General features: G+C 39.6%; 5 protein-coding genes across 5 annotated transcripts; 4 read left to right on the top strand and 1 right to left on the bottom strand.

The window, feature by feature from the left end:
* The first annotated feature begins 28569 nt into the window (after nt 1–28569).
* LOC146723419 (uncharacterized) lies at nt 28570–29298 on the top strand. The gene has a single exon (XM_085481939.1). The coding sequence runs from the start codon at nt 28570–28572 to the stop codon at nt 29296–29298; it is 729 nt and encodes a 242-aa protein (XP_085338065.1).
* A 282-nt stretch (nt 29299–29580) lies between these two features.
* On the top strand, nt 29581–32382 carry LOC114942990 (uncharacterized). Its single transcript, XM_029318527.2, has one exon. The coding sequence runs from the start codon at nt 29581–29583 to the stop codon at nt 32338–32340; it is 2760 nt and encodes a 919-aa protein (XP_029174360.2). The 3' UTR covers nt 32341–32382.
* Nucleotides 32383–33208: 826 nt separating this feature from the next.
* LOC114942967 (uridine diphosphate glucose pyrophosphatase NUDT14) lies at nt 33209–34625 on the top strand. The gene is made up of 3 exons (XM_029318480.2): nt 33209–33725; nt 33932–34005; nt 34130–34625. Exons 1-3 carry the CDS (start codon nt 33283–33285, stop codon nt 34282–34284), a joined length of 672 nt encoding a protein of 223 aa, XP_029174313.1. The 5' UTR covers nt 33209–33282; the 3' UTR covers nt 34285–34625.
* Nucleotides 34420–36793, bottom strand: Atg6 (Beclin-1-like Atg6). The gene is made up of 5 exons (XM_029318479.2): nt 36546–36793; nt 35880–36040; nt 35354–35766; nt 34774–35262; nt 34420–34637 (listed from the first exon to the last, which is right to left on the bottom strand). The coding sequence occupies exons 1-5, from the start codon at nt 36655–36657 to the stop codon at nt 34517–34519; spliced, it is 1296 nt and encodes a 431-aa protein (XP_029174312.1). The 5' UTR covers nt 36658–36793; the 3' UTR covers nt 34420–34516.
* A 439-nt stretch (nt 36794–37232) lies between these two features.
* LOC114942968 (uncharacterized) lies at nt 37233–55745 on the top strand. Its single transcript, XM_029318481.2, has 7 exons — nt 37233–37504; nt 37837–38038; nt 40892–41018; nt 41874–41922; nt 42012–42067; nt 55306–55568; nt 55698–55745. The coding sequence occupies exons 2-6, from the start codon at nt 38008–38010 to the stop codon at nt 55343–55345; spliced, it is 303 nt and encodes a 100-aa protein (XP_029174314.1). The 5' UTR covers nt 37233–37504; nt 37837–38007; the 3' UTR covers nt 55346–55568; nt 55698–55745.
* The last annotated feature ends 16344 nt before the right edge of the window (nt 55746–72089 follow it).

Raw genomic sequence — 72089 nt, 5'->3', positions numbered from 1 at the left:
TTAAAAAATTTGCCCGAGCGTTTCTCGTTTCGTTGTTGCTCGGCTCAATGATTCATACGATACTCGCAATTAATAACGACAGTGGGGCTAAGGTCTAAACCGCGGCCGAAAGTAAAGACAATCATTTAGAATCGCGTCGATGCTCGGGAATCAGATTATTAATTATCACAGCAGTCTCTCCGTTCGGTTCGTTTCACGTATGTATTATCTGTATTTATTTCGTAATCACGAAGTAATCGTTCTCGACGTCGATAATTATAGAAACTCTGGGATGCTCGCAACGATATATGGAGCAATTTAACATTATTCAATCATTATAACATGTTCGATATAATTTTTATCGATATTTCTACCGTGTGTTAATATTATAAATTATCTATAGATAAGTTCAATATTATATAAGCAGAAAGAGAGATAGAGACATGATTATATAATATAATTTCAAAATTATTTAAAAATAAATAATGCACCACAACTGCATATACGAAACAAGAAAAATTATTAATTAAAAGTAATTTGCATTGATGACATATGTTTCAATTTACGATTCTCACATTTTCTTTAATATTTAAATTATGTTATATTATATTCCTACCTAGAAGAAAACTTACAGAATTTCTGCACGCTGTAAAAATTTTAAATATTATATTTGCAGTCTTTTCCTGGCTCCCAACCGCGTTTCGTACAATATTTACGCACACATACACACAATCTACTTTGATAATTAGCAGTAAGGATCAAAAGATTGAATTCGAAATCTACAACATCATTTACGTTTTGACAGAACTATGCCGAGCGCGACATATATAGCGTTATTAATAATCGCAACTTTGAGCATACGATATCATTAGAACCGCGTGTTCTCTCATTTCTCAAAGTTGAATGGCAATCGTTCTTGACGTATCGGTGATTAAAAGGCAACGCGTGTTACTCTGAATGACGTACGCGAAGTAGTTTGCCGATTTCGTTATTGATTTCGTCGATCTCCCGATTGGTCCACCGTTTCTATCACACAAACTTAATGACCGACGAAATCGGAGCGAGGAAAGCAGCAAAAAGGCATCAGCAGCACCGGCACGGTTCCTTGATCGTGTACGATCGTTAATTATTCATGCCGCGAGATCGTGACGAAACCGCGAGACGAATTCGACTCGCGGTAAGTGGTCGAAATAATGATAATTGATGATAACGATAACCCTCTTCGTTATAATGCATTTACATCGAATGCGACTTTAACACGTCGCGTCACATACACACACATATATATATATATACACAAACGCCCACAATAATCAATTCTGATGAGGCACACATCGATGTGAAAACGGAAATCAAGGCTCGATTCTGCGCCGGGAGGACGATGAATTCCTCCGCGACGTGCGAAACCCTCCACATCTGGCGGCGCGAGTTGTCTGCCCACCTTGAAGAGAGAGTATACTTTTAACAAACGTGCATTACATCGCGACGACGATGCACGAATATACCGTGTAAGGTACCCCCGAGATGTACCCTGATACATTTTGCAATCAGACTTTATTACATCGCTCGATTTACACCACGAATCGAAAGTCACGATCCTCCCTCCGTATAGCCTCCTCTTCCTCCCTCTTTCCTCACAGAGTTCGATCGGGCCCCGATACGTGCAAGGTGTATCTCTGCTTGCCTGTCTGCCTACCTGGATGACTCGATATCTTCTTAAAGGGCAAACGAACCAAGGGGAATCGGGCCTGTACCGTAAGGATACGATCCGCGGCGATCTCACACTCGCGCCTGGGTATATATGAATACGAGAAGAGGATATGCCTCGGGTGGGGGCAAAAGTAAGGTAAGAAGGACTTACGGCTAATAATCATTAGCTGGGGAGAGAGATGCGGGAGCAGATATCAGTCGAGGTAATCATTGCGGCATTCGATCAAACGGACGTCGGGTCCTGAACCTCGCCTCTCTCCAGCACGACGTGTATATACGCGTATACGTACGTTTCTTCTTCTTCGTATCGCGTTATGATACCGCCGCCGATTGCGGGAACGTTGGTGATCGCTGTTTGCGATCGTGTTAATCTCGCGCCCGATGCTTCCGATAATAATAACACGCGGTCCGTTTGCTTGTCGATTTGTAATTAATAGCGCAATTATTGCGCGTTTAATTGTCTTTCATCTTCCTGCTATAGAACTATGAAATACTATTCAAATAGCTTTTCTGCAATTATAACATGCACGAGAAATGTATCATTTTTTTGAATAATTTTTAGACGCGAGATGCATCCAGTAATTTATACATATATTTGAATTTACATTAAATATGAATTATTAGATGTATGTTTTGCGCTATATATAAAATTCGTATATATAAAGTGTACATTCCTTATCAAAGATCGAGTCTCTCTTCAATAGCGACTTCCTCTCAGAAAACATCCGGTCGTTACTTGACCGGCAATATCCTTTCAATCAACTATTACACACCTAACATCGCAGTTTTTCGACGCAGTACCGATTTCAGTACACAGGGCGGTGCAGGGGTTTATAATTTAAAACGACGCATCCGTTTTCGAAAGCACGGGCAATTTTGCAACCACGCGACCCCTTGTAGGGGACAAGGTTTAGGGCGAGGCGAACCGGACGAGGTAATTAAGCTTAACGCGCGTGCGCGCGCGCGCATCGTATAAGCCACCGCGACTCGCGATTCTCCCGTCTCTTCGCGGCGTTTCGTCCTATAGAGTAGGTTTTGCCGCGGCTGCGTTCTGCGGTTTACCGCATGTCCAACACGGCCGCTACGGGGTCTGCGCCTCCATCGGCTATAAACCATCATTACGCTAGTATATACAAGCGCATAAGGGCAACTCGGAGGATCGCGCCGCGCCAAGTCGAGCTGTGTCGGAGCCATGCGAGCAGAGTCCGTGAAATTTCTGGTAATATTTCTAGCGAAGAGAGCGAGAGAGAGAGGAGGGAGGAAGGGGTAGAAGAGAGAGAAACGAGCGAGCGTTGATCTTCCTCTTCGGAGTACATTGATGCATTTCCTTTGCGCAGAAGCATCTTTTCTTCGCGTGCATAACGGTCGTGTTAATTTCGCGAAAATATGGAAAATACGAAATATTTCTATATGTTTCTAAGAAAAGATGCTATGAAATTTTCCTTGAGATGATTTCGGAATAGGTATAGGAATCATATGCATATGAAGATCCTTATAGTGCTCTTCCCTTGTATAATATTAATATTTTAATGTACTATAATATTGATATTTTTGTCTAATTATAGTTCTTGGATAATCCTTGAACGTTGTCTTTTTTCTCGATACAGCAGATAACTATGGCCATGAAAGAATGAAATGACACGTGCAGCGAATGACTTTTATCTTATCAGCGAATGACTCGATATTTGTGCGGCACATTTTGTACATTTTCATTGCAGTTTAGTCGGATGATAAGTAAACAGCCCATAGAGCGTAAATGTAATAAGCCGCCACGTATAATGCGGCGGATAATTTACGTATCGAGTACGGTCTGAAAAAGCCGGGTCTTAAGTGTCGAGATAATTTGGACTTCTTATCAAACCAGCGTCGAGCAGTTTCGTTCATTAAGGGAACGGCACAAGAAAAGCCGCGCACACGCCCCCGGTAACAGTCAACGTAATAAAACGTGTTGTTGCTACCGCAAGCTCCTTTCGAACACAAGGCCCGGCTACTTATCAATTACAATAATAGGACTATTAAATAATAATGGCGGACATGTTAGGTGGAAGGGCAAGCTTTTATGACTGCAACTTTTATAATAGAGTAGGTGTTAGACTGCCGACTGAGATTTATAGACGATGTAGTACAAACACCGCATCGGTGTCTTAAAAGCCAGTCTTCAATCTTGTAATGCTGACAAGATGAATTTCGCATTTTAATTCGCGTAAAGGTTCTATCAAATTTCTGTATACATATATGTATATATATATATATATTTATTTATTTAATATATATATTGTATTTATATTATTATAATATTATTTTATATAATTATCCTTTATATTATTATATCATTTGATATCAATATTGGTATTTCTATATATGACATATTTAGAATAATTTTTTTCATTTAGTAATATATTTTATCTTTATTAAATTAAAAGACTCCAGCAATAGTAATACTAATGAGAATAGATAAAAAAATCCAGCACAGAAAGTTTTATTGATTAGCAAATTTATAACTTGGCAACGAAATCATTTTAAGACTATATTTCTAGGTCGCAAAATCATGTAAACCGTCGAGATTTCAGCTCTATTAATTTCCCGATTGATCGAGAAGACATCGATTCCGATCGAGCGGCACGAGCGACAAAAATACAATGTCGATCTTGAAGAGTCGAACCACGATCACGAACAAATTTAATTCTAGATCGTCGCGATTCGTTACGTTCGCGCGTTTTAATCGGTCCACTAGCGTGACACTGCGAGCGTGTCATTTATTCGATCAGCTGTCATTTCTTATTATTAGCTTGCGTCGTGATTGGTATTTTTTCTTTCTCATTCCTCGTTTTGCAATTATGCGATATGAGTACGGATATATAGTATGTTCCTGTTTCGTGATTACGAATCGCGTAGCACGATCTTTTTAAATTTCGTTATTAGTCACGAAAAAATTATACAATTAAATTTTAATTAAATAAATTAATAATATATTAGTGTATGTTATATCTGAATTTGATTTCTCGAAGTAAGAACAAAAGTAAGAAAGTATAAACAAAAATATCTCATCGGCTCATTCGTACATATTGTTTTAAACACCGGCTCTTTATGGAAACTAATTCCGTCTTCTGTAGATTTATGTATATTTAGATGTATGTATACATATTTATGTTTCATGTACATCTAATAAGTATCTAATAAATATTCTATGTTGCGTAGGCAACCTCCTACATGTTGTTATTCGCTATTGACCAGGAATCGACTTCGGCGAATACATACACGTTATGTACAATACCGTGTCGCGTTTAGATGGTACTTATTGTTATCCACATATGAATGCATTGTGCATCTATCGAAGGAGGAAGAGATCTGCGTAGGTATTAGACGTCGCTATTTTTTTCGTTGAACATAATGCCCAAACCGCGCGTTGTTTACTATATACGTCAATCCATTGCTCGTACGAAAGAGCGATACGTGTGAGAAGATCTCGAGAGAGATGTGCATGTTTAATTTAATAAAAATGATTCAAATATCAAACGCTGCTCCGCTATAATCGAGCAAGATTTTCACTATGAAATAACAGATATGTCGTGTGGAATAAACACGCCATAAGTTTGTTGAAACAACATATATAAATTTAGAAGACATTTCTTGCATTCTATTCTTATATGTATACATCGCCCCAGATAGATCCGCGTAATTTGAAAATAATTTGACGTATCGGGATGTGCCGCGAGTTCGTATATCGGGACTTCCCTATTTTCCAGATCTAGATAATTTGTGATTAATTAGATATTATAAGCGTTATTGATGGGAACAGCGGGGTCGCGCGGGCCCAAGTCGGGACTCTCGAACGATGCGAGGGACAGGCAGACGGATGGACGAACGAACGAACGAGCGTTACCGAGAGATCAGATCAGAAACGGTAGGTGGTCCATCGAGACTCGCCAGCATCCACTCTCCGCCGAACAGTCCCGATCTGGTCATCTCTTCCAGCTCTCTCTCTCCCTCTTTTCTCTCTCAAATCTCTGTTTCTTCCCTCTTCGTCTTGTCGCTTCGATTCTTCCTCGCTACATTTTCCATCTACCTCGCACTTTCAACATCCTTTTCACCTCGCCGTCGCGTCTCTATCTCATTTTCTCCCCTGTGTTTTTCTTCGTCGTTCTTACGCTTTTACCCCTCTCCTTCATCGCCCTTTTCTCCTCATCATTCTTTCCCTGTGATCCTCCGCCCTTCGTTCCGAGGACCTGACCGGGTATACGCGGAACTCCTTCGTTGCAGTTCGTCCAACACACGGTTCGACTACTCTTGGCTACACCGGCAACCGATACTGCGAGTGCCTGATACTAATACTACCACGATTGATCTCTCTTTCTCTTTCAGTGTATATACACGCGGAACTCTTCGTGTCGTTCGAACCTTACGAGATGAAACCGGCAGCGAGGCATAGTCGAGTATCGATCGAATCTCGGGCAAGGATCTTTCCTCTTGGACGTTGACGTGCGCGTTGACTTTTTCCTGTTAAGGACAAACGATGCCTCATCCCGATCTTTCGTCCGACGCGCGCTTTGACCCGACAGGTCGTTACCTCTCGACCGATCAGCCTGGTGGCCTCTTGACGAGACGTGACCGCCCCTGAAGCGACGGCCCGGTCAGAAGTTGGCTGTAATGCCGCGGGCGGTACGCCAGATGCGGCATCCGCACCGTAATTTTGATGTAAACACCCGCCCCTTTCCCGCTCGTGGAGGAATTAGGACGGTTCACCTTCACGTATCGCTCGAACGTTTCGTTTCGGTATATAACGTTTCGGATTTGGTCCGAAAACGGTACCGATAGCGGGACTAACGTGTTTTCGGCTAATTCCATTTCTCATCTCGTTTCACACTCGGACGTCCGGATGATAAAGAACGTCCTAGAAGCGTGCAGAACTGAAACCGCGAATAGAACGGGACTGCAATTATCGCGGTTGCATCGCGTATCCTAATGGTTCGCCAGATGGTTCCCGCGCGCGGCGGCAGGACGGTTACGCAGCGGTTTCGAGAGAAGAGTCTCGCACAACGTCCTTATATCACTCTTCATGTACTTGAAATACTTTTCTCCATTTACGATGCGGAGATTACATTAGCGGGATGCGCGTGCAGCCGGATGAGACGTAACGGCGATATCTCGCGTCTTGGCTCTCACGTCTCGTAATGCTCTTCTAATGAAATTCACCTCTCAGCACGCTGACAGATGTATCGTTGAGCCGAGAGAGACTCCGTTGAAATGGAATCTCATAGGCGACGCGATTTGCAAGAGAGAAAGAGAGAAAGAGAATCCATTTGTCCCACGGCCGCGTCCTCGACCCGCTTGAACTATCGGTAATAATTATTATTCCACGCCTATTGAAATTACCGTAGCAATGGAATTTAACGGTCCAAGAACAATATGTTCGATAATTCGCGAAAACAAGAAAGCGGAATCGTATCGCGTGACCGCGTGTACATACACGCGCGTGCACACCGTGTGTAAATTGGATGCCGCTGGCGAGTTGGGCAACATTGAACGGCATTCATTATGTCCTGCTTTTCTAAAACACCAGAATTCCGACTCATTAACCCAGAATCTGCGTGTTTTCTTTTTAATAAAACTAGTTGGGCAATGATTACGTTAATGCTCGAACGTGTATACGTCAACGTCTTATTATTTCGGAATATTTATTAAATGTAGCCGCTGGCTACAAAAAGCGTCCAACAACTTTTGTTTACGAAAATTTTTGAGAACAGGTTGTTCTTAATTTCACTTGGACTTTACGAGCAATTAATTAAACGATTTATAAAAATCTGGTCCTACTAAGATAATAATTCATATAATAAGTGTAGATACAATCATAGTTCTTTTTATACTTACGCGGTTTCTCTTTTATTCGAACCTAAATAAAGTATCAAAAGCAGCAGTAGATAGAGTGCATATATATAATGTATATATATATAAAGATATATAAAGATCAGAGAGTCTCGCCGACATTAAGTATTTATCCTATTCTTTGGTTTCTTTTATATCTTTTCGATTGGTTATGAATGCTCGACGGCAGTTAATATGATAATTTTTTTTCCAAGCGTGTCATCCTTAGACTGAAAGAAAATTGAACTCCTCGGCCACCATGAAATTTATGATTACGACGACGCGTCTTCATTAAAAGAAATTATACCGAATCCTTGAATCCTCGGTTCTTCTCGCTCAGAGATTCTTATTATCACAAACGACGATGTTAAGCATAAACCTATTTTCTATGGCATTGAAGTGTCTGTTTATTCTATTGAATGCGCACGTGTGTGTATGTACACGCGTGTAAATGTAATTGCAAATTTGTCTAATAAAAAAATTTTGTCAACTATAATTGTATATACATATATATATATATATGTAAAGTTTATACAAAAATATTTGATATTATTATTTTAACTAATTAATTAATTGTTTTAATATAAATTATAATGTCTCTCGAAAAAGTGAATCTAAAGGTGATGCTGCACAGTTTAATTGCAAGTGTTAATGTCCCCATAACTTTGATGCGTTTCTACATTTTGTGGTTATCGCGCCCGGTGATCGTCTCTGCGTCACCGGCGCATATACAATAATTTACTTCCATCATTATTATTAATTACGACACAGTGTCATAAAAGATGAGCACTTAACATTCTTCCTGCGTTGATTATTTACGCGCACAAATGCACGCGCGTTTATGTACCTATCCGTGCAGACGATCACACGGGTTCTCTCTTTCTCTCACTTTCTGTCTTTCTTTCCTTCGTTCCTTTTCGTTTTCCACGTGGATATAGGCATATAAGCATGAATCATCTTGTAGGTGCTTGCTCGTTCACACTCATCGTCCGAAGAACAGAAAAATTAGATGCTCGCTCCGTGGTTTTCTACTTGGAGAACCACGGAAAAGACAAGCTCGACTTTCTTATTGGACGACAACATCACCGGGTTGAGCTCTCCTCTCTCTTTCTCTGGAATTCCAGAGGGAGATATTACGATTATTGGTCCTCTCGGGCCAGAGGAGGTTGCGCGAGGAAGAAGTGAGAAAAACAGAATGAGATAAAGATGCGATGATTGTATGTGCAGAAAGAAGCAAACCCGCAAAGACGTTGTTCTTTGCGGAAGATGAGGCTAATAACGTCGTGCGCAACGGAAGAACAACGAAAGATATTCAGTATAACCGTACAAGATTTAATCCCGTATATTTTCCGAGGTCATCGCGTTGACCGGTGAATTCAGCGTGAAAATAATATCACATTTGTTGCGCGATAAGAATTCGTATACGTATACATATCGCTTCCTCACAGCACGTACGAGAGAAGATGCAAGAAGGTACCGGAAGATATCGCTTCTTCGACATGATTGTCTATCGAGTTAGCTCCTTGGAATTCGATGTGGAATAGGTACCACGGTTATTGGCTATATCCGTGACGATGAAAGAGAGGGCAAAGGGGAAAAAACGGATGGATCGAAGATAGGCCGCAGAGTGAAACAAAGAGATTCGCCAAAGAGCAGGAGAAAACAACGAGAGTGGAGGAGGGTCACGCCTGTCGGCACGAGCTCTTTCGATATCGTCTGTTCTTCTCGCAGGTCTTGTAATTACCCGTCGATCGCGAAAAGAGAGAAAGAGAGAGAGAGAGAGAGAGAGAGAGAGAGAGAGAGAGAGAGAGAGAGAGAAGCTCTAGTCTCGCTCAGCTGACTTCTATTTCCAAGTTTTTTCCCCACCGATCGCCACCGTCCTTCTTTTCACGGCACTTGCTTTTTTCGTCGCATCGCGCGGACCTCGAGATGAACCCGTTCCCACCCTCTTCAACGGCTACGTGACTGCGCGGCCCTCCTGTCCCCCATCGGGAGAGTTACATGTCGTCTGTCTTCAGGTTCGTTTGTGGTAATTACGACGGCGGGTACATTGAACTCACCGCGGTGCAAACGCGTGATTCGAAAGTCTTTGCTCATCGGATGCTTTTCATCTTACAATTAGATATTGATACGAAGCGAGAAAAGTTTCATTTTCTATTTTATTCATCACAAATAAACATAACGCTCCTCTCAGATTTGTATAATTAGTTTGAAATAATTTCTTTAAAAAATTTGATCGACGATTATAATTTTGCAATTTTTATTAATCGATTATTGTGCATCGATGCTCGCATGCACCGTGCAGAAAATAATGGTATGGAGAACCACTGCTTCGTAATATTGCACAGTCGACTACATTGGTGGATCGTTAATGAGGCTTCGATTAGATCGGTGCGATATCGAGGGACCGAAGGATTCGCAAGGCATTAGAGTGACGAATCGTGAGGCACGGTAGAAAGTATTTCTTAGTCAGAAACATACATACATACATACAATGAGAAGTATGCATTTTATTTTACCTTGAAGAGGTAATAATGATAAAATAGCAATGGAGTTTAATTTTGCGACTAATAATACATTTAAGCATATATAATGTGTATAAGCAAACGTCTTGAATAAAATGCATATAGTGTAAATGTTTCGCAATATTTATTTCCAGCAAGAGAATAATTCATACTCGCCATTTGAATGCTAATTTATGATGGCCTATTAATTCACTGCTAAAATCGCTGTAACGTTAATCAAGCAGTACAGTAGACGCTAATCTTTTAGCATAATTTTATTTTATTTTTTTTGCAATTATTTTTCGGCAGTATGATTCTACCTTACCAATCACATTTTATTATTACGCAAATTGTTTATTGGCGAAATGCCAATGTCGATAAGCTGACGTTGGGCCGATGTGAGAAACGCCTACAGCATTTTTAATTCTCTATTGGTACATTCTGCTGAAACGGGATCCGAGGCGATTAGTAAGTCAGGATCAGACGTGACAGATCATTAATTGCATTTATTGAGCCCGGTAATCGAGAGGGCAGCCGAGGCGTGGGTCGACGGATGAAACGTTGAGGGGGTAGGTCGAGGTCGACCTGGACGAAGAAAAGAGAGAACGGAACAAGGAAACCGACTGGGAGAAAAGGAGAGAAAGAGAGAGAGGAAGGCCGGATTCGAGACTCTCGATCGGATCGCGACTGGGACAGGTTTCGTTCAACAGCTTTTACGAGTCCGATCGCAGTGTTATTAGTAGGACGTTTTATGGCGGCCGGATTGTATTCTGGCGGCGGGCAGCCTCGCGCGTTTGCCGTTTAGTGTTTAGTGTAGCCGGGTACCATTTACAGGTGCACACACTAGACGAGGACGATGCTCTTTACAAGATCATCCGAATAAATTAAACAGTCGAAAATGAACGAGGACCCGGGCGGAGAACGGGTTTACTGCCAGCTACCGATAACATCGGGTTTGATCTATCGCCTATCATTTATTACGCTTGTCCCTTACGTTTCGTGAAAAAGTATCTTGTAATATAATTGGGAGAAGAGAGGAAGAGAGAGAAACTACGGCCGAATCGAGAACGGACAATTTGAAGAATCGTTTGTTAATATATAAAAAATGCGAACACGCCTCATCATCACATCACGCGCAAATTTAGCTCGACTCGCGCGTATCTGCCGCCAATTATCTATCCAACGTTTATATTCAATTTGGCTCTTTTGTATAAAAAAAAATTTATTAGACGGCCGAAAGAGTTCGGTGGGGAAAGAAAAACGATCTTGATTGCGAAAGGAAGCAATGGCGCGAGAGAAGCGGCCCGTTCGACGGTTGATTTGATTTCGGGAGGGCAAATCGATGCGCCGAGTTCGAAGATCGCCCTGCGAGGTAACGGAACCCACTCGTCAATGCCCCGTAAGCGTTCCATCGCTCGGCAAGTAATTGGCATCGTAAAGAATGGGGTGCCGGAGGAGGAAGTGAGAGAAGCTTCGGAAAACGCGCGCCACGAAAGCATCCATTTGCAACGAAACGATCACGTTCTTCCCGCGGATCAGAGATCGCGATAGACATAAATAATCGAAAACGATGTCGATATTCTCTTTGCAAACGGCCGATTTCTGCATCGGCTCTCAATTGTCGGTGATACTCAAACGGTGTATATGAAACTGGCATCTCTCTCTCATTACCGCTATAGAAATGTTAAATAATTAAAAATCAACAATTTCTCACTCACCGATACCTGCAATAGCACAGTCGTAGCAAACAGCACACTGATCTGAAAACAAAATATTCAAATTATATATATGTGCGTATGTATAAATATATATATATATATATTTTTTTTTATTTTTATTTTGCATACCTCACAGTTGTTCCACTATCGTCCGATGCCTTCCCGGGCTTTCTCCTTCTCTCTTGGTCCTTCGTAGCATTCACGACACTCGCGAAAACACGAATAATTATCGATCGCCCGACACTTTACACAGCACTCCCGACACGCGAAACTTTACACGGCACTCCCGACGCGCGATACTTTACACGGCACTCCCGACGCGACGCGTGAATTGCACGCGTATTTCACGTACATTTCACAATGATAAAAAACGATGCAAAAACTATAAATAATAGCACGAAGCAACGCCCGTTCGGCACTCGAAAACTTCGCGGTCGAACTCGCGCGCAACTAATCAGCACAATGCTATACCTGTAACAAATAAAATACATACATATATTAGAGCAATCTTATTATATAGCGCATTACAATGTACATAATATAAATATGTAGGTATACAATTCTAAAAAAATTAAGTTTATATTTTGTAAAGTAATATAAAATATAAAATATAGCATGTCAATTGTATGATGCACATTGTGTAAAATTTATTCTCTAACAAGTGTTCTAAAATATATTTTACTTTAGATTATTCTGCAGTATTTTTGTGGTTTTACGATAATAAGCGGCGAATATATACGTTTTTTTAGAGAATCGTCAAAATCTGTCCGAGGAATAATAATTAGCTGCGATGTCAATTAAAGTCGACGGATAGATAACCGCTCGCGCGTCATTTTTACTTTCGCTTATCGCGAAATCGCGCGTAATAAAGTCGCCCGGTCTCTCTGAAATATATTAGACCCTGCTAAATAATGTCACGTAACTTTAATTAATATTCGTGTAGTTTCTCAGGAGCACGAGATCGAGCGCATGAGAAACACTTAAAGCGACTACTTAACGACGTTGACCTGGAATTTTTGGACAATTAACAGCGCCTGCCTCCGTCGCGAATTTCTCCGTCACGGAGTTTAAAACAGATAACGAAGGTTCTCGGCTTGGCAACAATTATCGAGCGTCGAAAATCTCGGTGCTTTATCCCCTCTACGTGTTGGTCTCTCACAGTCCTCTGACGATCTGCCTCCTGCGATCCACTCTCCCTTGTATCGCGCAACCGAATACACACCTACACCTGTATCAAACCTGAAACCGCCCACACATCGAGGTACTTATCTTCACTGGATGTGACAATCGCTTTGTCGCGAAACGGTGATAGGATATTTCGCATAAAGACACTCCGATATATATGTAATAGTCCCAGCGACGCGTCCAATTTGCGAAACGAGGCATCGCGTTTCTTCGCAACGTTATATATTATTTCGTCGACTCCGAATATATAATTACCCTCGCCGATGGTGGTCGGGTTGAGAGCTGAATTAAATCGAGCTACGCAGTGGGCTACTTGGTTCTCGTTGCCGAATGAGCGACGCAATTATTTTGCTCAACAAAGCGCTAAACGCTCAACGAGCATAAGTACGTTTTGAATAAATGACCCGAGTCTCGACGGTATCCGTCCCACCTGGTGCTGCACTTTGGTGCTTCGAACTTGCATCTACTACCTGCCCAGCTCGGCGCCGACCTCGCCGTATCTGCGCTAGAATCGTAAAGGCACGAGTTTTACGATCCGTCCTGTGAAATTAATACACGTGTCTTGCATTATCTCAAATTCGGTGCCGATTAAATGCCCGGTGAGAGAGAAAGAGGAAAGAGGCGAAGAGAGGTTCCGAGAAATCAGCTGACGTGGTCAACGCGCGCTTTTATTCATTCTCCAGTTTCGGGTTACCTATATGCCGTGTCGCGTTCGCTAATTGATCGTCGAGCGACTCGAGGTTTAGCTTCTAATTACTGTAATGGACAATAAAACCGACCGCGTTATACCATCGTATCGTCGTTTAATTATCGAGTAATCGATGCAATGCAAAGTGAGAATAAATGGATAGTACAAGGGCCAATAATGTACCAAAAGGAAAGTCAGGGATGATTAATATCATTAATATATCTGTACTGAAAGCCCAATAATAAATGTATAGATTGCAAAGTTTTATATATATTTCAACAAGCGATTTTGTAATATTTCTCATAATTTTCTTTTAATTCTTTCTTATAATTCTTTCGTGTTCTTCGATAATTCACACGACTATTAAAGCATCGTTTGATCAATGTATTAAATTATTATTATTATTATTATTATTGCCAATACAGAAATATTATCACATCACGATACGCGATTCTACGATTATACGATGATTTAGAATTGTTCGACGAGGGATATAGTTGCGAAAGATTTAATAAGAAATAAAGGGGGAGCTCGCTCTTATTACCGATAGATCGGGAACAGATGAAGCAGAACCCTTTGTTAATCTCTCTGACCGACGATTTTGTAACGCGATCTTAGGCGTAACCCCGCCGCTCGATGCCCGGTAATTGTCTGGGACGCGAAACGTTCCGGCGCACCAGTCGGATGGTTGTTGCAACTTTTGCGGAATGACGAAATTGGTTTAAGTATACGATCCCTATGACATTTTAGTTTATGTTCTTTTTACCCTGGCTTTCTCTAAATAAATATATACTCGAAAAAGTAAGGCAATTAAATATCCGTGACCAATTATCCTAGCCGCAAACTCTTTGATAGAGTCGAACTATAATAAAAATTTGATGAAATGTTCAAATATACGCTTTGTAATTACTCTTCATAATTGTGAAACGATGAAATGCTTGAGAGATAAAGGGGAAGGGAATTGCAAATAATATAAAATAGGAAAAATGTGTCTCGAGCTTTTCGTTGACTGAGACGGGTCAAAGACACGAGAGGATATATCGCGACGTCCTGTCTTGTATGTCGTCAACGTGTGTCGAAATACGTCCTAAGAGTCTTTCTCGAGGACAATAGATGGTATGTCTCAGAGGACGTAGAGTACCCACACTACTTCCTCAACGGAGACTGTCGTGAATGGTGCAATCAGGACGCGTTCGCGTTGAAACACTGCGCGAGATTCATAAAATTGCATTCATACATTTCTTTCGTCTGAGCGCAATACCTACTTTGGATCGCGACAGAAGATACACACATTAGCGCTAACAATGTTGTAAAAAGCTACCGAAGCGAAACCTCCCGTTTCATCCTCGTCAGGACGGACGTTGAACGCACGAAATGCAGACAGATCGTATTCGTGAATATCGGGCCCCGATACAGATATGGTAGATATGGGTATAATGACGAGGCTGGCTCGTTTCGAGCGAGATGCACGTCTATTCGAAGATACTAACTGAGATGGTATCTCGGCATCCCGCTGGGGATACCCATGATGTATCGATCCTGTACGGCCCTGGGCGGTCACTCGGGGGCCTCTCTCGACGTTTGCCACACCGTCAATGTGGGACTGCGGCTCTTACACGAGTGTAACAACAAAATATCGTCACCGAGAATCGGCGCTTCGTTCAGCGACGTCAGAACGGAATCCTAAATGCATCCTCGAATTTTTCGGCCGGATGCTTCGAGAAAACGTTCATCAAGTTTTATGATATATAGTTCGCGCAAACAAAAACAAGAAATGATGGCGTCAAATCGTGATATGAATGTTGGAAAATATTTTTTACGTCCTCGGTCTACAAGAGATACGCGGAAATTCCAACCGTTAACAGTGCGCTTCGAAGTTATAATCGCATCGGCAGTAATGGATTCAGATGGTAACGTAGTCAGATCGGAATTCCACGATGAGGTCTTCCGGTTGCGATGTACCGAGAAGAATTTATATCACGACAGCTTCTTGTGGAAAGATATCGGAGTAGTTATACTTCCTCGAACCTCTTTCATCTTTATTACAAAAAATATATAAAATAAATATATAAAGAAGAAGATGTAAAGTATACGCACACATAATTCTTTTAATAATAATTAATTATAATACCATATTAAATAATAGAAACATCGGTAGTCAACCCGAAGATTTCAAGTAACAAGAATAAAATAACTATAATCACACTTTCTGCGGTTGGTGCTTTGAATATGCAGAGCAAGAATTATTCGAAAGGGCGACGACGGATGTCGAGAGGGTTCGTTTTGAAACCGGAGCCCCCTCTGGGAGGAGTCACGCATGGTCAGAGCCACTAATGGTACGCTAATAGTCCCGTTTCTCCTAGTTTTAATTTATCGCCTCGCGTTTCAGCGGCTCCGACAACGGTCTCGGGCGACGATGATTGCGTCGCGATATTTATACGAGGTGGTCCGCAGTGCTCAAAGCGCGTGAGGCGGCGTGACACGATGAATTTGTCACGCGTTGGGTCACGCTACAGACGCACACACATTCGCTACTCGAGCTCACTGGATCCTCTCGCACGTCCAGCTTTCCTGTTTACCGTCTAGCTCCTCTCTCGGCTAAAGTTCTGGTTCTTTTTCTCTCCCGCAGGGTTTACTCTCGCGAGACGGCATAATAAATTTCTGGAATCCGAGGTGCACGAAGCGATATCGTCGCCGACGCTCTCCCCGTTCGCGACAACATTACCTCCGGCGCCTTCCAGTGTTTATCAATGAGCCGCTTGGAAAGGCATCCGTTAGATACTTTCCTTGTAGAGATAGTATTCCACGATGTATTCCAAATAAATAGCGATAATTATGATTCTTATCTCCGGCAAATAGTCGGGAGCGCAATTAGCCGTTCGGATCACAGCTCGTTTGTTGATTACGAAATACCGAAATCTATTGCATCCAATTTCAAAAGACTAATGATAACTTGGATAATAGATTTTATCGCAGAACTGAATTAAAAAGCGGAGACGTAAAAAATGACAGAGATAAAATTACGTTTATTATAAAGTGCGGTTTAATATAATCGAATGAGTAGTAAATATTAATTACAAGCGAGAATATAGGACTTATCAAGTTTATTCGAGAGATAGTTCGGACCTGACACACGATTACTCATCAACTTCGCGTTTCTCATACATAAATTAACCGGCGTGAATTATCTTGGAATTTCGAGTAAATCATCCGAGAAAGTAATTAACAAGAAACACATAAATGTACATTGGAGAATTTCACGACTGTGGGAACCGATCGTCGCGCTCATTGATTCGTATGACGGATTCGGAACTCGAGGCTCGCCGACGTCGTCGGTCAACGGTGACGGAAATCGAGCTCGTGCCGTGAAACCGAGAGAAATCGCGGGCGTTTCTCGATTTCCAGAAAATCGAACTCGTCCTCGGCGGTCGGCCGTGCCGGGGGGTCTTCTCGCCTTGCAACGAAGAAATCGCGATGGCCGTGGTGTGAGGACAAGAGGAGGACCTCAGAGCCGCGACACAAAGGTTCGGATCCATCGGCGTAAGCAAGGGCATGCGCGAATCCGCGTCTAATCACGAGTTTAACGCTTTTTATCACGGCTATGGCCGGGCTTCTTTCGCGCCGGGATCGTTTTCCCACAGTCACCGCGATACCATCGCGCACAGTCGGGGCATGAAATCGACGCTGCTCCGCTCATTCACCTCTCTCTTTTCTCTTTCTCTCTTTCCCTACCTGTCTATCTCGATTCAATGTCGACAGCCCAGCAGTAGCGATCGATCGCGTTACTAGACGTAATTTCGCGCGAAAATACCGAAACCGCCTCGCGCCGATCAGGCGTTGGTATAATATCGGGTCGATCGGCGGGTTTGGTGCCAACAGATGATCGATTCGACGATCACGATTTATTCTTTGCGCCACGAGCCTTCCCACAAGACAAGATTGCGGTGACCGTCCGATCCATCAATCGGCCGTTTATTAAATACGCACCGCGGCTACCAATTCGAATTCCGGTGTGTACTTAGCAATTATCATTGTCGTTTGTATTACGCGGTGCGCGATAAACTACTCGTTACCTGTCCGCGGCATATGCAATTAAAGCGCAAATTAGTCGTTTCCGTCAAGCCCGATAGCTCGATCGTATCGCGATCATTTTTAAACTGACGGGTTTATTGCGAGCCCTCGATCGAGTGGCGGCGAATCGACGCGTTTGTCTGGGTTTTTTGTCGCCGCGCAGCGTGTCAATTAATTAAACGCGCGCGTAACGGGGTAATCGTCGTCTGACATTATTGCTTGCGTTAAAACTCGATTTGTAAAGCATGCACTTCGACGAACAGGTTTCAATCGCTTACGCACGATTATCGGCGTAATGCATTTTCGTTCACGCTTCCATGACTAATTGTGACATTTATTCCACCTGTGCTAATCGATTGTACGCTAATCGATTTTGCATTAATTCAGCTCTTATATTGACGGTCAAGTAACATATTATGTATTTTGATATGCAAGATGCTTCAATTTCCTCTCACATGCATTATTTGATTAGAAAGATTAAAGAAAATTTAATTTTATCGTATCAAAAATTTCAATGAATTGTTATTCATGTCTTCCTAATTTTTATTACACTTCGGTGGTTTCTACTACCATTTCAAAAGGAATACAAATTCAAATATAAGAAATGTATTATAATTGCCAGGGTTCGTATACCTATATATACAAAATGTATCAGGTCGACCATCTGCAGGTCTTGCAGGTCCGGTCTGATACCAAACGTGATGTAACCAGCACATCTACATTGTACGATACGCCTGTCTGAAATCTTATGCGATCGCGTGATTCCTTCTTTCATGAGTTTCGAGTCGAATGCCTTCGAGTTCTCCTCGCTTCTCTTTGCCGGCATTAAAATTACCATTTTCTGCACATTGTATACTTTCCCGCATCTACGAATGCACTTTGAAGTATTCTATCTGATAACGAGAGATATTTATTCGATCATTGTGCTGATCGAATTTTTTAAATATTTTACATAATTTTCATTTTCCTATAATAATTTATGTAATTTTTATTTAATTTTATGCATTAAAAAAGATTCTCTTTCTCCTTTCCATTTGGAATTACAACTTAAAGTATTTAAATTTACATTCATTAATAAAATTGAAATGACACGTGTGAATATATGCAGAATGTTAAGAATTTAATGCGCGTTTTTTTACCTAAACTTTCTTTAAGCAATTTAGAGCTGACGTTTCTCCTCGTCGGACGAAGATATAAAAAATAGTTCGATCAGAATCAGACGATTAATCTGCGCGTCGCTTTCACGTGTATCAATAGTATATTGATACGTCCTAATCAAGTGTGTTGCACACGTACACGTGTCGTATACTAAACCCGCCTCTAAACCCGTACTGTACCTGATTATACATGGCGTTGCCGGACCGCGGCTTGTATAACACATAAAACGGACGCGATGCTATCGCGGGGTTGAAGGAGGTTCCGCGTAATCTATCCAATTATCGTTCGATCAGAGCCGTATCCCTAGATGCCAGGCCCTTGCACCGCCACCGCGGTTCGCCCAGGAAAGTAACCGGGAAGTTCTTATCCAGAGATAACCGGCTGGTTCTCGGCGCCGCTGGCTACGGCGCTACTACTGAGATTATCACCGTGGCGGCATTACGTGTGCAATGGAAATGTCCATTAAAAAAATTTATTGTTACAACAACATCGGTTGTACAGGGTGTCGGCGATTCATGAAAGAAAACCTATCAAACAAGCCTGTCATCGACAACATATATATTTGTTGCTTCTGTAAAAATAATGTTATATGTATAGGGACAGAGTTTAAAAAAAAAGAGATCAACAATAAAATTTGTCGCGAAGCAAAGGTTTGTATTAATAGAAGCTAGCTTTTTCTACTATTTCATTCGTCGTCTAAATCATTTCTTCCGTCGTCGATTGCGACGAAGGACCTCGGCTCGAGCTCGGATATGGGTTTGTCGATGGAGAACTGCTAGGATTTTCCATCGTGCACACGGCAACGTCCACGGCCCGGGTCCTAGGGTGGGGTCACCGAAGGTTGCGCAACTCGCGGCTATTGCGCGGCGGCACTGCCTTCCACACGATTGCCACTTTAAGTGCGCCATAATGGCAGCGGGGCTCGGTAAGAAGAACGCGATCTTAAGAAACAGCTCACGGGGCTGCCTCGCCGGCAGGGCCCTCAGTCTCGCTCTCTCTCCATCTGCTTTTCACCCGCCGGCTCTCCGCCGTCGGTCTCTCGCTCTCTCGGGTCTGCGCCGCTTCAGGGCCCCGCGGATGCGGATCGCCGTTGGGCCTTTCACTGAGGGCCTGCGGGCTACGGGTCGCGACCTCACCGTGGTCCACCACTCCCTCTTCGCCTTCCTCCGGCTCCCTCTCGTGTCTTCCTCCTTCCTCTCTTCCACGCTCGCCTTCTCCCTTTCTTTTTCTCCAAACATTTTTATCTTCCTCCCTGCCGCCCTTCTCTCCCCCGACAACCTCCTTCGTCTTTGTGCTTTGGCTTAACTCGGCTCCCTTTGCCTACCTCGATCTTCTCTGTCTTTCTCTTCCCGTTGTCCGCTCTGTTGCTTCTTCTTCTTCTTCTTCTTTTCCTCGCTCTTCCTACTACTCCCGTCGAGAAGATCCACGTTTATTCCACGTTATTCTTGTTACGTTTAGACAGCGAAAATCAACGTGTCGTATGTATCGCCACTTTTTTTCAGCTCAAGCGCGAGAGACGTGGACGTCCTTGATTTCACGACACATCTAGCCCCGGGGGAGTTGCGTATATCAGTATATGCGCTCGTTCGTTATCAACGATTACTCGCACCGCAATAATCAACATAAATCTCGCGAGTGATGATGGCTTTGACGTGGCGGGCTCGCGATGCGATGCGACGAACGCTTTTTACATAGTCGCGAGTTCACGTCGAACGGATCATGCGAATCTCTCTTCTCCTCGTACCGTGACGAACCGCCTGGCCTGATTCCGCATATTCATAGGCCTGCTCGTGATCATGACCCGCGCGATCGGAAGAACTTAATCATCCCGGTAGAACGTGTGTGCGAACGCGCGTCCGAGTGTGAGAGACTGGTTCGCCTCGGCGGTGGAATCTATTCGAGAGCCGTTTAATTTCGCCCAGCTGTGATTAACCCGTACGTTCCACTTATATTTATTTGACGAAGTCGAGACGAGAATATTCCTACATGCTGTAAACGTGTCATACAGTTTAATCGCTCGTCAAAACCGACCTAGGCAAAAAAATATTTAAACTATCTCGGAATTATAAATTCTCCTTTTCAAACGCCGTTAGGTTATCATGTTTATTCATTTTTGCTTTGAACGGATAATTTCGCGAATTCAGCAGGGAATGGTATTCGCGACGCGCTGTATTCGTCACATCGATAAACACATATACACGCGAGAAGCATTTTTGCTGCTCGTTACTGCAATTATCGTTATCAGGGAGACTGTATTAATTTCTGTGTTATTATCGAGTGAAAGTCCGACTCACACGGTTGCGAACTGATTCAATTAGACAGCGAGTTTAACTCTTGTTCTAATATAATAACATTGTTGATTAAATCTCTATATAATAAGAGTGCCAAAAAAAAGCAGGAGAAGGACTTTCTCTTGTCTATACGGGAGTCCCTGGTAACTTGCGAATTACAAATTGAGCGAGCCGGCGAAAAGATTTCAAGAATCTGTATCCCCGGGATATAGTCTAAATAACGGCGTATAATCGTGTAATATAAGAGAGGTACTTTCTTGCTCGCCCGACAGGTATTTGCCGTGAGTTACTGCACCTGCGCAGCCTCTACAAAAGTCCATAACCCTTACGACTGCTTTTATTCTCCTCTAAAGTGTTTTAGAGCTTCTCGAAGTGGGTGCCCGATCGTTCTCTTTGAGACAAACTGCCTCCGAGCGCATCGCTAACCGAGCTAATTACATTCGACCGAGACTGCAACGTCGCTAAACCCTCTCTTTTTCTCTCTCTTCCTCTTGAAGATGCATCGGCGTGTCAGGCTCTTATAGTTCCCGGTAACGACCTTTTTCAATAGCCAAGTACGCAATTTAATAGCCGATGTGCGAGAGCGAATGCGCAGCTTTGCGTTTTGTGTATTTAACGGTTGACCTAGAGACGCGTAAAAAAAAGTCTGGAGTCATAGCTCGTCGTATCGCGATTCGCTTAATTTTCTGTTTTTGCGACGACAAGGATATTATCGCGATGGTTGCATATTACGCTCGCACGAATGTAACTAAAACGCGATTAGTGTCAATGGGAATTATCATTAAAGCGATACTTTCCCGACTGCAGCCTATAAATATTTTAATTTTAATTATATCTTAACCGCGCCTCTCTTTGATTTTATCTCGATAGCCAGCGAGTCATTGACGATATATAATTATGATAATGACGAGATTTTCCGAAAATATAATGACAAGATTTTCCGAGATCAATAACGATGATCTTCGCTTAAACGATTGCTAACTTTTGTACGTCAAGGTTTTCCGTATCTCATCGATCGCAATCATTGCCATCCTTGTTATTGTCATTAATGTTGCACTGTCGTCAAACTAATAAATTGTTATCGTCACGATTCGCTTTCAAAATCGCGCAATGAGATGATAATGACGAGAGAAGGGAACGCTATTTACGTTCCGCGAAGTGATTGAATTACACGATAAAATAAAGAGCATCCACGTACTGGCTATCGACCAAAGTTATCTCGTTAAAAAAATTTAATGATACTCTGCGTATTCGCACTATGTTATTTGACCGTATTCTTAAACGCACCGCATTAAACTGCGTTATGTCGTAAGTATCATTTTACAGAAACTTGCCGAGTACGTCGATCGCAAGGGTCACGGAAGGGGAAAATTAAGTTTTATTTCACATTTGAAATATATTTAACTAGACAGATGAAAATATACTTATCTTGAAAAAACCTAGAGAAATATATTCGAAGAAGAAAATCGTATATTATTTCACTTAAATAAAATCACGAACATTTGTCAAAATTTTTATTTTTATAGAGATGCAACATTACGTATCATTGCATAATCATTTCGACATGTCGTAAAAAAGTTATAAAAATGAATTTGTCAGAATGTAAGATCGCACATGTAACAGTTGGCGTATAAAAGCTCGCGATCAAAACGTGTTTCCCGTTCCCAGGCGAAAAGGTGCAGAGACCTGTAGATGTTTCTTAAGGTGGACGAAACAGCCTTGAGATTTAAACGAGTCTGTTCATTTTGGCGGTAACTCTCTTTGTCGCTTCCAACGAAAATGATTGTTAAGAACAAGTTAAGCGCCGTGGAAGACTGTCGTAAAATAAATGTCAAGTCTAACGCAATTACCGCCGGTACTGCTGGAAGTCGTTGTCGTCACAAGGCATGGCGTAGGTCATTAATTCTCTTAATTTGCGGCACAACCGAACGAGAGAATCTCTGAAAGCCTGAGTAAAATATCCCCGTCGTTCTTTTTCGGTACTTTTTCAAGGTGTACGCGGGCATGAATGAGTCTACTCGACGAGATGAGAAATATTTTTCGCGTCTTTTTCGTGAGCGATTAACATACAATGGTGTATTATCCTTGGTATCATAACGGTACGCTTAACCATATGATGTTTAATCATGTCAAGTGGCGGATAATGGGGTGCTAATTTGTGCGAGCCATCTGTTATAGAGGGGGGATTGAGCGTATGTTTATCGGTTTTTGCAAAAGTATAGGAATCACTCTCCCTGTAATCATTCGCGATGCTATCTCTCTAGGATCATTTCACTCTGCTCGATAATTTCGTACAAGTTATACACCTCTGCGGTGGTCGAGAAAAATATAATCAAATATATGTTATTGTATCTCCCTCTCCCCTATCATAATAATCTTTGAAATCAGAGCGTGAGAAACGAGATAGACCTTGCACGTTCCTTTTAACCTTCCCATATGTATATGTCATACGTCATTATATTTTACTACCGTAAAGTTGTATTACATTTTGCGTCGCATTACTTTTTTGCACAATTTATCAATCGATAACGACGTGAATACCATCTAATTAACTACTATGCATATAATAAATAGGCCGCGTTGCATAGGATTATTTTATCTCAGCCTCAGTGAAACCGAGCGCAACGGCCGAGGGGTTAAGCATGGCAACATCAATTCTTAACCTTTTAATAGTATCGTATCGAGACCGAGCGGCCCCGGGTTGGTAGTAGCCCCGATATGGGATAACTATCCGCTCATCGTTCGGCGAAATAATCTCTCGGCGTGCCACCTACGGCTCTTTCAGCGTGGTCGAGACACGCACGAGAACAAATTGGAATCCGCCGCGGTTGTTTGACAAATTTCGTCTAGCGCCGCGGGAGAGTATTCTCTAATATACCGATTATCTCCTTCTCTTTTTCTTTCGCTGCCGTGGGCCCTTCCATCACGACGGGCCGTCTCGTTTCATCACCATGAGACCTAGTTGGTCCGTAGCAGTCGGTATTACACTGCTCTCAGGTATTCGTTGCACGAATACACTCCTGGACCTTCTCCTGGCTCATCGTCCGCACGAATACATTCGCGTGCAACGGGGAAACACGTTTGTACTGGAGCGTGGAGAGTACCTACACACCATTCTCGCGGCGAGATAGGCGGTAGGACGAGAGTGGCCTACCACTCTCCGCGCAGAGAGGAAGGTACCGCTATCGCCCTCTGACCTCTCGAAGCGAGCGAACGAGGCCTCCTTCCACCGGCACCGGTAATTTTGCCTTCGATCCCGGCTTCCTGGTGCTACCCAGATCTAGATCATCGAAAATCCAACTCCGACAACGCGCGTCGTGACGCCTCGTTTTTATCCGCGAGCGGGTCGCGTCGCACGACATGCTCTCTCTCTCTCTCTTTCGAGAGTTGATAGATCGAAATATTCCTATCACTTAAGATTAATTACAACGATAGTCTGTCACAGATTTTCACATTTTCTTCGGATGCTATTTTTATTGCCTAACAAATATCGCACGAACAGAATTTTCTTTTAGAATTTACTCTGAAAATTTTATAAGAGTTATTATGTACATAGTAAAATTAATCGAACATATTTTGTGTCTTATTGTGGTAGATGCCTATTAATATTTTTGTCTCAATTATCACGATTTTCAAGGTAAATTCTTTCTGTGCGCACTTTATTATATATTTTAACAAGTTTATGACAGTATAAATAATATTACACATAGCTTTTGCGCTATTCATATAAATGTATGTGAGCGGATTCTGTTGCAATTAATAATTAAATTATGGATATGAAACACGGATTTAAATGTTAATTGATAATTAGCAATAATACTTACGTTATGCAAAAAGTTAATTTAATAACATAATTCAAATAATACAAGTATCGGGAAAGGATTAAAATAATGGTGACATCTACTATCCATGAAATGTAATTATGTGCAAGGAATTAACGATACTGAGATGGAGCCCAAACAGGATTCACAAGCAGGCTTTTTAAAGTATCTTACGAAGGAACGATAAGTTTCTTTCGACGTAAAATTTCTCTCCAAATTACGGTTCCAAAAATTGCGATGCTGATAAATTAATGATACATATACAGAGCATAATTATATAATTCCAATTAGTGCAAATTAATGAAGCATGATTCTTTTACTTGATTGCCTAATTTTATTTTTTTTCGTGTGTGTTATTTTTTATTTTAATATTTCAATATTCAATCACTGCATTATGCAATTCATTTTATTTTAGCGGAGAGCGAACGTATGCTAAAAATATTTATAATATAATTACTCGATTATTATAAAAATTCCAAATCATTCTCTGCATGGAACAAAATTAGTTACTGTAGCTACATTTTAGCTGTCCTATATTACAACCTGAAATTTAGTTTTCATGCCTAAATTTTAACTATGATAAATAATATTTTTTTAGCTACAGAATTCTCCATTAAACTATAATTAAAAACATTAGTTACTATAGCTAAAATTTAGACATAAAAACTAAATTTCAGGTTGTAATATAGGTGCAGCTAAAATTTACTTATAATAGCACATTTTTTTCCGTATATGGGAAAAAATTTATCTGACTTGATATATAAGTATCATTATAAAGGGATTCAGACGAGAGGCAAGGGCGTCGTGATGCAAAAAACTGCAGCGTTAGGTGAATTCGAAACGAGAAACCGTTCTTAGGAGGAAATTATTCAAATTGCCGATGAACTCCGAGACTCCGGTAAAGTATGCTCTGCTCTCCGCGTGCATGTATTGTAACGAGTATGTACAAGAGTAGAATCGAGAGAGAAAGAGAGAGAGAGAGAGAGAGAGAGAGAGAGAGAGAGAGAGAGGAGTTGCCTACCTACCTACGTACAGGGAGTCGAATAATTGGTGTATAACGTCGTGGGATCGTCTTGCACGATGAAGGTTTCTCCATGACGTTTATAAGCAGTGCGTCCACTTAGGAGCGGCAGAAAATAGGTATCGTAATGTATTTGGGTCATAATATACGAAAGAGAGAGAGAGAGAGAGAGAGAGAGAGGAGAAGGGAGAGAATATCTACATGACGGCGTCTCATCCTGTCGCAAAGTGCATTCCATGCATCTTCTTAAATGCATCCTGCAATGACGTGCGCAGATAACGGTCATTGATGGAACCGGAAATGAGAGGTACCCGCGCGGACGCGCTATCGTGGAAAGATTGTAGATTATAGTGATTAATCCTTAAGCGGACACGCGACACTTAATTTGATTACGGACTATTCTTCACGTACTGTTGCTATTGTTTAAGCCCGCGCTCGTGAGTTTCTCGCGTAAATACATTTCAAATTACGATAGAGAGTGCTATGAGATTAGTCTGAATACGCGTAATTATTGCGCATTGTTGAATTCTTTGAAAATTTGTTGTTTGCACAGCGTGTGCTCATTTGAGATAACACCAGCGTGCAGCAGTTAATTGACATTTGCCATCGCAGGAAACAACGTAATGTTCATTCGGCAATTTAATGCGGCAAACGACATCGCGCGAGAAAAAAAGAGGATACTTTAAGAACAATTTAAAAACAGTGCGAGCGCTTAAGAAAAAATAAACTCCTTCCGGCATAAAGGATCCGCGGCGAATTAACGTCCACTCGTTCGATCGTTATTTCCGGTCATTCGAATACCCTCGCGATTATTACACCCGAGGCAGTTCAGATTCCCAGGCGCGCTCTCGTAAAGAAACGACCGAGTCGACGAGAAGGAAAGCGATCCTGACGGTCGGGTCGCACGATTAAAAGACGCTTCTTTGTCGAGGGGAAAAAGGCGGGTGCAGGAAGCGAGAAGATCGTCACTGTTACGAGGCATGAGAGACGAAAGCAACGAGTGACACGTTGAAGACCTCTCTAAGACCGGGAGGGTATTGTAGACCCCTGGTCTCTCTGCTCTCTCGCGGACGGCAGATCGCGAGGAAAAAGGAAAAGGCAGCGCGGCGAGAGAGAGAGAGAGAAAAGGGAGAAAGAGAGTCAGCGTAGGTCCATTCGTTTTAATCGTTAATCACCAATTATCCGAGAAGCGTTCCGCGCCCAAAATCCCCACAAGCATTTTAACGAGCCGCCGTGTCGCCCGGGTCCGGAATTTTACTTCGAGGCCTCTCGGCAGCCTTCTACCGTGCACGGACATCCTATGGATATGTGTTAAGGATATATCTCTCATCCTGTTCCGTTGTCCATCCTGTTCGTCCCCATTCGTACGCCTATCTCGCTTCGGAATGATCGTGTGTGTGTGCGTGCGTGCGCCCGTACCAATTAGTGCATACTTGGACTCACGGTGTTTCAGAGCCCTTCGGGGTGCAGCTCCCGTCGAAATGTACGAAATAAATGCCCCGCCGAGAAATCTCGTCGATTTCGAGGATTATTAATCGCCGGCGCGAAGATTGATTCTCGAAGGCTTTATTTAGCTCGAAAAAAAAATAAAATTATCGCACACGTATTTTTAATTAAATCTTGCGATAGACTCGACGAGAAATTCGAAGGCTATTTTTTTAGCAAAACTTTGATTGCTCTAGAGTCTAGATAAATAAATACATTTTTTTTGCACCATGTAAGAAAAGAGCTGTTTTTTATTCTATTTTCTATGAGTTTAAATCAACAAGTCGCCGATTCAAAGCGCTGGGAGCAGGAAAACCGCGCGTTTTGCAGGTACATGCGTGGGTGTTCGTTCGTCGAATTACTCCTTTTAATGAGGAACACACGGAAAGTATGAATTTGCGAGGGTGTCGTGTCTACCTCGCAGGTTTTCGTAACGGTTCTAGCGGCGTCCCTCGGGTTTAAGTATATACCACTGTGGGAGCTAAGTAATAACTGCCAATGGAATTAGAAACGCCGAAGAGTCGCGCAGATAGTGGATGGGATGTACGTGACTGTAAGTTGATAATCTTTTTCTCTCCCGAGATGACGGTGCATATGCGCATATATGCGGAAGTGGAAGAAACTGCGAGATGGTATTTAAAATCTATCCAGGGAACGCATCGTCAAGGGGGAACATTTTGTATACAGTGTCGATTGAATTAATCTTCCTTCGATCGTTATCTCGCACGTTTCTCTCGGCAAAGTCCAATTTGTTCCGCGCATAAAATTGAACGGAACGACCGGTCGTCGGCAAACCGACGTTGGCGACGCGAATAAAACCCGTACGACTCGAATTAATTGGCGATTATCGCGTTGACGTAAACCGAGATTCGACTGTTATCGTCCATCTGTCAACCAGCCACCGTATTATTTTCGAACCTCCAAATTTTTGACATAAAAATTCTACATGTAAAATGTTTTTCGGACCTTCCAAATTCTCGTTACGAAATTCCTTCAAGTACTTGAACGAAAAATTATCAATGATTCCATCGAATCTATTTTAATGACTTAATTCCCCGTGGGAAGTGCCTCGCATCATGTCTTGCTTCGGCGGCTCCAACGAACAGATCTATCTAATCGAGATACTGATCGATAAATTGACGTTGACGCCCGTTAAAATCAAAGACATCGGCGAACATCCTATCGTGATTAAGATCGTATTCTTAGATCTTCCCGTGTTCGAGTTTACGCGCGACTCGGACGCGCCGAAGCGCGATCATCAGGAAGACGTGCGTTTCCTGATTGGCAAAAGCTGTCTGTTCGTCAAGCGACCGCGGGATCTTGTTAGCGAACTTCGTTCGACGAAAGTGAGAATAGGGGTGTTTCGCAAGGGTGACACTTATCCTACGGCGGAGACCGATTTAATTCTGCCGGGCTGCCTATGCGACCAGGTCGCCATGATCGGCAACGATCCCGACAATCAGCCGGCGCCGTTTACAGTAAAGGGTGGTTTTCACCTTGTCGATCCAGGCGAAAATCCCTCGGGGACGCTGTACCTGGAGCTCGTCATCGCGTGCCTCGGACGCGTCTTTAAGACGAATTACGAGATACGTCCGAAATCTCTCGCTTCCGATGAGCGGGACAAGGAACGGGAGATCTATGTGATACGATTCGTATCGCCCGAATTTCTCGACAAAATCCCTGAGAAGGCAGAGATTACACCGAAAGTCGTAAAACCACGGAAAATTAAAAAGAAAAAGAGAAAGAAAAGAGTTAAAAAGGGTAAAACCGTTAAAAAGGCTAAAAAGAAAAAAGGCAGAAAATAATCTCTATGAATTTCAACAAAATGTTCGATTTCTGAAATTCTCTGAATTTGTCGAGTAATTAATTTTGATTTGTCGCTATGGCGACTGTCTGACAATTGGAAACGTCATTTCATCGATTCGAGGTTTAATGTGCACGCGGGGAGAGATTTCCGGCCCGAAAGGTTCGCAAAATTAATGGCGCGATTCATACATCATTAACATCGATTCAGAGTCGTATTCCAAATTTATCGTGTCGCCGACAGCGCGTGTGTCTAATTAATTCCCGTGCTCGATCCATGAAAAATGGCCTTAAAGAAGACAAAAACGCCGAAGTTGGAAAGGGAACAATTGTACATGCTCGAAATTCTCATTAATTGTTTAAGTTTATGCTATGAGAATTCTATTAATAAGCGCGATTTAATGATACGTGTCAACTTTATCGATTTCACATCCGTCGACATCGTCGCCGAGGAAGGCAAAAAAATCAAGAACAAAGAAAAACGATTCTCCGACGAATGCGTCAAATACGAGGGCAAGACGTGTCTATTCGTTCGACCGCCGAGCAATTTAATACAATCTATAAAATCGACTCCTCTGAGCGTCGAAGTGTATCGAATTCTTCGCGGAGAAGATGAGTGTAACTCGCGAGATGACACTGGCCAGGTTCTTGTCTGCATAGCAACGGAATTTCTGCCGGGATATTTTTGCGATCGCGTAATCGCGGCCAAGAGCGAGATAGACGGATTGTCGAAGCCGTACACGATAATGCAGGTTTACACCTTGGCCGACCAGCAAGGATACCCCTGCGGATCTATCTCGATGTACCTGAGACTGTCGTGCTTCGGAAGTTCCATTATCAATCATCTTACGCTTCGCGAGAAGTCGTTCGTGTTTCGAGGATTTCCTCTTGGTTGGAAGTTTCATTGCGCAGGACTCTCCGATCAAAGTATAAACGACGAGAAAAATAGACTGCAACGCGAGGATAACACGTTTTCATTATTAAGTAAAATTCTCGATCCCGCGTATTCGGAATTACACGACGAAAAATATATAGATACAGATGCGCGTTTTGCATTGACGAGACCAGAATCGCCGCCTCGTGTATCAATGAACGAACCGGGATTTGAGAAGCTGACGAGCGCCGAGAAACTAAATGATCGCAAATATCGTGGTTTAATTTACGAGATATATCCGGACGAGCCTACTTGTTCGTGTCTACCGACAAATCAATCGACGCATCCTATGATGTGTCGTTCCGGATGCGTTCGCTCTTGTTGCATGGCTTTGAGAAATCCCGATATTCTCAAAAACATTTCATCGCTCGCTACGCTTAACGATCGCGTGGATAATTTACCATCAGGCGCGGAACGGGATGCAAATTCTGACAATACGAGAATGAGAGGTGGCGAAGACACAGGCGATAATTTAAATAACAAAATGTTATGGAGCAAGGAATGCACAGAATGGTACAGCAACAATATCAATTTTAAAAATCGCATGAAGGGCGGAAGCGACTATGGTGCGTCGGCGTATGCAGCTTCCGAAACAAGCGTCACATATGAAAAGAGTAAGGAAGCATGCAACTCACCGGGCAGACGTCCAAGAACAGCGGATGGAGCAGTGGTGGCAGGGCGTTACGTTTGTCCTGGGCAAGAGATGTCGTCTTGGAGACCGAGAAGCTCGCAATGCACGAAAAAACCATGCGTGGGCGCAGATTGCATGATACGGGCCTTCAAGGAGGCGCAAGATTTCGTGGACTCCATCGGCAAGGTTCCGGGTCTGGTAGGCCTTGGCTTGATGGATCCGTCCGAGAGTCCCTATTTCGGAAGAGAAATTGATAAAGATTATTCAGTTCAAGAAATACCAAGCGAGAAAAAACGAGCGTATCCCCCCGTCTCGGCATTTCCGTATTTACAATGTACCGCCCCGTGCAACACGCAGCTCGGAACCGTCGCTTCTTCCATTCCGATCCCAGGACGCGCCGGTGTTGTCCGGGAAGCGATACCATCGATACCGGATGCGACGCTGGTCCCGATCACCGTCAAGCCGAAGAAGAAGGAGGACAAGAAGGAGGAGAAGTTAGAGAAGCAGAAGGAGAAAGAGCTGGATGTTACGACCGTGACGCCGGACGTCGACGTCGGTCCCTGCGGCGAACCAAAATGCAAATCGCGCCGGAAAAAAGTTCGCGACAATCGGATACCGCCGCGCGAGGAAACTATCGAGGAGTTGCAGAAGTCCGTGACACTATCGAGCTCGATCACCACGAAGGGCGTTAGTAAATACATTGCGAAACAGCAATATCCGAGGAGTAAAGCTCTACCTGGTCCAGCTGGGGATCGCGACGTCGCGAGAGGAGAGAGTCCGATTAAAATTAGCAAACGCGTGATGCGCTTCATCTACTCGATTGGCGACGTTTATCCCGGGACTAATTACGGTCACAGGAACTGCATCGATCCGCGATTACGAGTGCCGGCCAATATGGGCTGGTTATGGAACACGAGCACGACAGTGGGCAAGCTAAAGCCGCGAATCGGCTGGAAACCAGGCGCAATAAGTCGTTATTTGAGCGAAATGCTGAAGGAGGCTAAGAAAGGCGCTCCCCCGATGGAGGATAGTCGACCGAGATTGGTACCCTCGCGCACCGGCTTACGACGTGGCAAGTTGTACAAGAGTCTGAGCTACGTGTCGCAGTTGAAGAAGGAAGCTGAGGACGAAGTCGAACCGCCGCCCACCCTACATATCCATCGAAAGGACGGCACGTATTACGTGACTATGTACCCGATCAGGCAGGAGACTGCAGAGCCGCAACTTGAAGAGCCGATGAAGCCGCTCCAGTTCAAGATCGCACGGAACAAGGACGACGCCTCCGTCGCGACGAGCTCCACGGCGTCGGACATGGAGATCGAGTTCTCGCCACCGGCAGCGGTCAACAGGTATCGCAGAAAACCCGACGTGATCCACGTGGACACCCAGGTCAGGCAGCAGGAGATCCTGGACGCCTTCAAGTCCACGGTCGACGTGCCTAAGAAGAGGGATAAGAAGGGTAAAAAAGGAAGGAAGTAACGAGACCCCGGTTGTTTTTTCCCTCCCTCTTTCTTGCCTCCTTCTTCACGGTCCCCTTGTTATCCTAGCATCGGATCGCGAAAGGAAAGCGGCTTTATCGGAGGTTTGTATCTCGTCGAAAAGTTTAAGTACAGTGTATGTGTGGCCAGTTAAAGCGTTTACATCGAGCCTAATTTTATACACGACGCGTTAAAACTCGATTATACGTACCCCGTATTTTTCGCAGGCCCAATCAACTAATTACGAAAATAATTTGCCGGCGAAAGATGAAGCGATTACGTCCCCCGTAAATTTAATATCGCGATGTATTAAAGTTGATGTATTGATCAAAACAAAATGGCGGAAAGCGAGACGTTATATACTGTGGGTGTGTGTATATATACCATAGTATAATAGTCACACACATTTTCACAAAAATCATTTATTATATGAATAAGTAAATCTCTAAAAGAGTCCATTGTTTATGATTTATTACGCAAAAAATGTTATCATTCGCAATAACTTTAGGTAATTCTACCATTATGTACATGTGTGTGTGTGTGCGATGCACTGAATTTAGTTCCATTTTGAAAAAATTGGGTTATAAATATCAAATATATTTTTCGTTAGAAACTTACCAACTTACCAATGAAATCCATCGCATTGATGGAAGAACACGTCGAAGAAGACGAAGGCCTACAAGTCTCCACGCAGTTAATCGAAACCCGAATAAATCGAGCCGAATTTCACAAAAAGTAATACTCACGCAAACACTGGACGCCGTCGAAATGTGCAATAATCCGTCTACTTGGCTAAATTCGAATTTTTGTTACTTGTGGCGCCATCTGCCGTCCGCGATTCGCGTCGTGTTTCCAAATCGTCTTCTTTATCGACCGGAGTTAAGGGATCGGCCTGGTCGGGGTGACTTTGGTTATATTTCGGCGATATTTTGACAGCAAAGGAATGAATGTCACGGCACAGGACGAGAGGAATGAGACTGTGCGTAGACGGATGCTCGATTTGCGCGACATCCGGGTGGGAAAGGTGCCGCATGACTCGCCCTGGATGAAAACCGTCCGTCTGGAGTTCACGCAAGACAGTCAACGTAAGCAGTGGGACGTGATAAGGATCCACGACAGCGTATCTATAGTTATCTTCAATGTCAGTCGAAAGAAGCTCGTGTTCGTCAGGCAATTTCGGCCAGCAGTTTATTACGCATTCCTGCCGGAGAAGCAAGATGTGATCGATGTCGAACGTTATCCCCCGAGGCTCGGGGTGGCCTTGGAGCTCTGCGCTGGTATCGTGGACAAGGACAAACCTCTCGTGGAAATCGCCCGGGATGAGTTAAGAGAGGAATGTGGCTACGAAGCACCCACTTCGGCATTTAAGGAAATCAATACTTATTTGTAAGTTTTTACCATAGTTTAATTACTGTCTCCGATCTTTGTATAAAAGAGAAATGCAGCAACTTTGGAAGCAATAATTGTCGATATATTACATTGTTTGCAATTAATTTTTTTAATTTATATATGATTTGTCTTGAATGTAAGAAATTGTATTCATAGAGTGCACAAAGTAAATAAATTTATTGTATTCCTTTTTTTTTTTATAGATCCAGTGCTTCTGCTAGTGCGAAGCAAACTCTTTTCTATGTAGAAGTCACAGATGATATGCATATACATCCTGGTAAGTTCAAATTATAAGTATTCCTTGTTACATTGATCTTTTACCACACAATAATTTTAAAAAGAATGAACTTCAAGTGTACAAGCACAAGTTTTCTAATTTAATTAAATTTTTCATATTAAAGGTGGTGGTGCTGAATCTGAAGGTGAACTTATAGAAATAGTAGAATTGAGCATTCCAGAATTAAAGGATTACATAAGTTCCAAGGAAGTACAAAGCCCATCCAGTTTCCTCTTTGGTGTGTCGTGGTTTCTATTTAATAAATCTGAATACTGTTGATAGATTAAAACTAAAAATTATTCCATTCTGTTATGTAGAATAAAATAAAGAACTATAAATTAGTCACAAATAAAAAAAATGACTTTTAAAATAATTTCTCTAAATTAATTATAAGTTAATATTAAGTTAATCAGAATCATTCAACCGCGTTTATTTACAAAGAGCATTTATACACAAGCAAGTACGGGATAATTGCATAATTAAAGTTACACAAAATTTTACAAGGACTGATTCAATTAATATTCAGTTCATCTTTTGTAAATTGAGAGCTAACCCATGCAAGACCCCATTTTAAATTTGTTAGTAGGAACTTTAAAGCTTTAGTCCATTGTTCTTCCGAATTGAATTGTATCCTGAAAGAGAGAAAAAAAGAAGATTAAGAAATAATTAATATATATAAATAAAATAAAATATATCTTGTGTAATTGCAATTTTTTTAAATATAAATTAAATGGCGTAATATAATCGTTTGTAGATGCTTAAACATACTTAATGGAATACGAGTTGCCTGTTGCGGAGTCTTCAATTTTACCACGATCCATTCTGTATGGCAGACAAAATCCACTATCTCCTTTTTCCACTTGTTCTTTAAATTGTTGCAAACAATCCAGAAACGCCACCATAGCTGCATCAAATTTCGTATCCCATAAAAATTTGAATCCTCCGCTTCCGTATAGTGGAAGCTCTTTGTTTTGATCCAATGCTTCGATATAACTGTGATTGCCAAACGGAACTAAGCGAAAGCGTTTGAACGTTAAATTCATTTTACGTGCCAGCGCTACTAGCAAAAGAGTCGTTTGTCCCCACGCAGCGTTTATTTCGCTCCAATCTACTGGCGCGCTCGGTAATCGTCCTAATCGAAACGAATTTATGGTTCCAAAGTGGCCCGAATGCCAAATGTGAAATGTGGCGTTAAAAACGTTTGTCTTCTTCAACCTTTCCAGCTGTGAAGATGCGTATGCTAGTTGATTATCCAGGCTGTGAAAATATTTCAAATATAATACAAATATTAATAATTATTAGTTTTTATATATGAAAAAAGACAAATGTTTGAGGAAGTTTTATTTACCTGCGTAATTCATCTTCAGCTAACATGAGATCTCTTTTATGTTTTGAATATTCTTTCCAATACCTGTCCTCCTCATTTTGTAATCTTTCTTTTTCTCTTTCTTGTTCTGCTATGGCATTTTTAGTGGCTATTTCCTCTTTCCTCAATGCTTCTAATTCTCTTATCATTCTTTCTTCTTCAGCCTTTACATCTTGCAATTCTTTTGTGAGATTCTCCATCTCCACATCCTCATGACCTTGATATTGTTGTTCAATTTCTAGTTTCTTCAGGTACTGATTGTAATCTGACCATTCTCCTTCTGTCATTCGCAATTGCTGATCCATTAACAGCAAAAGACTATCGGTACACTCATCGCAAAGTGGATGATCTGCAGAACTGCTACTGCTGAGAATGTCAAACAATGTAGCTCGCACCTATAAAATATTGATCGGATCATATATTAACACATTCATTTATAGTATAGAGTATTATATATGTATAGAGTATTAATATATTCATTTACAGTATCTGTTAAATATCTTTGTACCTTTAAATGATGACTTAAGCTTTCTGTTTCACCCGAATCACCAACCAACATAAATCCATTTGTACCATTTCCTGATTCAGTTAATCTGAACGGTGGAACTAAGTGTTCTATACTATCACTGTGAGGTTCTAATTCTCCGACAACTTGCTGTTGTATAGGAACTGCAATAAAATAACAATTATGTAACTTTTGTCTACTTGTCTATATAAAATGATTTTACATATACCGTCATAATATTTATGTATAATTAAAACATACATAGATTAACTAAAATAACATTTTTATATATAATAATAGCCTAATTGTATAAACGGTAAAAGTTGATATTGCTTGTTATTATGCTTGCTCGTGTTAAGTGATATTGCATGTAACATAATAATTTAGATATACTATCTCTGTAAAAGCCATATTGTGCTGACATATAGATCCTCAACATTAGATGTACCTACTTAATAGAGTTCGTGCTTGCTGTTTAATTAATTATAGAAAAATTAAATTATTCACAATGATGGTAACAATGAGAATTAACGTGTCATACGTTAATTGTAAGCGATTAGTGCAAAATATATAATATATAGAGAAGCATTATCAAAGCGAGCAACGAACAGAGCAATCTCCTCGAAGATGCACGTCGAAAATTGCCAGTAGAAAATGGAAATTACCTACGTGCGAGTTCGGCGAGAGTGTGTTCCCCGAGGTGATCGAAACTCGAGTCCAGTTTCAGCGGCTGTAGACATCGTTGACACGCGAAACTGACGTTTGTCTTCAAGTCTACCATTGTTTTCTGCTGCTTACCGAGGCGAGTTGCTCACTACAACCTATCCGTCGTTATTTACGTATCCTGACATATACAACGCATCTGTGCTGTTTGCTGTGTGATGCCTGGGGTCAGCTGATTGTTGCTTCGCCAAGCGTCCGTCAATAGCGCTCACCATTTTGTTGTGCAAAATATATTAATTACTTTTTTCCTTTAATCGGCGTAAATAGATATGTTTTGTTTTCGTGCAATCCTACGCACAATTATTATTACGTATAAAGAATTTTTTTTAGCACAGAAATTTGTCTTCTTCCTTATCTACTGTTGGTACAATATATTGATAGTTAATCAATAATTGTATAACTTATCATATATAAGACAGGTTATTATATAATTGAAAAATCTTTCGTTTAAATATTATTATTACAGATAAAACAAGATAGCATTGATGATTTTTGAGAATAGCGTAGTTTGAAAATGGCGGGAACTCGCGGCTATGCAGGGCACCCAATTTCGATACTTCGAGAATCGCAATTGTCCTGCATGATGGATCATACTCTTCATACTTCAAGTGACGCGTCGCGACGACTCACAAGAGACGCATTTGTAATTGCTCCGTTCGTTTTGTGTGATTATTGTTGTCTATCAGCGGATTTCGGGCACTAAATTAATCACGAGTATTTCGTGAAGTGCCGAGGCTTCATGATTGCGTTAGCACGATCGTTCTTATCACGTCAATGTCGCGAGCCGGCATCGGGGTCCCGGTTACAGTGGAATCGATCGAAATCCTCCCCGCCATATTGCAACCTTCACGCCGGTTTTCCTACTCAAGGACGAAGGAGGTGGATCGATGCAGGATCAGTCCCAGGTATATGTACATATCATATCGTCTCTTCGAAGTCTAAATATGCTCCTGTCACGTCAAGTATCAAGTAAGTACAGAAAATATAATTCGAACAGCGAACATTGCAGCAGGTGACTCGAGTACTTCAAGGATCGTAGTACATCTCCTTTAATACATGTCGTTCTACAATATTTTTTTGCATATTGCGATCAGATACGAAGTGAAGTTGATTCAAACCGTATTTTTCAGGATTTTTACTGCCTAAAAATATATTTCTTCAATCTTGCTATTTAAAAATGTACGAGAAATTATTGGAAGTGTCTCATAAAGTAACGAAAGTATTACTTCTTTTTCAGTGTGCGGTGTTTTCAGTGAAATCGATCGAAATCATCCCCACCATATTGCAATCCGATACGCTACGTTTTTCTCGTGAAAACAACAAGAAAAGAGTATCACTGCATAATTGATGCACTATCATCTCTAGATATGCATATCGTCTTTCCAAGGTCTAAATATATGCTGATGTCATGTCAAGTACAGAAAACGCAATTCAAACAGGTAGCTGCAATACTTATTCTAGGATCGTAGTATATCGTCTATAATAAATGTTTTATAATATTTTGCATCCCAATCAGTCACGAAATGCGCCGTGATGGCTTCGAAATTGCATACAAATCGTATTTCTCGGGATTTTTATTGTCTAAAAATATATTTCTCCAATCTTGCTAATTATTGTGCTTCAAATAACGTAAGAAAAAATTAAAGTAAGTTTTAAAGTAAAAAAATTATTAGAAGTGTCTCATAAAGTAACGAGAATTATTTCTTTTTCAACATGCAGTGTCGGTGAAATCAATCAAAATTATCCTTAGGTGTGGTACACATCTTCTTCTCCAAGGTCTAAATACAGTGATTGGCAAAAGTAAAAAGCCACTTTATCTAGAAGACTGCTTCATAAAGGTAAAAAAATATGTTATAAATTTTTTATAATTAAATTTGATAAATTAATTAACTGTTTTTTAATTAAAAATGAATCATTTTTTATCTATTACTATTTATTTCTAAACAATAAAATAAAATATATTTAAGAGTGACTAAATAAAAAAAACCAGTTAAGATAATAGAGTATTTTAATTTAAAGAAATAACAATATTTTAATTAATAGTAAGATAGAATCCAATCGAAAATCTGTGAATGATTTTGAATAATAAAGTTATTTGAAGCACAACAATTAGCATGAGAGAATCTGAATTGATAATATTTGACAAATTTAATTGTCTTAAGTATTATTAATAAGAGGACTTTAAAAAGTTATTAACACTAAAGAAAATCATATTAACTATTAATTAAAATAATATTGTTATTTCTTTAAATTAAAATATAATATCTTAACTAATTTTTCATATCGTCACTCTTAAATATATAGAACAGTTTAGAAATACATATAGTATTAAATAAAAAATAATTCCTTTTTAAATACAAACACTTAATTAAATTAAAATTTTTCAATTTTAGTTAGAAAAAACCTAAAACATATTTCTTTATAATGATGAAGCAAACAGTCTTATATAGATGAGGTGCTTTTTATTTTTGCTGGTCACTGTATATGATTTATATGCTTATCTTATGTCAAATATATGTTTATCTCGTAACAATTAATTCTTTTAACAACAGGAGCTCATTATTCGTTATCTATTGTCAATAGAATATATATATATATGTATATTATAATAATAATAATTGTAAAAATATAGTATAATTATAACAGTAGAATATAAATAATAATTATAATTATAAATAATATGACAATTATAATTAATAATTATAAAATATATACTTTAATATATAATAATAATATATTATTACATGGGGAGAATATACATAGTAAAATTAATTGAACATATTACATCTTATTGTGTTAGATATTAATGTTTTATTGTGGTAAATATTAATCAGAGAAACTCTTATAAAATTCTTCCAATACACTATTGTCTGACGATTATCATGATTTTCAGTGTAAATTCCAAAAGAAAATTCTCTGTGTATAATATAATAAGAATTATTATTATAAGAAGTGTTAATAATAATTATTATTATATAATATATATAATTATACAATATTATAATATATATATATATATATATATATTATACACAGAGAATTTTCTCTTGGAATTTGTTATATATAATTTATCCTGAAAATCATGATAATCGTCAGACAATATGGTATTGGAAGAATTTTATAAGATTATCTCTGATTAATATTTACCACAATAAAAACATTAATATCTAACACAATAAGATGTAATATGTTTTATTAATTTTATTATGTATATTCTCTCCATGTAATAATATATTATTATTATATATTATTAAATTATATATTATTGTATATTATAATTATTAATGATAATTGTTATATTACATATATATAATTATAATTATTATTTATATTCTACTGTTATATATATTATATAATAATAATGTTATTATCAATAATAATAATTATTATATTATAATTGTTATATATAATTATTATAATAATTAGTAACTATAATAATAATTATATATTGCATAACGCATAAATCATATAAAATAGGTTATGTAGGTAAAACAATTTTTTTGTTTAAATATTATTATTAAAAATAAATCCAGTTAATAATTGACGAGAAAGATTGTTCTTAGATTTGCGTAATTTGAAAAATGGCGGGAACTTATCCGCGCGAACTTATTCGCGCCTAGTCGAATACACTCACCTTCGATATTTCGAGAATCGCAATTGCTCTCTGATACACGTCGCACTTCAAGTTACGCGCCACGGCGGCTCAAAAGAGCCACATTCGTAATTGCTCCGTACTTTTCGCGATTATTGTTGTCTAAAAGTAGATTTCGGACGCGAAAACTAATCGCGAGTGTTTTGCGAAGTGTCGAGACTTCATAATTATGTTAGCACAATCGTTCGTATCACGCCATTATCACGATCCGGCATCGAAGCCCCGGTTACAGTGAAATCGATCGAAATCCTCCCCGCCATTTTGTGATCCGTTATTCGGTGCTTTTCTCGCCAAACGAAAAGGGAGATACGATCGATTCGCGATTATCCCCAGGTATGCATATCGTCTCTCCAAGGTCTAAATATATGCTCATGTCATGTCAAGTATAGAAAATACAATTCAAACATATAATTCCGGTATTTCAAGAATCGTAGTATATATCTCTTTAATAAATGTTGCTCTGCAATATTTCACATCAAAATCAGTCACGAAGTACTTATGCTGCAACGAATTGTGAAATCACATTCTAATCATATTTTTCGGGATTTTTACTGCGTCTAAAAATTTATTTCTCGAATCTTGCTATTTGAAAATGTACAGGAAATTATTGCAAGTGTCTCATAATGCATTTCTTTTTCAGTGTGCGGTATCAGTGAAATCGACCGAAATTCCTCGCTGCTATATCGCAATCCATTACGATGTGTTTTTGCATCGTCAAACAACAAGGAAGATGCACGATCGACGTACGATTATCCCCAGATCTCTAGGTATATACTTCCGGTACTTTGATACTGATGTAATTCTGAGTTCTAAGATCGTAGTATGTCTCTTTAATAAATGTCGCTCTAGAACCTCACATTGCAATCAGTCATGAAATGTGAAATTTTCAAATTGTATTTCTCGTGATTTTTATTGTTTAAAAATATATTTTTTAAATCTCTTGCTATTTAAAAATGTTCAAGGAATTATTAGAAGTGTCTCATAAAACAGAAGCATTGTTTTTTTATACAACTAATTTTATATTTTAATATTACGATTTCAGTATTGGCCTATTTTTTGTATGTTCAAAATCAATCAATCCTCTTTCTATATTTCATCATATTTTTTTCACCGAAAAGCCTAAAAAATGCAATTAAAGCTGATTTAATTTAAATTTAGAGTAAATAATACTAAATTGTATATGTAATTATAAATGTGTCGTTTTATTATATTTATATTATATTTACATTATATTATATTTACATTATATTTACATTATATTATAAAAAAATATTTTTTAATAATATCTCAATCTCTAATTCTTTATTAAATTTTTTAATAACATCTCAATCTCTAATTCTTCATTAAATTTAATCTGAACTAATTAATATTACAATATTACTTATCAATCATTTCTCTAATTATTTCTGGTTTTACTTGATTCAAAATTTTATATAGATTTGTGGATTTTTTATATTTTATTGATAATAATTTATGAATTACAAATTTAATAATCAAAGAAAAAATATTATTTGAAGATAATTTATAAATATTTGAATTTTATAATTATCACTAAATTCATATTTATATTTAATAAAAAATAAAAGTTTTATATAATTGCTAATGTATTTAAATATTTACAGGAAGCTGATAACTGCTGGAGTATTGGACTGCTTTCGAGCTACACAAAGGGTAATTATAATTATTAATAAATTCATATACACATTTAATTAAAGAAAATATTTTATATAATTACTATTGTATTTAAATATTATTTACAGGAAGCTGATAACTGTTGGAGTATCGGACTGCTTTCGAGCTACACAGAGGGTGCTAAGTGAGTACCAATCAGATGCTGCACTCTAGTGGAGATGATTTCCCTTGCAGCACTAGTAAATCTCTGCTTTTGATTTATATTTTATCTTTTTTGTTCAATAGGTTTTCTTATGTAAAATCTTTTACATAAAAATATTAAAAAAATTAGTTTATATAAAATTACATAGCTCCAAGAGTATAGTATTTTTCTAGTTACACAACAATATTTTATTGTTAGTTTGATATAACTTATTTTTTATCATAAAATTTTATAATTTCTTTATAATTTTTTATGTTTTCTGTTTTTACAGAAAAAAATATATTTCAATAATTTCTTCATTAAATTTAAAAGTTTAGTTTTAAATTCAAAAGCAGAGATTTTTAAGAAAGAAATATTTCAACATTACAGAGATTTACTGGTGCTATTTTTATACGATTTAAGGAAAATTGTGGCCTCAGAACTGAGACGCCTAACTTTATAGAAATTCTTTCTCGATCACAAAGAATCAAACAATCAAACAATATTTATATGACAGACGGTAGTCGTCGTGCATAATTCCATGTACTAGTTTATGCTAATGTCTACGAGCGTTCGCGTACACTTTAAGCGATATTTCGTCACGTATGCATAAATATCGAATAGAGCTGCCAAGGATCAACAGGTGGCAGCTCGTTTCTACTTCTTCGTTCGCGCTCTCGCGCGATATAACTTGAGTTTCACGCGCATTCATCACTGGCGCCCATTAGCCAACGCGCAATAACAATCGGCATTTTCCAAATATAACCGCGCGGAGCTTTCTAATATAATGCTTACGACCCTCATCGCTTTCTTGTCTACCGGCCGTGAATTATTATGAGAGCTTTTTACCGGTGCGCTTTCTACCGCCTGAGAAGCGCGACGAATCGCCGACTCACAAGCACGTCGCTCACTCGGGGAATCCGCTTGTTCGATTCTCTTTCCCAGAGAGATATGTGTTACCTGAGATTAAATATAAAACCAAAAAGATTTTTAATAAACCGGATACTCGAGATCCCCTAGAGCGGTCGTAATCTCGTCTGAGATTAAACTTGAAATTAAGAGAAAGTATATGGTAATGCGCGTAATTTTTTCAGTAAATTAGATTTGATTAGAAATATTAAATAATTCAGATTTCTCATTTTCTACGAATCTTTTCTTCTACGTGTAATCTGAAAGTTCAAAAAACTTTGAAAAAAACTTTAATCTGAAATCTGATGTTATTTTATGTGCATACAATGCATAAAATATTTTTTATTCAATTCTTTTTTAGTAACGTAAAAAGTATAACCGTATGCAATTTTATATATATCAAGTAAAAAATAATATTAAAATTCCTTGGCATTTCTCTTCGAACTAATTAATCGTTGTGTAAGATTTTATCCCATTACTATTTCTGCTGACTGTAATACCCGTTGAAGAAATGAATGCAAATTGCATTAGGAAGTTTAATTACTTATCGGGAGCGAGTTTCGCACATCAGTGCAAAAGATAAATCCGCGAGAGTACCCTTACATTAACGTGCATATTTGTCATGCATCGTGCACTCGAGTATTCCTGTAACGCCTCGCGGCCTGCAACTTAGTTGTAACCATGATTGCATTGGAAAGCAACGCGAATACATGAGACGAATAAACTACATCCTGTAGTTTAATAATGCACTATATTTCTGCTTAGCAAATAGATGCCCTTGCGATACTCTCTATCTAATCTAATTTGCCGTTTCTAAAAATTAGCCAAACAAATTAGTTCCGTTGCTTTGAAATTAGAATATTTAGCATTCTCGAGATAAAACGAACGAGTACCATAATATATCATATTTTAGCTCGATGATATATGTTTTACTATTTTTTTAAAGTCATAAAATCTAAAATATTTAAAGTTATAAAATATCGTTTTAGAAAATTATTATTAATTATTTCAAGAAGGTTCTCCCCCTCTTTTTTGCTTTCTCTTCTTTTTACACTAATAATATCAATTGTAATAGCATTTCATGAGATTTATATACGTAAATCAAGTTAGATTTATTTATCTGCAGATATCGCCATAACATTTCATCTTTCGATTCATCGAATTTTTCGAGAATTATTAATCATAGTCTTCCTTATCTCTAATGCACGTCTACTCTCTATGTAAATTATCTTATTATATTTATTATGCGAGATTTAAAATATATTCATGGCAATGTATGCAGGAAAGATGCGAGAGACATCGATTAAGTATCAACCGGTCAGAGTCGAGAGGTATCGCTCTCCGGATCGCGATATTGTCGCGGCGCACGAAATCGCGCAGGGAACTCGGCGGCGACCGAGGCGAGGAGCGCCAGGAGAGTGCGTGCGCTACACGTGCAACTTTGATATAACTCCAGTAGATGAGAAGATCGGTGGAGCGGCGACGTGAAGGGAAAACGTGAGGAAGGGTGGGCGTCGACCGTTCGAAACGGAGGAGTGCCGTAGGGGCCACGAACGCGAACGAAGTCCGTTGAGTTTGAACCTGGTTGAGTGAAGCGCGGGCGTCACGACGACATCAGCTGGCGTCGTGGCTGGCCTCCGCCAATCCGTCCCTCAGCGGCCATGTTGGCCGTGTACCTGGGGCGGAGCGCAGAGTACCCGTTTCCCTCCGTCCTCGTCACGCATTTCACGTTCGAGTTCCTCTCGCCTTTTCCTCCTCCACCATCGCTTCCCTCTCTGACCTTCTCTGGCTTCGCGCGAGACTTCGTCTACTTCTTCTTCTTCCTCGTAGTCCTCCTTCGCCGCCGTCGCCTTATCGCGCGATCCTCTCGCTCTCCGCTTCTGACTGCCCTAGATGCGCCAGATCGCAGGTTGCGCCTGAACTGCACCTGCGAACTGTGACGTAACGTGCGCCTCTTTTGAAACATTCTCAACATAATTTTCATATCGCAATTTTGTTCAATTTCCCAGATCTGAATCAGATTTCTGTCTTACATTATATGTATACCTATTAATATTAAAAAGAATACGAAAGGAAATTAATATTAAAGGAATATGTGTCCAACAACAAAAAAATTATCTTAAATCAGAAATACATATATAATGCATTAGGTATGCATTAAATGCAATACATACCTATATAAAATCGTAATTATATATATTTGTATATTTAGAGATATGTATCTTTTTATGTTTCGAAGTGGATAATTTCCTATCGTATTCCATATAATAATTGCAAGATGCACTTTCGGGCGGGAACACACTTCTTTTTCTTCGTTCCATCCTCTCTTTTCGTTGTACAAGTCGTATGTCTGATTTACGGCGCGCTTACCTCGCCGACAACGGGGTTTCGCGCATAGGAAAACAACAACGAGCATGCGCGTGCACTCGGCGTTCGTTTCGTTTTACGATTACGCGAATCGCGTGTAATTGCCGGGTCCGACCTGGCCGGCGGCCTTCAACTTCGCTTCTTCGCGGTGCGTCAACTGTCCCATAGATCTTCGCGGCGGTGAAAGAGAGCCAAAGTAATTGCACAGGCTCGATGCGCCAAGTGCAATTATAATACTGGCGTGGAGTTATACCCGACCTCCAGTCGGCGTCGATTGCACTTCTGGCGATTCATCTGGAAGCCCATTATTCTGCCTCTTACAAATCAATTAGCGCGATACCGAGCGTATCACTCGCGATACCGTGAGGACAAGCCTGTTTTCGGAGATTGCCCGTTCGGTCCGTCCAAGTAATTGGAATTAATTCGGCGAGATTATGTGCGAGGGACCGTTCGAAAATTAATTCTTCGCGACTTACACGGGTCATTAAGCAAAATCAATTTTTCGAGCCTAGTGATTACTTATATGACCTCTTCTCACGCGATCGATATAAATTGCGGTCACGGATGATGTCGAAATTATACATTGAAGACTCTCGTCAGGTTTTTTAAACATGCACACTTTCTGTGGAAGCATATGTATGCGCGCGCGATGATACGTCAAATTAATTGTTTATCATTTATTCTCGAGAGAGAATGATTTATCACACTTTGCCTCCCAGTAACCGAAGCAGATAAGAGGTAAATATTAAACGTGTCGAAATTAGGTGAGATAAAGTAATATCCTTGCGCTCTGATAATGATAATCGACTCGTACATGTAACGAGAAAAATATGTTTCAAGTCAAATGTGTTTTACATCGAATTTTATAGAAGAACGCACGATGTATAAAAGAATTAAATAATTTTTGGCTCGAAAAAAATTTTGACTTTCGATTTTAATATATAAATGCATTTAAAAATTCTTTCATTTTTATAAAATTTCTGATGATATATCTATAGTATCCCATTCTGTTACAAACAATAGCTGATTTGTGCTTTTCCCAGAAGAAACAGCAACGAGATGTTACGTTTATGTACGATTATCATGCGGGCCAGATTCTTGAACGCGATATCGTGCATGTTGTTAATAAAACTACGCGATTTTTCCGGCAGCGATTTTACTTTGTCAGAGCAACAGATGATGATCGTATCTTTTGCATACAGCCGCGCTATACGCACCTTCGGCTATGAAACGCGGCTCGAACTGCAATAATTTTCTTGAATAGAAGCCCGCGCGTTTAATACAGAAGCCCTCCGGGCACTGCAGTTTCTTGTTCTCCGTGCTATCTTTACTGCGCGCGAAACTCCGTTCGTTATGCCGCTCAATAGGATCTTGTTACCGTTTATATAAAAATTATTGAGCAGGCTCCGAGGAAAGCGCGTCTTGCATCGCGTCGTTGCGTAAGTGAGCTGAGACTTGCGATTTCAGCGCGATTACACGCAATGCCGAGATCGAGAATCTATATTTTTCCGCGGCAAAGGAATTGCTGGTATGCCTCCTTATATTATATTATCCTATGTTCTTTTATTAGATTTTTATTAATGAGACTTGAATTTAAATTGATAGATATTTATGTGTATATTGGTTATTGAATTTAAATCAAGAAAATAATATAAATACGAAACTTAATTATTATATAATTAAAATCAAATAAAAATATTGGTTTATAACTTTTCCAAAAAAATTAAGAAAATCCATTTAACACTACACTACGATTACTCGCATTTTAATATAATATCTTTACAATTGCTATTCTTATGGTCATCATGTATGTTCCGCATGAACTCTAAATCTATTTGCTTCTTTCGATATTGCCGGTGAATCGGTAGTTAATTCATTGCGCGAGAAAACATGGAGAGAGCCGCGAGGAATAATTAATACGCAGCATATATCATTCGCGATCGCGTTATTAGTCGGCGATCGGGCACGAGCGAGTCGACTGGTTTATTTTAGCTAAGGGTTTACATCTCAGATGATCGAATCCGTTGGCACGCTCGACCGAGCTCGATTCGGCCAAACACCGACGACTCGATGTTTACACCGCGAGTATTTATGGGCTACAATCCGCCCACGGAGAGTTCGTTTTCGGAATTCGGTGCATCCCCGCAGTGAGTAGATCGACTCGGAAACCCCCTCCGGTTGACCCCCTCTGACACACTCGAGATACTTAAGATTCTAGTTGAAAGTCCAAGAATGTTTCGAGAAGCAAGCATCAAGATTAATTTAGAAAGAAATAGAGGCATTTGCATATCCAGTTTCTAATATTATTCTTGCGAAAGACTCGGACTATATATAAAATAATAACGAATATTTTATTAAACATTTTTTTTAGATACAAAGTTAATTGCATTCGTTGAGAATCTGTTTTTTTTAATAGATGAACAAAGCTATAGATAAGCAAGACAAATATTTCCATTGCGCTAAATGCAGCCGCCGATGCGCGATTTCCACATGCCGATCGAAATAAATATCGTGCAAGAGAAATTTTCATGAATCATGAGATTTTGAATGCGTTTCGATGCCATAAGTCACCGAGCGTAAAAGCGCCGGGCTTGACAGAATAGCAGAAAAGGGATGAGTGTGGAAAGGGTAGAGGGAAAAGTCGTTTTCGATCGAAATACCAATTTGCCTGATGGGGAAAAGAGATGAGTTATGTAGAAGCTAATAGTCCGAAGATGGATGCGTTATGGTCTCTATTTCAAGCTATTTGACAGGCATGTGTATGCAATATGCATATATATATATAATATACAATGTATATGTCTGTGTTAGTTATAAAGTTATATTTTGGAAAGGGGTGAAAACGGGAATGCGTAACAGTCGCGTTCGCGGCCCGGAAAAGCTTCGCTTCCGAAAAAAAAAATGTTTATTTTTACATCGCGGTCTAGGGCGGTCGAACAAAATTTCTAACGGCAGAGAAAACAAATCACTCCAAATTCGATCTGTATATTTTGTCGAGTTACACAAATATGCCGATACGTCCGTCGAAAGCGAATCGTTGAATTATAAAATCCTCGCGAGTATAAATGAATTCCAATGCGACATGTCGCCTTCAAATCATAGTGTCAGGATCATCACTGACAAATATAATTATGAAACATTCGAAAAGGGTGTAATATAAAAAATATATAATCGATATAATACATAATCATCAGTTTGACATTTTTAGCTACAAAATATGACACATGTACAGATTTATTATTTATAGGAACAATAAGATAATCGTTGTAAACTTTCGGTGGAAAAAATCGTCAGCATATATATTCTATTAGAACCATGTTTCGTAAAACTAGCAACACACACGTCGCGTCTTTGGCATTTTTCTAGTGTCAAGATACCACGATGGCGATTGCCAGCAAGTCGCCGCTCTCTCGCTTGTCCTAGACGCATTTTTGTATGTATTCCACCGGCAAAAGGGTGCTCGTCTTCAACAGCGCCGAGATGCATTCATGAGTGCACATACACGTACAAATGCCGGTGCGTTTATCGCGCTGCAACGTGTGTCGGGTCGGCCACGCGCGGCGGGGTTCTTCGCGTCCCGGACGTGTATATATTTATGGGCGAAAAAATATTTTATCATAATAATACACACGGAGATACAGCGTGCCGGTAGGCCCTTCGTTTTCTTCTCTTTCTCTCGCGAAGGTACCGGTGCAAATGAGCGTACGAGGGACCGTGTACTAACATAAAGAAGGCTCTGTTTTCCTCTTCTCTCCCTCGCGTCTCTCTCTACTTCTCTCTCTTCTCATCGTCATGAGACGATAGCTTAGCGCGATTAGCAGAAAATTATTAGGATATCGATTGAGATCCTCGCGCGCGAGACTTCCGAGGATTCATATCTTTCGTCTTTTCTTTTATAACGACTATGGTCATGCCACTGTGTACCGGTATCGGTTACAACGTGAAATCGAGCTCACGCTAACGAGGCATAAACCGCGGAGAACAGTATTTGCATCCCCCTTTTTTTCAGCGCGATTATCACGCGAATGAAATGAAGAAATTCAAGAGAGATAGAAGGAAAAGTTATACGATTTAACAGTCGTGAAAGAGAAATATTCGATAAATATTTCAAATGTATCTTGATGAAGAAAAGACAAGAAAATGTGCAAACATTTTTCGGTGCAATTAATCTCGGAATTGTTGCGAAAATCGCAATTTTATCACTTCGCTCGGCTTCTCGACCGCGCTCGTTTTCGATCGCGAAACCGCACGACGATTGGTATGAGATGGAATTTCCGCGTGTATGCGTTATTGCAACTGCATAAACGTACAGCGCACACCATTTAGCGCATTAGTCGAAGCGGGCAAAATATTCTCGGTTAAGGTCGGTAAGTGCTTCGTGGTATCGTCTCCGGTTACGCGGCAGAGTCCTCTTCGCCGAAGTTACGACACCCTCACGCGCGCAGTTACAGCTGCGACTCCTAATTGCGATAGCGTTGCCTGCATGCTCGCGCACGTCGCGTCGGCGGAATTTGCATAAATGGAAAATATCCGCGCGTCTACGAATCGAACGTTCTCACGAATTCTGCATATGTATGACGCGCGTTAAAAAGCATGCCATTACTCGTTTCTAGCCGCGCGATAGCGCCAGCGTTCCTTTTTTCTTCCTGATCCTCGATATCGCCTTTGCCAGATCGCTCATAATGTACTATATGCGTATAAAAATGGTTCCAAGATTAATTACCTATTCTTGAAAAGAGTATAAAAGACTTTAATATAAAATTGACAAAAAGTAGTTTATTCATTTATTTCGTAAACGTAAAGACATCGATGGACGACTATGAAATATATATACATTTATATAATTCTACGATATGTTATATAACATAAATGAAAAATAAATGCTTCTTGATATTTGTCCGTCCCGCGTATTAGAAATGTAAAAAATAAATGTTTTTCAATATGGCATTTATTACTTAAACTTTTTTTATTTCTCTATAATTATGTCGTATAGAGAGCAATAAAATTAGCAATAGTGTTTAAATTTTATGAAATGAATCATTGGAATTGTTTATACGATGATGGAAACAGCGATTGGTGAGAACGTAATTCACTTTAACGCAGATTTAAACGCATAAAAAAGAAAAAAGTGCGCGAGCTCGCAGTCATCGTCAGGTGCATCTCGTTTGCAAGGTTACAAGTGCGCGCTGACAAAAACCTGATATCGCGCCGGGCTTTTTATTGCGTTCGTACAGCTGGTGTATTTTATGTCTCCGAGGTGTCTTTATCGTTGCTAGTTCCATCGAACATATCTTGCTAAGAAAATTCAAGATTGCCGTCGAATGAGAATACGATAAATGTAAATGAAATGCGGAAGAGAAAACGCATTCGGAAGAATCGTATTTGCTTAATTCACTATCTATACTTCTATTCACTTATGATCTAAGGAAGTCCGCGAAGACTTTTTGGCGCAATATCGTGAATGAAGATGTATCATTCTATCGTTTGAGATCCGATGACACGGCTATCTTGGTGGAGCGCGACTATCATTAATCATCGTTCGATCGGCAAATTTACGTTGCTTCGATGACGCTATTGGTTTTTGCCTACTATCGTGCTGTCTACGCCAATGCATTGGTCAGAGAAGACGAACTCAGCAGGGTTTCCCACCTTTTTTTCTTAAAGGAAAGACATGCGAGAGATAGATTTCCCATGTTTTTATCAATTACTAAAATTCTCTACGGAACGTCGGGGAATTAAGAATATGTAAAGGTTATTCAATTTGTTATCGTAATGTGAAGCGTGGTATTTATAACCAGTTTGTAATATGTGAAATTAATGTGTGGATAGTTTCGTTAATGTAAGTAAAGAATGATCGGTTATATCGTAAACAAAAATTGCTTGCGAGTTTCTGTTTCTATAATTGGCTAACTTATTGACAATTTTTAATGAAATAATATACACCTGAAAAATCCGATGAAGAGATAATCTCAGAATTTTTTATTTACAAAGATCTACGTGTGTGTGCTTACGATTTTCTTCAACCCAACCACAAATTTTATATCTATCCCATATCGAAGGAGAGTCAGCGAGTGATCACTTTTAACGGTCTACTTTAGGCCAAGTTAAAATTGAAATAACAGTCGGAAAAAAAGTTTGACGGGATCGGTTCCGCATTCTACGGAATAACGGTTCGTCTCAAAGAATTTACAAAAACGCACCGCGCACGATTGACAGCATTGAGCAGGTAACCCCACCAACAGGTTTAACGCACTTCGTCTCTTACATTTGACGGCTACGGGTTACCTCCAGACACTTAGACAAAAATCCCTGGCTGTTCCATCTCCTCGCCGTCGGTTTCACTCTTCTTTTCACCAACCCTGGTTACCTCGTGCCGATTTAAAAAGCGTGGCGAAGGATGGCTCGCTGCATTTTGCTCAGTATTATTTAACTCCGCGGGTGATCCCCTTTGGTTTTACCTACGCTTCTCTGATCTTTTCATCTTCCCATTCTCTCTGCACTTTCCCGCAGGTTTTTTGTTTCTCTTTTACTTCCTTTTAGACCGTTGCATTATATTCTTTTGTTAAGTTGAGCACGACTTCATCTATGGAATGTTCCTATATTCTTGACTATTTTAAGCTTTGAGCTTTGATCTGTTGACCGCAACAAAACTCAACATTTTCGTTCATTTATACAAATTATTACCGATTAATAATTTTTTTTATTGCATATTTTATATTTTCGAAAAAGAAACAGAAAAAATTACATTGAAAAAATAATATTTTATTAGCATATTTTTTAATTTTACATCGATATAATTGAATCAAGAATTGATTAAGAGAGCAGTAAATTTTGCCAAAATAATGACACTATATCCACCGTCCTCTACCACAAGTTTTAAATAAAACAAAAATCAGAAGAGCGCATTACTATGTGCTTTCTGGGAAAATCTCGGCCAACGCTGCAATTTATGTTCGTTACCACCACGAGGTCAATTCACAAAAGTATGCAGCGAGGGGGGCAAATTGCGCGTTTACAAAAGGGTGCGCAACGGTGGGAGCGGTTAAAGCGTTTAGTGCGGTTAACGATGTGCGCCATAATCCAATTTATAATCTGAATTGCAACCCGCCTAATCCCATTATAAAGTCGCATTTTCATGCGTGCGGTGTGCGTCCTATAGGGGGTATGCCAGGCCCGGTCAGTATGGCAGAAACATTTCGCCGTTGTGTAAGCCCTGGTAAGCTCGGTCCAACTCGTGTTTATAGACTCACTAAACATCGTTTCGATACTTTTCCGGACATCTCTACCGGCCGTCAACACGTATGTTTCGATTATGCGATACGCTCATTCGCCACTTCCTCTCGAGAAACTTGCTCTGCAACACGTTATCCGTAGTTTAGCCGCTAATCTCAATTCATGGAATTGATGGATTTTGAAGATAAATTTTACAAAACATTACTGATATATTGATTTAATGTTGATGTATCGCGAGCATTTCATTTTTACATAAAGATCTTTTTAAAATATCAATCTTTTATAATCATAAAAAAATATATTATTTTTCTTCTCTCTTTTTCTCTTTTCCTTCTTCTCTTTATATAAAAGTATTATATTTTTTCAAGTTAATATATATATATTAATATAATATTATGAACTGCAATAATAAAATGTTGCATTGCAATTTCAAGATGCTTTCATTCGTGCGCGTGCACGAACATCATCTGTGTTCATAGCACTATCAATTTCTAATATTTACATCCGTATCGATTTCAATAGAATATAAATACGCTTGAGACAGCGTTATGACACGTTTAATATGTTGAAGCTCTCGTTCGCTCATGCGAAGAGTTAATACCGTTACATTCGATGCATCGAGAGAGAAAATTCGTCTCCAGGTTATACATCACTATTTTGGGAACCCCGTCGCTTAAAAGGGTCGACAGGAGAGCGCTTTTGCCATTACTCATTCTCGGTTCTGTTTAAAAATATCGTATGCGTGAAATATGGATCGAATTGAAAGTCTTCCGTGGCGAAGGACGCGGAAGAGATGGGACGGAGGAATCTCTAGGACGTGCTTAAAAAGAAATAGATAAAAAAGTAGCTAAGTAAAAACCAACCCCTCGTGTACACATAAGTCGGCCCGAGAGGGAGAGTGCTCACGACCTGTAGACATGTGACCCGGGAATATTTGGAGATAATTAATCAAAGGATGGCTTATACGAGAGAAGTGTTGTACTTTCGTGAGAAATACGATGCGGAAGCGTTTCCGTTTGTCGCGTCGCGCCGACCGGAAACTTTAATTTCAGCTATTCTTTCAGTTAATGACATGTTTAAATGTACGTTAATTTATCGAGAGACGCAGTTGCGAAACAAAAAAATTCAATTACAGTAGGATAAACAGTTTCTTCGATATTGTTCATTAATATTCATTATGTAGATACCTATACTTTACATGCACAGATGATCTATACATATAAGAATGCCGGAAAAACATCACAACAATTTTCGCGCATAAATCTCGACTGTATCTATAAATGAATTTAATTCGTTAATGAACCTCTTCGCGAATAACATTTTTATTTAGCAGCTGAAAATACTGAATAGAATCATAATCCGAGAAATGAAAAAGCGGACGATTTTACCGAACAATCGCGTCGCAATGCACTATCTTCCCTGCAGCGTCGGAAGTGAATTTTACCTACGATCTCTTTTTCTCTCGGTGCGAGGACAAACAACGAAATCAACGATCGCGCCGCGTACGTTTCCCTTGGCTGTTCAAACAGACCGGGATTGCCGGATTGCGCGCGCCACCCTGCGTCATGAATAATCGGGATTCTCTCCATGGTCCCTTCTGCTCTCTTTTTTTTTCACCCCGTCCCCCGTCCCGTGCCGGTCGGCGAGGCGACCGACTTTAATCCCGCATGAATATGTAGAGGATCCGAATCGACCTGGACCCGGCCTTTTCGGCAGTATATATCCCTGGCTCTCTCAGATGGGGCGATAATCATCGCCGGACAGTCTCCATACCGGCGATTTGTAATTATCATAAATTCAGCGAGAGTACGCGCCATCTCATTTAATGACGCAAGCAATTACAAATAGATACTTCTCCCATTATAGAAATCTCGTATCGCTCGGCGTATCGATGCGGCGACGTCAATCACAACCGGACTATATTGTATATGTGGAGCTGACGTCTTATTTCGTAGAAATTCATAAATAATTAAGAGTTCTAGCTTTATTTTAAATAGAGTTCTTGATAGTTTGAACAAATAGTTTTGGTCATTAAAGCATCATTTTCCTTATTAGTAATTATTAGTAATTATCAGGATTAAAAAAATTTATAGTTTTATATAATTTTTAAAACTTCTACCTTTTAAAAGCAAAAAGAAATATTAATTTAGCTGAAATAAAAAAATAAAATCCGGATCTCTATATAAATATGAAGGTAAAACGCTAATCGATTTTCGATTTTCGATCGAGAATTATATTTATTTTAAAACTGTATCTTTTTCAAACACGAATTTTCTTCAAGTTCTAATTAGTTATTCATATTAGTCATGTATGTACAGTATCGCGCGCACTATTGGAATGAAGTTGCCGATGTTTGTAGACTAGCGAATAGCTTCAGTCATTACCAAAACACCGCGAGTACCAGGCAGTTAGAGTTGCGTTTCACTGTGATTTATTAGTAAGCATAATCGCTTCTAACTTTCGTATTGTAATATTTATTAATCGCACATCATAATTTCAACGTTTATATGTAGTCGTAATTGTTCGAAACGCATATTTCGCGAGAAATTTGATGCAAATCTATGTCAACGATCAACATAACCCAACCTAACCTGACCTGTTTTGCGCGCGCGAATGTATTGCGACTCATAGATATATTTATCGTTAATTCTAACTTACATATTTATATTGCGTATGTTATAATGTGAAATAATAAGATTATTCTAATATATCATGTATTTTATTTGTTACAGGTTCATGCAGTCAAATTCGCATGCAACTTATCAGCAATAATATCTGTATCGAACGAATCGTTGCTTCGTATTTCCGATTATAGTTTTCTCATTGTACAATATATGCAAAATACGCGTGCGATTCACGCGTCGCGTTCGGGAGTGCCGTGTAAAGTTTCGGGCGATCGTAATTATTCGTATTTTCGCGTCGTAACTACTTCGAAGGACCAAGAGAGGAGGAGGAGGCCCAGGGAGGCATCGGGCGACATCGGGGCAACTGTGAGGTATGCAAAATAAAAACATTTTTTCTAAAACTAACTTAATTGCATTATGAGATATTCGACCATTTCTAGACTTTCAAAACACTCTGTATATACACATTTATATACATAATTTGAATATTTTGTTTTCAGATCAAGCTGTTCTGCGTTGGATATGCTGCGCAAAATTTCGCGAGAGTGAGTGCAGTGTAAAGTGTCGAGCAATCGTAATTATAATTACGATTTTTTACATGTTGTGAGCGCCAAACGGATCGTTGCTTCGTATGATTTCGCATTCCGCATCGCTTTTTCTCATAATGTACGCGAATACGCGTGTGATCACGCGTCGCGTCGGGAGTGCCGTATAAAGTGTCACGCGTCGGGAGTGCCGTGTAAAATTTGGCGTGTCGGGAGTGCCGTGTAAATTATCAGGAGATCGTAATTATTTGTGTTTTTGTGAGTGTTGTGCTCTAAAATGGATACAAAGGATTAAGGGAGTATCGGTGAGTGAGAAATTGTTAAATTTATATAACATTTCTATTGCGTCACATAATTATATTTATTAACATTTGCGAGGATAGTCGGAATTTATGGACTCGAGTGGCTAATAAAGAGCTCCTCTTCGCGTAATATCATGCTAGACGATGTTACGTCGAATGAATAAATATATCTCTCGGTCAAATGTTTTCTCGCACGGATAAACTCGGGTGTTCGTCGTTAAGTATCTCGGAGCGGAACGAAAGAGGTGACGGAAAACGGTCGGGTACATTCGAGCGAGACATCATAGAAGGGTTGTATGTTATATATTACTAACACGAAGATTAAACCGGGTTTTCCCGTAATAATAATAAAAATAATAGGTGTAACCCGTCTTACATTATAGCGAGATAATAATTAACTTGAAACTTTATTATTACTTTATTAAAATGTAAATATTCCTCCTTTTTTTTAATATAATAAGGCAGTTCGTAAATAATCCAAAAGTTAAATCTTCGGTATAGGATCTTTTTTGTCGTCTGATCGGCAAACATGTGTTTACGATATTTTGAGAGAAATTATTTGTTTTTTTAAAGGTAATATCACACACTTTTAAAATCTCTGTCTTACATATTCTAAGCTTGTGATTTATGGTCGTATTACAAAAATGTATGCTATTGGTAGCGCTTCGATGTCTACGTTGTATATTTCTGCTACATCAATAATATCGATATTCAATGTTTTTTCGAACAGTGTTAGATGTGTGTACGCGAATCCAGGCCATCAAATGTATTGACGGCCTCGATTGCGCGAGGACACTCTCGTTCGACACGCGTACACGAAGTGGTATGTGGGATCAATACTGGTGGAATATCTGTCAATTAATCTTAAAAAAGTCGATTGAAAATTCGCTGCTGTATCATCGCTTCGGATCTTTTCAATTTCCGACTTGAGCCGAGCCCGCCTTATTAGATTCATTGATTTATTCGATCGACTGGCACAGAGAAATGAAAAAGCGGAATGATTGAAGGAGTGAGGGAAATAGAAATATTCGTTTCAACTGTCATTTTACCGTTTTAATTATGCGCTTCGTGCCTGCCACTCTATACCAGTCCGCGGCTGGGAACCTTTTTCTAATCATTTTCTGGTATGGTAACAGAAACGATCTCGAAAAAAGTTAGCTGACGAATGTACGGCAGTCATTGCTTGCTGATTTAGTGAGAATTGGCGAAAGAAAATACAGATCAGAAAGAAAATTATGATCCCAGCAGTTATGGGAAAGTCCTTTGGTGGACTTCCATAAATGGAAACCTTTAGGTTTTGACTTTTAGGATGCTGTCTTTCAAATTTTACGACTTTTGAAGCTGTGAGATTATTGGCATGACACAACAATTCGGTAGGACTTGGGATAAGAGAGGAAAAGGCAGAAAGAAAGGATAGAGAGAAAGGTGAGAAAAAAAGAAAGAGAAAAAGGACGCACAGCAATTAAGTTTTATTACAGTAGCTTGCGGTAAACGATCCGAAATACTATAGGTATACCTTTTATTGAACTGTAGGTTTCACAATGTTTGTATACACGATTTGTCACAAAGTCATTACAGAACCATAAATTATCGTGTTTCTTGGCTATTCCAAAAGTTATGCTTAAAGGACAGGATCAAAATAGAAGAAAGTTTTTCGCTATCTTATTTAGCAATTGTTGACACACAATAGTTAATGTCTTCTTTCAGCGTTAAGGTTGGATTAAGAAATTTCATTGATTTATTAACCTTCATATAATTATATAATAACTGTTTCTACCAACGTCGATTAAATTAAATGAAAAAAAAAAAATTAAATTTCAAATAAGTTTTTAAAAAGAGACAAAATATAGTTTAACCAGAGGTTTATTGTTATGATAGAAACGGATCTTACTCGGACAATATACGCAAATAAATAATGCATAGTGTAGATCTGTAGATTATTTTGAAAAAATTCCTAATGACTCTATGTCATACCTATATTTTAAAGACTTCTTTTCTAATTACATCACTAAAATAAATTATTGACATATAATTACTAATATAAATTTTAACATTTGCAATTACAATATGCAAATATATATTTAAATGCCGATTTTAATATTATTATAAAGAGATACAAAAGAGACACGATATATTTTATAAAACTATATATACTCAATCAATTAATTTTGAGGCAACAAAAAATCTGAAAAAAATTACTAAAACTTTTAACTTCTCGTTCTTTCGTTTGTTCCCCCTATTGCCTTGGCACTTTATAGAATTCCAGAGCTGAGAAAAATGCGCAGATTTCATTTCTGGCGAACGAGGGAGACAGATCGAGAGAGATGAGGAGAAAAGAGAAAAAAAAGGATAAGCACGAGAGAAGGAATGGAAACGAAATTTAGGGAGGCCGAACAGGACGAGGAGATGAGAGAGAAAGAGAGAAAACGACAGGGAGAAGGGGATTACGGGAGGATAGCCGTATAGGCATGGAAACACACGGTACGCCATGGGCATGGGATCGCACGCATGCGTCTCGTCCGGCCCAGCGGGTGGCGATGTGTGCTCTTTTTTTCCCTTCGTCTTTCTCTCTTTTTCTTCTGCCGTCCCTCTGACCGATCTCTCCTTTCTCGCTGCCCTCTGTCGCTCTTCAGCCTTCGGTTCGATGCCAGTCAGGAAACTTCTCGTTTTACCTACGTTCCCCCTGCCGCTCTCTTCCTTCGCCACATTTCAGCCCCGAATTTCGGCGTCTCTTTTAAATAATTGTCCGCTACGAGAAGAGCTGAAGGGGTACGCGTCCGAGAAACCGATAGAGCCGAGAGATCGAGAGATGCATCGCCACCGCGGTGGATCCACCTCTTTCCACGAATATATCGACCGCTTCTCTTTAATATTGACTGTTATCAACCATGGTCGATGTTGAAACTGTCCTAGTAAATGACGCACTGAATTAATACCACTTGAAAAATTTAATATTTGAAAAATTTTAATTATTTAAAAAAATATTTCATTCAAAACTTAAGCTCTAATAATATGTACAGAGAGATGTAACTTCAAATTTATTTTACATTTATTTTAAAATTTAATATATGAGATCTTTTTAATATTTTATCATAATAATTAATATTAAACATTTAAAAGATGTGAGGAATAATAATGTTGTATATTTCTCATGTAAGTCTTTTTTTATAAAAAAAAGAGAGCAAGTTAAGATATGTTAAAATGTTTTGAAAATGTCTTTGATAGTGATGTTAGCAATAAGAGAATATCCTGTACATGTTATTATCGCAAATGATAACGTTAGCAATTCCCGTTGAAATTGGCATTATCAATTCTAAAGCGGCGTTTTCTCCTGCAGTGTATTTCTCTCTAATTAGGTTCGATCGTACGATCGTCTCACGGCTCGAAATTATTATCTCGATCTTATCGCATGCGAGACGCGTCGCGAGTTAAGTCGATGCACCATTTGCGCTCGTTGATCGAGCGGGTAAATTACATCTTCCAACGATGCATGGATTCTCTATAGCTCGTTGGTCACGCTGTAAGAAGTACAAATTACGCGAGTGTCCAAGATACAGAATGATATACGGAAGTCATTTAGAGAGAATTATCGAGATACCTAGAGAACTGTACAAGTTATGCAATGAATTAAATAATTTCTTGTTATTAGCGTTACAGTATTAAATATTTTTAAAAATGTGTGTATCTTACACACTACATATATCTTTAGATAGAATTGTCAGTTATTCTTGCTATACTCTTACAATTAGTAAAGAGCACAGTATATAACAGGTTTCGGTTTTCGAAGAAAGACTTTTTGATTACATATAGATATAAAATATGATACATGCATCGCGTCGGAGCGTCAAAGATATTCGTGTTTATTATCATTTCGATACCGAACTCCGATTATTCAAAACTGTTTCGAACGATGAATCCAGCCGAAGCGGATCGTGGATCGACGACGCGATATATACAGCGTGCTACATTAAGCGTTTGGGGAACGAATCGGGAGAATCGTAGAAGAATGGCAAGAGAGAGAGAAAGAGTAGGTTTGAGATCCCGCGCGAGGTTGACAAAAGAACGAAAGCGCGACTAGAGGTAGAAGCGCCGCACCGGAGAGAGATGAGGACAAACATAATTCAGAATTATCCCGCGTGGCGGTCCCGTCTCTCACATATTTCACTCTCGAAAGGGGTTTTTGTCCACTGGGGGTGGAGAAGGTCGAGGTAGCCCGCGCACGCCACGTATTCCTTTTCCACGCGCTTCTCAAATATGCCAGGCAACCATCTATGCTTGTTTACTGAACGCGGATAGGATGATAACATTATGTACAAGTATACTTGTATGAATTACCGTAAGATGGAATAGTAATGCAATATTCGTAAATTCAAGCAGGTGCTACACCTGTCATCTATCCGTCATTGATTTCCTTTTACTCTCGCCGCAGTAGGAAAGATTTTTGATCGAAACTTTAATGCTAGATGGATATCGCTTAATGACTTTGTTAGAGAGCATTAATGTTATTTCTTTCTTGCTCAATTTGATTTTATTATGTTATAATATATCTATTAAAATTGCACCTAACAGATTATACAAATTACTATCGTTTTGACTATAAAATCTATTTTAAGTAACTAATTTAAAATAAGAATTAATTTATCTATACTTATTTATTTATCCATATTGTCAAGTTGATTGCATATAAACTAGAAATGTGAAAAGTTAACGTGAATAAATTTGATGTTATGACATCGGATTTCGAAATATCATGAATAATTCGCACGCGCTAATATTCCGCGACGATATAGTTCTGTATTCGGCTACATATATATTTTCGTCATGCAAGAATCTCTTATAATGTTTCCTTGCCACACCCGTATCATATTTTACGAATAAATAAATTCCATTTTCTCGTTTGTGATACGGCACAGTAGGCGTAACCTGCATCCAAAATGCGACAGGCCGCACCAATGTTTGCGAGCATATATACGTGGAGGGTGCATTACGCAACTATATTTCCACAGCGAGACTCTCTTGATGATATTTTCTCAATTGTATGATAAGACTTCGACATTTCGTGCCACGCCCACGCAACTCCCCTCGTAATAGCCTCATTCTTGGAAACGCGGTTAATATAAATCGTCACTCATACATATGTATCACGTCATACCATTACATTCTTCTTAGTCTCATTATGCCTAAAGTTGGCAAATTTTGCTAATAATTATAATTTTCGAAAAACTTCAATAAATTTTATTCATAAATTAGTTCGATTCTCTTGCTTCTTCCACATTATGCCTGAATTTTTATTATGGGGATTATTGTATTTTTTTATTTATTGATCCGCAAAGCTTGTAAAATTTTTACATCGAGAAAAATTTATTAACTTGACAAACCAATTCAATTAAATATTTATTAATTGAAACTGTAAAAATATTTAAATTAAATATAATATTAAATCTGAAAAAACATGTTTGACTTAAATATTAATATATATGTTCAATTATTAAATAATTAATAATTTAGTTGAAAGGTTTAGTCAAGTTAACAAATTTTTTTCAGTGTGCACAATTTTCTGACAAGATATCAAAAAACTTTTTCATACTTTTCCTTCTATTAATATAGATGCAACTCGCAATGCCTTTCCCATTACACACATCTCTGTCTCTCGGTTTAATTATTATTCTTTTCCAAAGATCCGTGTCCCGCGAGTTGACAACGAAATTAGAGTCGCGGTATCGCCGTGTTCAGGTCGAAATACAACTGAAACATCTCGTGAACACTTTCCGCATTGCTGCACCAAGGCCGGCGCGTTTAAATACGACGGGCGGCGTGAGCCGCGCGACAGCTTTACCGCTCGCTGTAAAACAAACCCTAATCTCCCGACGTTGCTACCGGTGGCACTATCTTGCTCCGTTTGTTTGCGCTTGCCAGGGGAGACCGCCTTCCGACGACGTCTGTACAGCGAGAACCATTAATGATCTCTATTGCTCACCGACTTTACCGCGTCAAAGTGTTGCGTGGAGAGAAAACGCGATGTGCAAGCTGCAGCATTAATGCGGACCGTTAATGATTCCCCACTTACGCTATCTTATTACAGTTACTTATCTTGAATCTCTTCTGATTAAGACGTACTATATTTGTGAAATTCAATACTTGTAAAAAAATTTTCTTAATCTCGAAACATATTTTTAAAAGGCGTTTGAATTTTTAAAGTTTTACTTGACACGAATAATCTTTTTGTCTGCATATTTTGTTGCACTTTAATTAAAAACATTTTTTTTAGCTCTAATTATATTTTGATACATTTTATCATATTAAATTAAATTAGATCTGTTTTCCACCTGCATGTCCTTAATATTTTCGAACATCGCAAATACTCGATGCGTAATCACGCGTAACTTGACGACGACAACCGCGAACGGAGGAATCGAACCAAAACTGGTTTGTGAAACGCCTGACTAGTACTCGATCATGCGGAAGTCTGTATATTAATTAGAGGATAATTTAAGCTAATGAGTCGAAAGATATATCTGCAGATTTTTTGTAGCTCGTGTTTTGCGTTAATTTTTTATAGCAATTCTGGAGTGCAGAAATTATGAGAATAGTAATAGTCTTTGATGTTACTTTATACTTCTGCACGATCGAAAATATTGATATATGGTTTAAATAATGTCTGATTATAAATCGCTATAATACCGCAAAATCGCATATAATAGTTAAAGAATTTTTATGATTAATTTTCTTTGTAACATATTGCACATGTTTTTATTTCATTTTATTTAATTTAGAAAATGAGAGAATCACTGATACTAATTTCTGTTTATTTTTAAAGATAGCATTGCTTTTCTTTTTCTCGCTTTTTCTTTATTATTAATAGTTTGTATTTTTGCCAAATTTATATATGATCAAATATCAATAACCATCTACAAATTAAATTGCAAAAGAGAATTAAAATATAGTTTTTTATCGATATAAAATTAATAATTAATATTAACATAGAATTGTTTTTGAGCTGAAAAACAGCGATATCGAATCTCGCTCGTTTCGCGTTCAAGTAATCTTTTTAGAAATCCACCTTTATTCGTAAAAGACTCGGAGAAAAGGAAAGAAACAGAAGTAAATGGAAAGGCAGTTGCACGACCGAAGGGAGACAGCCGCGTCTCGCGTTCAGACTCGTACTTAACGACCTTTTGCGCGTCTCGGTGAAGAATGTGCGGCTTCTCGACTGCAGGAACATCGGGCGATACGTAGGAATGGCAATCCGCCGGTTTATGTAAATGGGCATACGCGAGTCCTGGTATCAACCGTGTATACTTTGGACTTTCTATAGTGAGGAGATCCTGCCGTCTCGTTCGGGTTCTACATTGCACCGGCTACCAAGATGCTTATGCAGATAAGTGGACGGCGATGGTCCACTAATCCTGCCGTGAATCTCGAAATTAAGGAACAAGAATTCGTGGATAGGCACAATTAACTGATAGAGGACTATATATGTAACACAACACTGTAGATGCAATACGTAAAATGTGTTGCATCTAAAAAAGAAAATTAAGAAAATAATAGAAATAAATAGAAATTATGTTGATCTCCTTAATGTAAGGGATATTATTTGAATGCACTATATGCGATAACAAATATTTACACATTTTAATAGCATTAGGCATAATATTTCTAAAGTGTGTGTTTTAATTATATAATTACGATTTCGATATTGAAACAGAGATTACATTTATACACTCTCTCTCTCTCTCTCCCTTTCTCTCCGCATCGGTGTCAGTCCACGCGCTCGTCGACCGAGTCGTTAAGTGATTCGGCTAATTGCGTCGTACCCGTGACTCGGTCCCTCGTCTTTAATCACCCTAATCGCCGTCCGCTAATTATTCGCGGCGCGATTAAAGAGGCTAACGTGGGGTCGACCGGAATACCGGTTCGCTCTCGCGGTTTCCCGCTGAGAGGTAACACGCCAGGACGTAGATTTCTTTATTTCCGTCGTATTTATTTCTTTTTTTTTTACATATATACATGAAGAAAGGTCTCGACGGTGGATCGAAACCTTTTACACGCGGTTTCCCGATTCTACTTGACTGATACAAATGTGCGCGGGGGATTAAAATCACCGGCGTTATTTATATCACCATTTCTTACCGCCCCTTTATCGATCCAGGACGCTGCAGTGAGCTCATTAGCTACTTATAAAATGCTAATCATGCTTATAAAATAGTATGATGATAATGATAGGATTCGTTTGCCTGATATTTTTTTAGTTGAAATCCAAAATTTGCATCGTACTTTTCTACCTATCACCTTATAATAAACTTAAAATTCCAGACAAATATATGTATATAATAAGCTTTAAATTTCAAAACTTTTATAAATTACATAAAATTATGTAATGTTTATTGTACATTGTACACGCAATTATTTCCAATATCATTTGTATACAGAATTTCACACATATGCTTCAGTTAATCTAATGATGAGAACGTAGAAAATATTATTTTTTCCGATGTTTACTCTTTTAGAACTAAAAGGGAGAATAGGCACGGTTATAATAACGCAATTAATGTCGTATGACGCTCACGAATGACGGCGGGACGGACGATTCCTTTGATATCCGAAGTCGAGCACGTAGAAAAGAGTAGCTCGAAACAATAACGAGCGTTCTTGTTTCATACGCGTATGCGGCGCGACGCCATAAATTGCGGCGCGAGGCGTGCCTTATTTTTAATCGGGATTTAATTTGACTGTACCGACCCTTTGTGCGTGTTCGCCGACGCCACGAGGCAGTTCGCGCTCGTTACTTGTTTTGAGTACCGAGCAAGTCAGCTGATCCGCTTGTACTCGAAATCGGAGTAAATATAGAATGTCTTTAATCAACTGTAGGCCCTCAACTTGAGACAGACAATAAATGAATAGATTGAGGTTAAAAAACAATTGTTTCACATTTAATGACGTTTATAAAAGAGATTATTAAATATAATTGTCCACTTCTCTTTCGTTTTGACGCGATTCCGACACGAATATAATCATTTGTGTGTTTTACTTAAAAAAAGAGAGCACTGTTTTTAGAGGAAATATGATAAACATTGATGTGCGATCGATATGTGTATATTAGAAACATTACACGTATACGTCGTACAAACAAAATATTATCTTTTCTTTTTTATTATTTTTCTTTTAATTTTATCTTAACCGGTTTCGCGTGAATTACAATGCGCATCTGAAACAAGATTCGGGATAACATTTATGTGCGTGTACAATTCTTTATCCATATGTTTAATTTATAAATTGACAATCTTTCGCTATATACGAGAATCTTTAATTTATTACTGTAGGATCGTATCATAATTCGTACGGAATTCAACGACGTCGGGTCTTCCTAATCGTGAGGCTCGGGCAGACGCTAACAAACAAAGGATTACATTACTCATCCGTCACTCGAAACCTATACAAACGGAATCGGGCGCCCGTTAAGCTTCTTCTCTAAACGCGCATCGATCGGTCGTATAATTAAACGGCGCGCGCCGTTGATCGTTGTCCACGATAGAAGGAACGAAAATCCTTGAATGCTTGAACCGGGCCGGCTCGATCGTCTCTGACAAGCGGTTAAATCATCGGTCGCGCGACCGGCGCGGATGTATATCTGCAAAACAAAAATCTTGACTGGCGAGTGTCAACAGAACGATAGCCTTCGTCGTAGGCGCGAACGCGGGAGGCGATTAGCATTTCTCATTTGCATATTGACGGGATTTCTAAAAGTTATGAATATTTTACGACGTACCATCGCGAGCGTTTTCGTGCGCGTTCGAAAATCACCGCCGGCGGTGGAACGCAAAATTGCCGTCATTATCGCCGCCGTTATACGCCGATCCATTAATTGTTACGCGTCAGCATCCGGGGTGAACGTTACTGTCGGCCGATTGCTTTATTGCATTCGCCTATCAGCGAATGTGCATGTACGATGAAAAAAATACACTTATCTAATGGCATATTCACGGCAATGCCGACGACCAATCACGAGCCATTTCCGGCTGAATATCATCGGCCGTCGTCGCCGTCGCTGTTGTTGCATTTATGTATTGATATACGCACGCGGCGAACGATAAGGTCAAATCCTCCGGCAGAAAGGACACACGCATCTACGTGTGTACTGATAAGAAAATGGGAAATATCGGCAGAGTCTGAACATTTAAAAACTGTACCGCGAGATGGCGGCAATATACACTTTACGAACGGAAATGAATTCTAAAGTTCCGGTTTTTATTTCTCTTGTTGGAAAATTAATCATTTATAAAAAATAACATTTATAAACAAATCATTTATAAAAAAATATCTTTGGTATAAACGGAAAAAAATATTTTTTAGCTAAAATGTTCATATTTCTTATATTAAATGTGCATAGTTATTAGTTATATAGATATGATTATATATAGATTATATTTCTCTTGTGAGATTTTATATAAATTAATAACACTAGTGTTGATACGATAGAAAATTAATTAATGCATTTTTGTAGCGTTAAAATGAATTTTATTTGTCTGCATGTATAAGCGAAATAAGTTTTTCGTACTCAACAATTTCGATAGGAAGAAATAAAGAAATAGGAAGAATGAAACGTATCAATAATCTGTCAATAGAATGATGATAGGAGAGATTTTCTCTCTCGAATGGAATTTAAATTATCCGAAATTGAATTGCACGCGATTAAACCGCGACTCACATTCACGTTGCATATAAGTCACGGGTGCAGAAACGCGTGACTGCTACCGATCAACGTCCCGATTATCGGTAGTCTCGGAGAATTTCATTATCACGATCGTAAAATGGTCATTATTTAGAAAAGTTCGGGGGCGTTGGCGAATGAAGTCGTTGGAAACGGCGATATTTATGTGGCGCTACCTAGAAGTATGCGGGTGAGAAAAACGATAATAATTGACGGCGGGCTTTCCCGGTGGGCCAAATACATCGCGCGAAAGACCGATGGCGATTTACCGAACTGGAAAGATTGGAGACGGCGGCGGCGCGTTCCCCGCCGATGTTTTCGTCGTGTTATTAAAACCGCGCGTGAATTATGCGCGCGGCATTAACGAGCGCCCGGAGCAACGCGATCGGATCGAAATCCCGGCCAGTTCGGATCGGAGCAATCGAAATGATCGAGTACTCGAGTCGTTCCGATGTGAAATATATCGGGCAACCTGACCACCGCGCAGTCCAAAGCATAGAGTCTTTAAATTCGATGTTAACTGAAAGTAAAAAGATTTTCTTATATATAACAATATAAGTTCTGTAACATAAATTGCCTGTAAATATCATATAAACTATATGAGAGCTAGACAAAGCTATGGTATTAAAGGATTTTATATCTTAAACTTTTATGATACGTGTAAGAAAAACTTATTATACGTGAAAATATTTCCCTCAAGGATACTTTTTATTATCTTAAATATTTTTCGCAGTACGTAATCTCTTTATGCTGTTTTATGCGAAACATAATCGATATTACGCGATATATGTGCTTCCGAACCGAGAATACGGCTTCAAAACAACCGATCTTTCTTTTACGCTCTCATAGCTGAGTTGGCATCGAGATTCAAACTGGGGAAAGAAGAGCTTTTCATAAAAATATCGTTGGCTATCAGTCCTCTATGAAAAAAAAAAGAAAAAAGATCGCGTTAGGTGCTATCATCGGCGAACAATTTTGCTTTAAACGCGCGGAACGGATAGTCGAAAAGAGTCCTCGACCTTTGACTTTTCACAACAAATATAATTTAGTGGTTTCTTATGCAGTTTATGATGCACAGATTGTCGCACTGAAAAAAGCTATTAATTTTAAATGTGTATTTCAATAGTGCCATTAACACCATTTGTTTGAAACAAATAAATATTTATCTGTGTTGTAAAAGGATTTCTTATATCAAATAAGTATTTTTTCACGGTAAATCAATATTATTAATTTCAAACGAATGGTGTTAATGGCACTATTGAAATAGATATTTATTTGAAATCAATAGCTTTTTTTCCAGTGCGAATATAACATTAATAAATGCTTTTTGTATCAAATATAATGGCTCGTGTAATAAATTTAGGGATAAACTTGCGCTGAATATTGCTAAAGCGACACGTATATATATATATCTTTCTTCTTTTGCTTAAGTTCTTCGAGCAACGATCCGCTCGTTTCGATGAATAGAGACAATCTAATTGATAATTAGGCTGCCCTTTATGTTCCATATCGAAATATATTTATGTGAAAAAAATGTCACGGTAAAGGGTAAAAAATTTTTATTATATTATAGTACCGCGTCCGCACAATACCGGTCATATCTACTTGGAAGAGTGACAAACGTTAATGCGTGTCTAAACGATAATCGCAGAGCCGGTCGAGTTACCGTTTCAGCATATAGAGAGCTCTTTTCTATCGTCGGAAAATAAGCCTACCTATATACGAAAGCTCGATTAGAATCACATTTATAACAATTTACGGAGAATATCAAGATGAATAATTCGCATCCTACGACACTTGTCAAAATCATTCCGGGTAATCATTAAAAAGCCGGCTGCGTGGATTACCACGCGATACAATCGTGCACGATTGACGAGCAAGGGAATTTATTTCTGTCTCGCGTTGCGCCGGTCTTGCGCGTTTACGAAATTGCGTTCGAGTCGAAGGGAAAAGTAAGGAGGCGGCGAGCGCGTCGAATCGAATACCAAATGTGATATAGCGATCGAAACTCGTTTCTCTAAAAATAATTTCTGACACAATGTGTCGGCGTTTGTCGACGGGCGTCGCGCAGCGAACGACGATCGTCGTCGCGGCGCGGCACGGATCGCCCTTCATCCAGGAATTCCTGCTCAGGTAGTCACAGACAGGAGATAGGTACAGAAAGAAAGAAAGAAAGAGAGAGAGAGAGAGAGAGAGAAAGAGCGGCGGAGTTGTTGCAGGCTGCAACACACAATCTCCTTTTTCTCGTAGGGCGGAGCACTGTCCATCTACCTGGCCGCGACCGAGGGTACAAACGTAAGGCATTCTAATAATAACCTATGGGAACCGCGTTCAAAAGCGTGTCGGAGCGCGATGGGAAGAGAGAAATAGATAGGGATAGGTAGGTAGATGGAGAGAAAGAGAGACGTAGTCGTAGCAGCAGGGGAGAGAAAGAGAGAGAAAACGTTAAGAGGAAGGTAGGAGCGAGAGAGAGAGGAATTAGAGGGGCTTAGCTTCGCGGAGCCTATTATGAGCGCAGCGGGTGTGGGTGGACACCCCGATTGCGGCGAATCGACGGAAAGGCCAAGGAGAAAGAGAACGAGAGATGGAAAGGGAGAAAGAGTGTGCGAGAGGGAGAGACAGAGACAGAGAAAAGCCCGAACGGATTCGGGCATTTTTCTCCCGATTTCGAGCGCGCGACTCGCCGTCGCTGAAAGCCGCCTGTCGATATTTAATGCGATAATGTCCCGTCGCGTGTGACCGAACGTCCCTCCGCCGATTCCGACGGACTGCTCCGACTTGACTGACTGATGTCCGACGTGTCGTCACCCGACGGCATGGCCGATCATCTCCTCCTTTCTCTTGAAGAACCCTCGAGAGGTTCCCGTGGGCGCGATGCCGAATTTTTTTCCCCGTCATTGACAGCGGATCCGTTAAACCGGCGATGAATATCGCGCTGATGTGAAAATCCAAATCACGCTGACTCTATTATTACACCTTTTCAGCAGATATATACCTAATAGACGTATTTTTTTTCTCTTCGCATTTTTATTTAATTAACATTAACGAAACAAAATTAAACCTCATGTTATTATTATTAAATTATAATCTTATAGCTGATTTATTCGAGCCGTTGAAATGACGAAAAATTGAGACTGGCGATGAGTTCGAGGTAGAATCGGCGCGTCGCGAGGACAAGGACGATAGTTCGTCTTCTCCGAGAGCTCGCCGCCAAGTCGTTTTTACTCGTTCAAGTGGGCCACGACCGGAAAGGGCCGCACGGGACGTGTGAGGTTTTAAAGAATGGTTTCCCGTGGCGCATCACTCTTCCGCGCCGGTTAAGGCCTCTCCTCTCGTCGTTTTATCGGCTGTGTTTACACCGGCTCCGGATGAATCTTTTTCGAGGAGAACTTTGCCGGCGTGTCGGTGTCCGCCGGAGAAGAACGATCGTCTTACCGCGGACAGATAACTCACCTGTCCGATCGCGTCAAAACAAAGTATCGCGTCACGGATACGTCACGGAGACCCGGCAAAAAACGTAATTTTCGAGAGCGATCGCTTCGCGCGCGTGGTTTTGGCAAATCACCGTTGCGCCATTGAGCGCATCAGACTTTTTTTCAAACAGCGACGTTGTGTATCTTAATCGCGTTGAATTTAATCCTCTAAGTACATATATTTTTTTCAAAGAGAAAAAATAAATTTTTTTCTTATAACAATTTGAAAAATCCGATAATTTGCATTCTGATCGAAATAACAGCGCAGGGAAAACGCTTACAAGTCTTATTTATCGACACACCATTCGCTAACTAACTAGAACGATACGGAAAATAATAAGTGCTCCATTACAAAGTGTTACGCACACGTGTGGAGTGATATTGCTAAATTACAGCTTTGCGTTTCAACCGCGACGATAATCCGCCAGGCGATGCACGAGAAGCTATAATTTGCATATTTAGCGTAAAAATATACACGGGCTGGACAACGGATTAATCAACACCACAGAGACGCGACGGGAATTTTCAACGAATTACGGACAATACATTTGTCATCATTTACGTATGTCGAAAGGCGCTACGCGCTGTCATCTATAGACGAAACACTCGGAGTCGTTCTGGCTAGTTGCCGCGATACTTGTACCGTCATAATTCACCCTCGCATAATTACGGGGTATTCCTCCTCCTCTCTCTTTCTCTTCCGTTTTCCATCTCTCTTTCTCCTTCGGCTTCTTTCCCTCGCCTTCATCCTTATAAATCGTGGCTATGCAGCCATTTACCCGCAAGCAGGTATAGGGCGCGTGTCACCTGTTCCGAGACATATCGTAAATAACAGAAATAACATCTTAAGTTCCGATACACATACACGATACAGGCCTTCATTGCGGCTCCCTCCATCGCGATGACGATCGACGTCCGATTTCTTTTGCATCTCAAGCAAAGATCAACGTCCCGGATGTACGCATGATAATGAGAATAGGGTTTAGTAAATAATTTGTACGCTTTCCGATGTACACACTGTGTGATATGTTTGATCGCATTTATTTCCCGAAACGTTCATAGATCTTATAAAACGTTTGTCTAGAAAGAAAAGAAAGAAATAAGTTAAATCCTCTATTATTCCTTTAGAATGGAAGGGTAATCTTATATTAATAAAAAATTAAGGCGGTAATGCAGCTTCATAACAATTGGACGTTTAACGTCTCTCGCGATCACAATCGGTGCTTTTTGCGCGAGCAAAATTATTATTACCCGCGTAATAATACCGTACAATATCTCAATTACGATTCCTTATCGCGCAACCTATTTCTCCCAGTATTGTTTCAAGATAGAGAGAAAGAGAGAGAAAAACACGTCTCGAATCGCGAGTAATTAACCTCGCCGCACTCGTTCGCGACTCGATTTCGTGACGTCAGGCCGGATAATCAATAACGCCATAACGAGACGGCGAGCGTAAGATTGAAACGTTTCGCCGTCACGACTGCGTGTATACTCGAGGAAGAAAAAGGGAAAGAGAGAGGAGAGAGGGAGAGGGAGAACAGGTCGGACGCTCTCTCGACAAACGACTCTGTCAGATCGATGGATCAGTAAATGCCGCGTCGGATTGTTTAGCAGAGGACCGCTTGCTCTCGATAACCGCCACGCACTCCAGTCAGGATGAGTCCGCGTCTTTCTCAGAGAGATCCTCAAGACGAAGAAAGGAAAAGAAAGAAGAGAGAGAAAGGTGGTGCTAAGTGGCGGACGAATACAGATCAAACTATTTCAAATAGAAACAATTCTTAGACTTTTTCCAGAAGATCGGTCGCGCTCTCTATACGGATCGAGTTTCACGATCGCGATATCGTTCTTACGTTTCTAATGGTCC

Source organism: Nylanderia fulva, unplaced genomic scaffold, assembly GCF_048542155.1.
Source record: "Nylanderia fulva isolate GAGA-0341 unplaced genomic scaffold, ASM4854215v1 Scaffold2, whole genome shotgun sequence".
Taxonomy (NCBI): domain Eukaryota; kingdom Metazoa; phylum Arthropoda; class Insecta; order Hymenoptera; family Formicidae; genus Nylanderia; species Nylanderia fulva.
This window is presented reverse-complemented; position numbering and strand designations above follow the sequence as displayed.

Coding starts and splice junctions, on each gene's coding strand:
- LOC146723419 (XM_085481939.1), top strand. CDS start 28,570: ATGTCTTGCTTCGGCGGCTCCAACGAACAGATCTATCTAATCGAGATA.
- LOC114942990 (XM_029318527.2), top strand. CDS start 29,581: ATGGCCTTAAAGAAGACAAAAACGCCGAAGTTGGAAAGGGAACAATTG.
- LOC114942967 (XM_029318480.2), top strand. CDS start 33,283: ATGAATGTCACGGCACAGGACGAGAGGAATGAGACTGTGCGTAGACGG. Junction 33,726..33,931: donor AAGGAAATCAATACTTATTT/GTAAGTTTTTAC, acceptor TTTTTTTTATAG/ATCCAGTGCTTCTGCTAGTG. Junction 34,006..34,129: donor TGATATGCATATACATCCTG/GTAAGTTCAAAT, acceptor TTCATATTAAAG/GTGGTGGTGCTGAATCTGAA.
- Atg6 (XM_029318479.2), bottom strand. CDS start 36,657: ATGGTAGACTTGAAGACAAACGTCAGTTTCGCGTGTCAACGATGTCTA. Junction 36,041..36,545: donor CACTCTCGCCGAACTCGCAC/GTAGGTAATTTC, acceptor ATTTTATTGCAG/TTCCTATACAACAGCAAGTT. Junction 34,638..34,773: donor GGCAACTCGTATTCCATTAA/GTATGTTTAAGC, acceptor TCTCTCTTTCAG/GATACAATTCAATTCGGAAG.
- LOC114942968 (XM_029318481.2), top strand. CDS start 38,008: ATGTCAAGTACAGAAAACGCAATTCAAACAG. Junction 38,039..40,891: donor AGAAAACGCAATTCAAACAG/GTAGCTGCAATA, acceptor TTTCTTTTTCAG/TGTGCGGTATCAGTGAAATC. Junction 41,019..41,873: donor GATTATCCCCAGATCTCTAG/GTATATACTTCC, acceptor AAATATTTACAG/GAAGCTGATAACTGCTGGAG.